This window comes from Mirounga leonina, unplaced genomic scaffold (assembly GCF_011800145.1).
Source record: "Mirounga leonina isolate KUSES-001 unplaced genomic scaffold, KU_Mleo_1.0 Mir_268, whole genome shotgun sequence".
In the NCBI taxonomy this organism is placed as follows: Eukaryota; Metazoa; Chordata; class Mammalia; order Carnivora; family Phocidae; genus Mirounga; species Mirounga leonina.
In genome coordinates this window covers 9,946,265-10,018,353 of record NW_023270649.1, presented here as the reverse complement: position 1 = coordinate 10,018,353, position 72,089 = coordinate 9,946,265, and the positions used below count along the sequence as shown (strand labels likewise).

Below are 72,089 nucleotides of genomic sequence, written 5' to 3'. Positions count from 1 at the left end.
CTATCACTATATGTATAATTAGATCTCTGTATCTATAGTTATCTATGTCCCTAGATCTATCACAATATCTCTATATATTTATGTCTCTATTTCTATAACTACAACTATATCATCTATATGTCTGTTTCTTTATCCCTGTCTGTATCATATCAATATCCCTCTATATCTCTAGTTTGAAGATTCTTCTGTTCCTTTAAGGCCTGGATCTATCTGCTGCTCCCCATCTCTAGGAGTCCCTGGATCCTTCTAATATACTTTCTTTGAACTTGAGAAAGTTTTTATCTCTTGTATCCAGAGAAGTCCTGACTAAAACAGTATTACATTCCACCTCCTACCTTTTGCTCAGTCTGGCTAGCCCACACTGACCCTTTCAAGCAAATAAAAGAAGAGGTCCATTTGCATCAAACATAGAACCTTAAGATGGAAGAAATGCTCGAGATCATGTGGTCCAGGCCTCCCGCTTTACAGACGAGAAAACAGGGACAGGGAGTTCCAGCCTGGAGTTGGCTACCCCAGTTGATTTTCATCGGGAAAAGGAAATGCACCAAGAACTGAAAGACACAGTTTCATCAGTTGAACTTTCAAAATCTATTCTAACAGATGCTACCAGGAAATCACCCCTAGCTTTCTGGCACTCTCCACTGATTGCCAAAGGCTGCTTACCTTGAACACCTGCCAATCTTCATCGGAGGGCTTTTCAGTCATTGAGGACAGCTCAACTAGTGATGGACAGGGATTTGGTGGCTCAACACCCCAGCTACCTCATCTCTTGCTAGGGAGAACTCTACAGGGTCTCCCTGTGCTCCCCAGGGGGATGGAGCTCCACATGCCTAGCGTGGAAACTGGCTTGATTATTTACTCTTTACTGGCTTCCTTCTCCTCCCCATCTCACTTCCCCATTCCCTTGTTAATATTTCCTGGGATCACCTTCCAAATAACCTACCTGCATTCACCCCCTTGCCTCTGGGGAAACCTCCAACAAGACACCTATGTACATTCTAGTAGAAACAATTTCCATCTGAACTTTGGGGATCTCCTTTTAAGTCCATTTAACATACATTCTATAGTATATATATGAGCTCTGAGGTTCTCCATGGTCAATTTCAAAACAGTGAGGTGCTTTGGTGTTCTTTAGATGGTAAGTGGCCATTTTGGTACAATTCTTTTATCCTCATCTGACTATAACCAAGGGGATAAAACCCATAAATCTAACCCTAAATTCCTTGTGCGGCCCCATACCTTTCATTTTACTGAACTTACAAACATGTGGTGTTTTTGGTGTGGTATAATATTTGTATAATGTGAAAATAAAGAAAATGCATCTTTTAAAATTTGTTCTCACTATAACAAAGTGCACTATAAATTCCCTAAATGACAGATTTATGATATATGTAAATTCTAGTATTCCTTCTTTTGGATGCCAGAGACAGGAATTTATATAACTGTGCTTATGTTAGAAACACAGTATGATAATTATGATATATTTCATAGATACCTTTGCTAAACAGAAAAATATAAAATTTTATTGATGTTAAATAATCTTCATATTATGAAAGTAAGATACCCCATGTTTGCTACCAGGCTCTATTAAGATAAGTTAATTACTAAAACATTGTAGATGATTGTATATATTCAGGAATTAATAATACAACATGGGTCTGATGGAAATGTTTGTGCTTGAAGCTTACTTTTAAAAAGTTGATTTTATTTGCTCTTTCGTTCAAAAGCTTTCCCCAGCACCTATTTACAGAACAGAGCAGAGATGGGATGCCTGGGTGGCTCAGTCAGTTAAGTGTCTGCCTTCAGCTCAGGTCATGATCCCAGGTGCCTGGGATCGAGCCCCTCATTGGGCTCCTTGCTCAGCAGGGAGTCTGCTTCTCCCTGTTCCTCTGCCTGCAGCTTCGCTTCCCCTGCTTGTGTGCATGCTCTCTGACAAATAAATAAAATCCTAAAAAAAAAAAAAGCAGAGAACAAGAGAAAATTCCTGCTCTCAGAACTTCCTTATGAGGGAAAATAATGAACAAGTAAGTAGATATAACTTTTGTTTTTTAGTTTTTTGTGTTTTTTTTTTTTTTAAGTTGAACATCCTGTTACATACATAGGCCCTTTTTCTAATTTGGCTTTATAATCACAGAAAAACAAAAATGGAGATTTTAGTGAAGTCAATGGTCCATGTTTAGCTCTACATAGCATTTATTTAAACTGCACCTACTTCTTTTTTTTAAGATTTTATTTATTTGAGAGAGCACGAGCGGGAGGTGGAGAAGCAGGCTTCCCACTGAGCAGGGAGCCTGATGCGGGGGCTCGATCCCAGGACACTGGGATCATGACCTGAGCTGAAGGCAGACGCTTAAGGACTGAGCCACCCAGGCGCCCCTGCAAAATCATTTATATCTATAGATATGTACATCCTATGCCCTGGAGGGTCAAAAGACTCTCCTCCCCCATGGTGGAAGAGGCCAGTGTGCCTCCATCTACAAGTTCATTTCAACCTTCCTGAGCTATGTGTGTGTTCTTTGGTTTCTCCTTCGAAGTAATTGTACTATCTTACTAGTTCCCACAGGGATGAGTTAAATCAAATCTTTAATCATGTAGTCATGTGTTCATCTTACATTTTTATCAGAGTCATGATTTGACCTTTTTTGAAAATTTTCCTTTAATTAATCTTAATCTCTAATCAGTTAACTGATAATAGAGCTTAAATATTTGAAAGCTAATATGAACATATATAGAAAAAATAAGTTTAAAATATTGGTTCTCTTTATTTGTGGGGCACTGATTTGATAACTAGAACATTCCCAGTTGCTGTTGCTCTAGTCTTCATTACTTTCATCAACTGAGATTTCCAGTTTTGTTTTTTTTTTTTAAATCACAATTTATTTCCATTTACCTCCAAAGGAGTTCTTAAATTTGAACAAAACAAAGTATCTCCCCCACCCAAATTCACTCAAATAAATTTAAGGAGCACCCAGCTGGCCCAGTCTGTGAAGCATAGGACTTGATCTCAGCATTGTGAGTTTGCGCCCTATGTTGGGTATAGAGATTACTTAAAAATAAAATCTTTTAAAAAATAAATTTTAGGGGTGCCTGGGTGGCTTAGTCATTAGGCGTCTGCCTTCGGCTCAGGTCATCATCCCAGGGTCCTGGGATCCAGCCCCACATCGGGCTCCCTGCTCCGCAGGAAGCCTCCGTCTCCCTCCCCGACTCCCCCTGCTTGTGTTCCCTCTCACTGTGTCTCTCTGTCAAATAAATAAAATCTTTAAAAAAAATAAATTTTAATTAAAAAAATGAATATATTGGGACCATCTATGTTGACTGGGAAGGGCTATTAAAAAATTAAATGGCAAGATAGAAGATTGATTTCTCACCAGAGAAGCTAAAAATGACTAACAACATATGGCTAGCTGTTATTCTAACTACATCCCATGTGTTTTTTTCCAATACCACCAAACCCTTCACTCAGTTCTCCGAGGACACTGACCAAGTGTCCCACAAATTCCATTCGATTCTGACACTATCTACCCAGAGATAACATCCGGTTACATAGGTTAAGGGCTCAGTCTTACAAGACCCCCAGCAACGTCAGGCCCCAGTCCCAAGTCCAGGTTATCACCTGTGCTTCTGACCGACAAGCTATAGATCGGAGGTTTCAATGATCCCTTCCTTGGGTTTAACTTGCTAAAGCCGCCCACAGAGCTCAGAAACATTTTCCTTACTGGATCACCACTGCATGAGAAAAGGATATAACCGTGGACCAGCCAGATGGAAGAGATGCATAGGACAAGGCATGGGGAAAGGGTACGGAGCTTCTATGCTGAGTGCGTCACTCATGCAACCAGATGTGTTCACCAACCCAGAAGCTCTCCAACCCCTGTCCTCTTGGGTTTTTATGGAGGCTCTGCTTCATAGGCTCGATTGATTACATCATTGACCATTGCTGACTGAACTCAATCTCCAGCCTCTCTCCCCTCCCCAGAGATCAGGGGGTGGGACTGAAAGTTCCAATCCTCTCCTCACTTGCTTGGTTCCCCTGGCAACCAGCCCCCATCCTTAAAAGTTTTCCCAAAGTCACCTCATTAACATAACAAAAGACACTTTTTATTGCTCTCATCACAAAGGAAATTCTAAAGGCCTTAGGAGCTCTGCGCTAGGAACTGGGATGGAAGACCAAATGTATATTTCTTACTGTGAATCACAATATCCCACTATCATTTTATCTTTGTGGACAAAGTCAAGGCATTTTGTAGGTGATTTAGACCAAGGTTACTTTCTTTGGAGGTGTGTGGGGAAGGCTTGGGTTTGATTATATAGAGTGACCAATTTGTCTGTTTGCCTGGGACTTTTTGGTTTAGCTCTGAGAATCCCCCGTCCTAGGAAAACCCTCAGTTCAGGGCAAAGTGCGATGGTTGGTCCCCTTAGGTTTGAGTTACCAAAAAAAGCTAACTATATTGAATATAATTAATTTTTTTAAAGATTTTACTTGCTTATTTGAGAAAGAATGTGTGTAAGAGAGAGAGCACAAGTGGAGGGGAGGGGCAGAGGGAGAGGGAGAAGCAGGCTCTCCACTGAGCAGGGAGCCTGACACAGGGCTAGATCCCAGGACCATGACCTGAGCCAAAGGCAGACGCTCAGCCGACTGAGCCAACCAGGCACCCCCATCATATTAAATTTTCAATCATTTTCATATTATAGTAGAAAAAGTATGGGCTTTGAAATCTAACTTGGGCTCAAATTTTGGCCATGCATCTTACCAGCTGTGTAGCCTTGGGCAAACTGCTCAACCTCTCTGGTGCCAGGGTTAATGAGGATAGCATTACATGAACTTAACGCATGGGCTCCAATGACTTTCATGCACAGCAAGCTGGCCATGTGCAGGGCTCACAGATAGGGCTGGTGGTGCTGAGGTGGGACGTGCAGGGCACTGTGACATGGTTAATGGCATCACATTAACAGCACAACAAACAGCAACAGCAGCTCCCATTTGTGGAGTCCTATGGGCCAGGGACACGTCTAAACCTTTTCCCTGAATTAACGAATTTAATCTTCACTCCTCACAGCAACCCTAAGAAGTAAGCACTGCTGTTAGCTCCATTTTACAGGTAGGGAATCTGAGGCAGAGAGAGCATATGTGATCAATAAATGGCAGAACCAAGGTTCTGATCATGAGATGGGCCGGGTGAAATTTGGAGGGACTGCTAGGGCATCTAACAGGTGGCTAGAGGTGCAAGTCACAGGCTTACAAGAGAGGTCAGAACTAGGGCTCACGATGCCAGAGTGTCTTTCCCAGAACAGCCACATCTAGGAGGGCAGCAGAGGAAGGGGAGTACTGAAGAAGGTGGAATAGGAAAGACCAGGGAAGGAAAGAACATCAAAATGAAAGGGAAACTTTCAAGAAAGCACTCCGTTATGTCGGCAAATTCGAGATCAAGGATGATGGGGAAAAAGGCCATTGGGCTGGGCAGGCAGGCCCCTGAAGCCTTTCCAGTGCATTTCCAGGGGGCTCAGGGAGAGGAATCCAGCTTATAGTTACAGCAGGTACCTGTCCATTAGAACCATCTGGCAAACTCTACCAAAAGTAGGAGTTAGGCCCTAGGACTTACCTCTAGAGATTCTGATTAAGTTGGCTGGAGGTGGATCGCTGGCTTCCTGGTATTGGTGTTTCTTGAAAAGCCCCTGGGGTGATTCACTGTATTAACATACCACTCAGTTAAATAAGGGCAATGGCTTCAGAAGGAGTGAGGGTAAAATTGCAAGTAAGTCTGGAAATGGGTTTAAAGGAAGGAGAAAGACAATTGAGGAATAACAACAGCAACCATATGAGCTCCTACTATGGGCCAGACTCTCTCTAAACCCTTGGCATACCATTTTGCATTGTGACCATCGGAACAGCCTATGACATAAGAACTCTTATCATCCTCATTTTCCGCATTAGGAAACTGAGGTCTGAAGAGATCCAGAACCTTGCACAAATCACCTTGTGGTTAAGCAAAGAAATCAGGATCAACCCCTGGCAGCCTGGTAAATACAAATTAAGTTATTTTCAGGTTATCAGAGAGGGGGGCATATTAATGATCAGGAGGGGAGACTTTTCTATCACCAGTTTACTTTTCAGCATAACTTGTATTAATTTCCTCTTTACAAATTAATTTATTTTTAATCCTATAGATTATACTTCCATGTCCGACATCCATATTTTCCTCTGTGCCTTCTTCCTCCCACCCCCAAACAGTATCCGTGAGCAAGTGTGATGGTCTTCAGAGTGGAAACCACTCTTCTGGAAACTCAATGCCAGTTCTGGAAACATGGCCGGCACAGATCTTTCACGACTCCAAAACTCCAACGCACTGGGAAGGGATCTGGGAAGACAGGACGCTATCATTCGAGGAGGCGGAGGGCTTTGGTCATTTGGAAAGTGTTCTCTCTGAAAGCTGGAGAATCTAGACGCATCTGGGCTAGAGAAACAGATGCACATCCTCCTGTCTCATCGCCCACTCCATATTCCACAGTATTTCCCAACACCACAAAGCTGAAGGGGTCTGCTGCACAGCCTTCAGCTCATGTGGGCTTTCCATGACAGGGTGGCTAAACCCACCCTGATGATATAGATTGTTCCAGAGAGGTTCTGTTTATCACCCATGGGCTCAGCTATGCTGATTGTGCTCCACAAAGATGAACAGCATCACAAATCTCCAAACCTGTACCTCCCTTGACTGCCCTACCCCACCCCAATCCCTCACCCTGGCAAGTGTCCGGAAAGAAATAGGGTACTCTAAGCATCTCAGGCAAATACTGTGCTCTGTCCCTTCACCACTGGCTAGTACTACTCCTACTCTGGCCTAAGATATATATAATCTAAGATATATATAAATGCTTAAGATCTAGGCTACTGCAGACCTATACAACTTAACCTCCAAGAGGGGCGTGCTTCTTCTACCTTCTGAGAGGGAGACAACCCAGGGCGCTGGCCACAGAAGTCCAAAGAGAGAGAAGAGTAATGGAAAGAGGATCCTGTGGAGTAGGGGTTGGCAAACTTGTGGCAAAGGACCAAAGAATAAATAATTTAGGCTTTGCAGTTCATATGGTCTTTGTTGTAACTACTCAACTCTGCAGTTGTAAAACAAAAGCAGCCCTAGGAGACACATAAATGAATGAATGCGGCCCTGTGCCAATAAAACTTTATTTATGGACCTTGAAATTTCAGTTTTATGTAATTTTTAGGTATTGAGAAATATTCTTTTGTTTTTCAACTGTTTAAAAATGTAAAAACCAGGGCACCTGGGTGACTCAGTTGGTTGAGCATCTGCCTTCAGCTCAGGTCATGATCCCAGAGTCCCAGGATCGAGCCCCGCATCGAGCCCCACATCGGGCTCCCTGCTCAGCAGGGAGTCTGCTTCTCCTTCTTCCCCTCACCCTGCTCATGCTCTCTCAAATAAAATAAATACAATCTTTAAAAAAATGTAAAAAGCATTGTTAGTTCCCAGAATGTACAAAAACAGACTGTGGGCAGGATGTGGACCATGGACCCTACTTTTCTGATCCCTGCTGTAGAAGGAAGATCACCCGGTGACCCCACCCAGTCATATTTATACATGCTTTGATTTCTGCCATTACACGTCCAGGTCTTTCCAGTTTTAGTCTATGTGCTGCCAAAGCACTACACACGCCCATGTCATAGCAGACCAACCTTGATGTACAATCAGAAAACTGTTTTGTCCACAGCTATGACAAGTCTCTCTCTCTCTTGAAATAAGAGTTGGGAGAGGGCGCCTGGGTGGCTCAGTCGTTGAGCGTCTGCCTTCAGCTCAGGTCATGATCCCAGGGTCCTGGGATCGAGTCCCGCATCGGGCTCCCTGCTTGGCAGGAGGCCTGCTTCTCCCTCTCCCACTCCCCCTGCTTGTGTTCCTGCTCTCACTGTCTCTCTCTCTGTCAAATAAATAAACAAAATCTTTAAAAAAATAAAAATAAAAAAAGAAAGAAAGAAGAGTTGGGAGAGACCTAAGTCCCCTGCAAAGTGAAGTTATGGGGCAAAATTCGTCACTGGTTGGTGAAATTTGAAATTTTTAAATATTCAACTGCAAACTGGAAGAGCTTTCCAAAGATTTAAGGAAGCCATTCTAAATACACATACATGTTTTTCTCAACTTGAAACAGAACACAAAAATATTCTGGGAACTGAAGCTTAACTGAATAAGCATGGCATTTGGTCTGAGTTTTGGGGGAATTAAGTTATGGGAAACACCAAAACCACTTATCTGTGGAAAGTCCTCAAACCCAGAACACAGTAGCTGATCCAAAGTGAAAGTTCCAAACTTGTAACTGGGTGATAAACATTTTGGGTGTGAGGGCTTCCTCAGGGATCACAACGTTTTATTTTCTGTCAGAATGCGTTTCCCACTGTTCAGCTAGAATAGAGGATGGTCACTTTTAGTAAACACTCTGTCCTTAATATAGAAGAAAAAGGAAAGTCCTATTAAAATGACTCAAGTGTTCTGGTCAGTTGTATAGGAAACAAAGAATATAAAGGTTTTTCAAATATGGGCCTCTGAGCATTATACATGTTGACCTTCAAAAATCAATCAGTTAAGCTGCTCTCAGCAGCTAATAGGAGTCTTTGCCATTTAAATTTCCAGAAAGCAGCTTTATTTGGAGAGAAACCTAGCGGCAGGAAGGTTATAGTGCTAGACTTTAGGGAGTTTAAGGGTTTTTTTGTTTTGTTTTGTTTTTTTTTTTTTTTTTGCCGGGGGGAGATTGGAGGTGATGGAGGTTGGACTGGTGTTTGAAATAAGTATGGGTTTTGACAGCAACCCACACTTTCTGTGTTGTAAAGATGCTATCCTGAGTTTAGACCTGTTGAATTTTTTCTGCATTTTTTATTAAAGTTTTATTTATAATCTCTACACCCCATGTGGGGCTTGAAATCACAACCCCAAGATCAAGAGTCATATCCTCTGCTGACTGAGCCAGGCGCCTTGGCTGCATTTTACTTCTGGAGAAACACAAGACAGACCATTTCACGCTGACGTCTAAGAGGCAACAATCATTCCAAGACCACATCAAGGTGTCCTGTTCATTCCTAGAAATGGAGTCCCAGGGACTATAATCTATAGGTATGGAGAGCCTAGACCTTGTTGGGAAAATGAAAGCTTTAGGGTTCTGGCAGTAGGAACGGAAGGGTCAAAGGAGGAAAAAACAAACAAACAAACAAACAAACACACCCAGCAAGATAACATAGTGGATATAAATGATAGAAGAGTGGGCTTCTAACGTTTTCATTTGGGAACTTCCACCGAAAACAAGCAGTTAAAAAAAAAGGCATCACATCTATAAGAGAAATACAGAGTCTAGTCTTAAATAGCATCAGCTGTAAGTTACAGAAACATTCAATGGGTGATGTCCTGTGTACATCTGGAAGCACAGAACTGGGGTTCAGATAAGTTGGGGCTGATCCAAATTAAAAGATAGTTATCCACAATTTTAGAGCATTCTTCGAATGGTAACACGAGTCCAAGCCCTCCAGTTCCTGTTGAAGCTAGGAATGGTCACCATCTCCTCATCATTAATCCATTTAAAGTCAAAGGCCTCAAAGTTCTCAACAATGCATGTCGGTGACAAACCTGAGGATTGCAATTCTAGTCCTCTGGATATGGAATTGGATCAGACCCTGGGCTGTGGGTTTTTTGTGCTTCATATCCATCACCTGAATTTTGGGATCCTCCAGAGGTGAAGATCCTCTGGCTAGGCCCAAAGTCTTTTGGGAGAGCCCAGAAGGCTTTAAGTTGTGACAGCGATGCCCTTGGAATGGCTGTCCTGGATCCATTTTTTCCTGTGAGGCAAGGGGGACACTCGATCTGGTCCGTCACTTGTTTGCACTTCAGCCTAGGTTTGTTCAAGAGCCTTTTGATCTGGAAGTGGTCGAAGACTGCAAAGGCTCTCACCAGCCCCTCACCCACCAGCTCCTCCACGGCCTCCCAGGCACCCAAGAATGTTAGTTTACTGGTGAGGTCATTGCCTTTATGGTCTTCGGGGGGAAAAGTCCTTTGCAGGCTGTAATCCCTGTGACCAGTGAATAAGATAGATGTCCAGATAGTCCTGTTACAGATTCTTGGCAGTCTTCTGATCGGCTTCCTTCACTAGGATGCTCTCAAAGGTAGGACCTAACTTGCTAATGATGAAGAAGTCCTCCTGCTTCACGACCTTCTCTTGGATGGCTTTTCCCACCTCATTCTTATCTTGATAGACACAGGCACAGTCAATGTGATGATATCCTGCATCAATGGCCACCTTCATAGGCTCCTTGACTTTGCCTGGGGGAGACTTCCAGGGTCCACAACAGACATCTATCTCAGCTTTGGTACTGGGCTCCACAAGGGTGGCAGTGGCTGGTGCGGGAACATTTCTGAGCAAGCAGGCAGACCCACCGTGCTGGGGTTAAGGGCATTGGCCCTCACGCAGGGACTGTTGTCCAGGGTTTTCACTTTTCTATTCCCAACACTTAACACAGGACCCGGCATGTTACAGATGCCCTGACAGTACTGTTAAATGAATGATGTTTTCCAAAATTCATTCATTCCTGTAACTCTTTAGTACCTGCTTACTGACTCAGCAACTGCTTCTTTATACAACAGGGTCTAGATTGTAAGTGAAGGGCAGAGGCACTCAAGTGCCAGGCCAAAGTGGGATAAGAAGCTTGTACTAGAATGTAAATCTGATGTTCTCAGCGGTATTTAGTTAGTATGAACTTCTTTTTCATAGCAACTTTCTTGATGACGTAAATTGCTTTCCCTTTTGGCACAGGCTCCTTTTCTCATCACAGAACACTGTGAACTGGCAAGTGTGGGTAGGCGGCATTGTTCCTAACACTGATACAGAGGCAAGTAGCTTAAGTAAGATATATACTCCAACTTCAGGAGCGCCTGGGTGGCTCAGTCAGTTAAGCGTCTGACTCCTGATTCTGGCTCAAGTCAAGATCTCAGGGTCATGGGATGGAACCCAATGTCGGGCTCTAGGCTCAGCAGGGTGTCTGGTGGAGGACCTGGGAGGCGAGGGGGCATTACGGGAGGCGAGGGGAGCTGTGTGTAGAAGAGAAATTTAAAAGTGGTAAATTATAAGAAAATAAAATCGACAGACCATGGAGAATTGTGAGGGAGATGACAATTATAGTAACAAAAATTGTGGAAGAGAATAGAGAATTATAGGAGATGCATATAGTTACAGGAGGCTTGTGGGAGCCACGGAATATGAAAGAATTGCTAAAGAGAATATAAAATTATTTTAGCATAAATTATCAGCATGTATAATAATGAGGCAGATGGAAATTACAATATTGAAAATTGTGTGAGTGGCAGGGAGACCTGTGGGAAGAACTGAGAGAATAGAAACTTAGTGAAAAAATTCCTGGGGGAATAAAAATTGGGGTAGCTGATGAGAATTGGGGGAGAAAATAAGAACAGAATTGTAAAGGAAAACAAATTGTAGGAGAGCCTGGGAATCACGGGAGAGCAAGGCATTGTGGGAGAGGATGAATTGTGAGAAGAGAATCTGAGACGGAGAATTGTGGGAAAGAATGAGTTGTGAGAGACAGGGCAGTGTGGAAGCTGAAATACAAGAGCAGCACCGTAAAACAGTGAGGAATGGCAGGTTTGGAAAGGGGACTCATTTTACCAGGACCGAGTGTAATTCAGCTTTCAACTCGGACAGCTGCTGCTTTTAACTCTGCTGAAGCCTTGCGTCTGACAGCACCAGTTCCTATCACATTACTATGGACTGGCAACCTCCTCGGCCCTGCTTCCATTGTTCAAGGGCTAGGTTAGTGTTCCAGACCAGCTCCATGCCGTCCTCACAGGACTTGCTCTGCGCCTCAGTTCAGAAAGTTCAACAGTAATTTAGTGCCTCTAGGCTTTGCCTTATCTCAGCCCCTACTTTTGGGGGCCCTGAGAGGTCTAACAGTCACAAGACACTCATTTCTCATGTCAGTTTCACTTGTCCAGAAAGAAAAGGAATATAGATGCCTTGCTAAGTGACATTTTCCCCCTTTTGTACTGAATTTTCCAATGAATGGTAGGGAATCTGTTCATTCATCAGGAAATGGCCCATTTATCATTTTCATGAATAAATGTAATGAGAATGCTAGTTTGGGCTTGGAAGTGTTATAAATCACTGGCTTCAGAATTTAAAAAAAAATCTTTGCTCGCCTCTGGCCAAGAGCTGAGGGCTTCATCTTACTGCTTTTATACATCAGAGATTCCCTAAGTGTTTGTAATTACAACCAGGGAGATCTCCTGGATGTAATTCAGGACTCTTTCACTTCTTGGTCTATAATATTTTCCATATGTTGGTTTGGAAATGTACCTCTGTTAGCAGCCATCCCCCGCCCCCCCCCCCACACCCGGCCTTAAAAAGCCATCAGCTTTAAAAAGCTAAAATATTCCTCATGTTTTTAAGTAGGAAGAACACTGTAATGTTACAGAGAGTTACTTTCTCTTTGAGGTACTTCTGTGCCTATACATATATATGAGCGCTTTAAAGACTATCTTTGGGGCGCCTGCGTGGCTCAGTCCATTAAAAGTCCGACTCTTGATTTTGGCTCAGGTCGTGGTCTCAGGTTCCTGGGATCGAGCCCTGCGTTGGGCTGCCGAGTCTGCTTGTCCCTCTCCCACTGCCCCTGCTGTTTCTCTCAAATAAATCTTAAAAAACAAAAAACAAAAACAAAAAAACAACTGAAAGCTGACCATCATTGGTAACCAAGGGGGGGCGGGGGCGGGTGTCCAATTAATCCCTCCTCCCAGGAGCAAATGAGCGAGTGAAGGCAAAATGGGAATCAGACTCTACATTACAAGAATGTCATTGGAGGAGACAAGCCATCCGGACCATCACCATCCAGCTTTGATGGCAGCGGGCCAAGCATAGTGTTACCTCGTTGATTAAATGCTAAGTATCTACACAGTCCAAGGAGTATCCCATTTTCATGGTTTAGTGGCTTTTTCGGAGTTCATTTTTTGTTGTTTTAAAACTTAGAAAAAGTGTATTACTTCCTCAGTACAAAGTAATTGAAAACATTCGTGAGCATTAAGTGACAAGTCAGCCTCCCTGTGGCCCCGTCCTCCAGTCCCTCAATAACCCTCCCTGGAGATAATACTATTATCATTTCCTAGGTAGAGAGGATTCATTTTCAAAATAAACACCAGTGCTGAGCTCAAAGTGTTTTCCACTAATATTATTCAATATTTGATGTGGCAAAATTCCATTCCAACAGAACAATCTGCCATGAACTGAAATGATAGGACCCGTATTGGCGTAGCCCCACAAGGAGTGCTGAGATTTAGTAAGAGTCCGTGGGTATATTTGAATGAGAGACACCTGAATTATCGTGGAGTCAGGGACTTCTGTGCCTGGGGAAACTTTTCGGGTCATTCTTAATCTAGAAGTTGCTCTCCTGTACCAACAGCCCTGTGGCTTTAACCCTCAACGTCAGTGCAACTTGGACAAAGGCCAGAATGTCCCTAAATTCTGCAGTTCAGAGACAAAAGACATGCCCAGGTCCACCGGGGATTCCAGACTAGCAAAAGAGAAATGCAATTTGCTGGAATTTCTTAAATCTGTGCTGTCACAATTAGGGACATCAGAATCTGAATCTTGAAGACACAGTCATCAAAGGCTGTGTACTCCACAGACAGACATCACAGGAGACTAAGACTTACTATGATCGGGAACGGCAGAGCACCTGAATAGGACAAAGTAACCTTCCTGATAAGGCTGGCAGGACATGTGCAGCAGGGCGCGGGGCCATGAGACAAGGAGGCCCAAGGTCAACAATCAAGCTAGCCAACAGAAGAAGCAGGAATCTGGATAGCACCATGGGTTAGTGTAGGTCCTCCACAGACCACCGACCAAGAGGAGGTCAGATGTGCAAGGATCTGACCAGGGAAAATCCTGCAGGAGAAATAGGGTTGATGCTAGGGGAAGGCTGTAGCATCAGAACTCGCTGCATGTCTGACCCCAGCAAAGGAGAGCAGGAAGGCACGGTGGCGGAAGGATCCTAGCTACTGTGCAGACTAAAGAAGGTCTGGCCGAGGTGCTGGGAAGTGTTGGAGCCTAAGTCCACCAGTAGAGGAAAGTGGTGTCTCCCATCCACAGGCAGCCTCAGTTTCCCCCTCGAACTTGGGTAATTGGCAGGCGGTACCACAAAGGAGGGATGGCCTCAGCACCCGCTCAGTGATGGATTTCAGAGCCCACACGCTAGGCCCCAGGGGCCGGGGGGGGGGGGGGGGGGGGGGGTGCGTGTCTCGGCCGTACAGCTGAAGGCCTGAAGGGGATATGCAGATGGCTGGCCTAGGCCAAAGCCGGGGTTTCTCTCAGGCCTTTCTCTTCAAGAATCCACCATGTCCATCTGAGGTGGAGTCGGGAGTGGAGGTCACAGCGGTCCCCTCCAGCCTCGTCCTGATCAGCCCCGATTTACTGCAGTGAACTATTTAGGAAGCTACATATAGTTCGTTTCCTGAGAGGATTTCACGTTGCCTAACTTTTCTGTGGTCGTTTTCTCTTCAATAAAAGAACCCTGTTAGCTATGAAGAGAATTGAACGGGTGAACATGGCAACGGCCGTCGGGTTGCTGGCGCTCAGAAGAGGCAGGTCACGCTAACGTGCGCTCCGTGCAGCGGGAGTCCTGCTCAGGCCCGCATTTCAGGATGCGGGAGCAGCGCCTGAGGCCCGCGGACAGCCAAGGCCTCAGCCGGAGTAAGACGGAGCAGAAGCTCCTGGCTGAAGCCGAAAACGTCTATGAGACAAAGAGCGGGCCCCAGTGGTGGAGAAAATCCCCCAACGCCGCCACCTCATCCTGTCAGCCCTTCACAAGGGCTCCGTGTGACAGAGGCCATAGCGCCTCACAAAATCCCTTGAGAATATGAATGCCACCCCCCCCCCGTTTTCACATATACTCGGGCTACAGTCCATCTCCCATACCATGATCTGTTCGAGTTTGTCGAAGCGGGGGTCGGGGGGGGCGGTTCAGGAGCAGCACATCTGTGGGAACAGACACAAGGTCTGCCTGGGCAATGAAAGCCAGAGAGGTAGAAGCGGGTTCTGCAGGGTGGCCGGCCGGACCCACACGGTGCCCCGCCTGTCTGCACGAGCAAAACTCGGAACCCAGTCATCAAAACCCTGGCGACATTTCTGGCCTCACAGCACTTCCACCCAAGTTTCTGTAAACACAGCCCAAGACCTCATTCTACATCCAGAACCATTTTGGAAGAACTCTGAAAAGGGGTTTCTGGAATTCATGGTCTTCTATTTGAAGATTTTTAAATTTTACATGAAGATTTTTAGAGAGAGAGGGCACACAAATGGGAGGGGGAGGGGGAGAGGCAGAGAATCTCAAGCAGACTCCCTGCTGAACGTAGAGCCCGATGCGGGGCTAGATCTTACCACCCTGAGATCAGGACCTGAGCAGAAACCAAGACTCCAATGCTTAGCCGACTGAGCCACCCAGGTACCCCTAAAAACTTTCTATTTTGGGGTATAATTCAAAAGTACAAAAGGATTTGCCATGAAAAAAATATATCCTGTTCTTTTTTTTTTTTTTTAAAGATTTTATTTATTTATTTGAGAGAGAGAGAGAGAGTGAGCACGAGAGAGGGGAGCGGGAGAGGGAGAAGCAGACTCCCCGCCGAGCAGGGAGCCCGATGTGGGACTCGATCGTGGGACTCCAGGATCATGACCTGAGCTGAAGGCAGTCGCCCAACCAACTGAGCCACCCAGGCACCCTATCCTGTTCCTTCTCTCCAACAACAGTATTGAACTCTACCTGAGCCCCATGCTCCTGGAAGACAGCAGAAAGAAATCTCCCCAGGCTCTTGTGTTTCAGGAAACCGCTTATTGCTAAGAACCACCTTTCTCCATAGGACTTTGAGAAGAGTTGTGGAGAAACCCTTTGTTTACCTCAAAGCCAGACACAGACTCTCCTAATTGCCATTTTTTGCCTTAAAAGTGATTAGCTCAATTGTTCTGCCCCCACCAATCCATTGGAACAAAATGCTGGTTAACAGAAGTTTGACTAAGTACCTTGCCTTCCTCCAGATCTGGAACTTTGGCTCACCCTCAGCCCAAGCCCGAAGACTGCCCTCCTTAGGACAGACTGGCCTCAGGGGAAACCCTTCTTGCAAGAATCCTTTTTAATAAGGTCTTTATCAAATCTGGGTTTTTTGTTTGACCTCCAACTCCCACTTCTCCCCGAAGGCAACCCCTGTTCCTGGCTTCTTACACATCCTTCCCTAGATATTTCTGTGAATACACAGACTAGGTTTGTGAACATTTGCATCATTTCTACCATCTTATTTCCATAGAACAGTGTAGTTTACAGATTATTCCCTGTTAGCATACGTGGATGGCCTCATTGTGTTTTGAGCTAGAGTCTTCTAAGGCCTTTTGTGGACACCCTTTTATCTACACAGTCCCCCATTGATGGAAATTTAGGCTGTTGCACAAACTCTAATGTGAAGAATTTTGCATACGTTTGTCATCTTGCATCTAGGTGCCCATGTCCCTAAAGAGAATACCTAGTTGGGGAATTCTGGGTCAGAGTACACAGGTATTTTTCATTTTGGTTGATAGTGCTGGATTGTTCTAAGAGGCTGTACCAATTTACACTCCCACTGGCCAATATTTTTCTAAAAATGCAGAATCTTGGGAGCGTCTGCCTTCAGCTCAGGTCATGAACCCAGGGTCCTGGGACCGAGCCCCATGTCGGGCTCCCTGCTCAGCGGGGAGCCTGCTTCTCTCCCCCCCCCCCCCACTCGTGCTTGTGCTTGCTCTCTCAAACAAAGATCTTTTTAAAAATGCAGAATCTTGGACCCCAACCCAGATTTACTAAATCAGTTTGCCTTTCCCGGAAGCCCCAGGTGATGTGCAAGCACATTCAGGTTTGAGAAGCTGCCTTAGAGCAGGGGCGCTCACCCCAGGGGAAGAATTAGAATCCCCTGGGGAAGAGTTCAAGAATTGTGATGCCCGCACCACACCAGCCTAACGAAATCAGAATGGGGGGATTTTTTAAAGCTAGGTACAAAGCAATTACCTTAGAAATTAGAGGTTACAAATGACCTGTTTTATCATTATCTGCCTCTTTGAAAGTGAAAAAGTAGAACGTAGCACAACAGTGATAATTTAAGGGTTCTTATTTAACTTCTGACTTTAACACCCTCAAATTGGAGCAAATAAAGCAGGGGCCATTTAATGTTGGGGACCAACAGGGAGTTCCTTTACCCTATCGAATCTTTTGTTTTAACCCCATCTGTGACCATTTAATGCATCCCATTTCTTAATAGCCACCTCGAGACTGCCACCCTGCTGGGTGGGGGGGCAGGGTTGGCAATCCCAAGACTCTCCTCTGTTTCCCTATCATATTTCTCTTACTCTCTTAGTAAGTTTCAAAGTTTCTACCTTGTAGGCAAGAGTCCCTAGACTCCCCTCAGCCTATTCCTATTCTCATTAGTTAACCTAATGTTCTTATTAGCATTTGTAAGACACAGGAGGGGAAGCAGAGACAGCCAATTTGCTGCTCTTAGGTTAAATGGGGTGCCCCTGTGAAGGGAGCCCCCTTAACCGCAGCAGTTACCACGACCTGGGTAACAAGCATACTTGGTGAGTGACTATCTTGGTCATCATAAAGCTGGTCCCACATGGCTTGCAGAGAAACTTCTGAGCTGCTTTATCTGGAGCATTCCACTTGGTATTCATAAAGGGAGGTGGGCAGTCCCCCTTCTCAGGGTTAACAGATCTTACAGTGGCTTTTATCCAGACCACTAGGCTGGCTGTTCCTTCAGGAAGAACCTCCTAGGTGTCTGGATCACACAAAGCCATCTCTGATCGGTCCGTGGTGAGCTGTGCGTTCTGTACCAACTCAAAACCTGCTCTTCCACTCTGCAGCATGAAAAACCAAAGACACTCCTAATTAGTCGCTTTCATAATCCATGTCAGCAAAGGCTGCTTAGGAAACTGATCCACAAAGCGATGATACCAATTCACAAACTACAAACAAACAACTTCATACTATACCCCCTGGTTTCAACAGTTTCTTAGCTTTGCCCTTCCATCATGTTGACTAACTTCTTGGTGACCACGGATCTTAGACTTTGTGTCGTCCCTGCAGAATTTTCCCCTTTCTAGGTGGCTTCGAGGCTAGTAGCCAAAGCTCAGACTCACTGAAATTTAAGTTTGGTCTAGCATTGAAGCCTGACCCAACACTCTTTTAATTTCATTTTACCTATTACAGATAATAACCCAAGGTTCAAAAAATTTGCCTTTTTCTTAGTAGCCTGTATTTCCTTATGCATCCAGTGAACCAACTCCCCAGCAGTTGGATCCGTCTCTAGGTTCCAATGGCAAACTTTTACCTTTCATAACTCAGGAATGGGCCCGATGGGAGAGACGCACGGGGCTAGGGCGCGTTGCTTCCAAGTCCTCTCCAGGCACGCACGCAGCTCCTCTGCACCTCCACGCATTCACCACTGGGTGACCCCCGTCCTTCTGGGTTTTTATGGAGGCTTCATTACCTAAGCATGATTGAGTAAATCATTGGCCATTGGTGAATCATTGGCAACCAGCCCCCATCCTTAGGTGCTTTCCAAAAGTACCCCATTAACGTAACAAAATGCACCTTTACTGCTCTCCTCAGGCAATTCCAAGGGTCTTAGGAGCTCTGTGCCAGGAAATGAGGCCCTAGAACAAATATATATTTCTTATCATATATCACAATATCACACTCAGGCAGAATTTTTCTGAAAATACAGCCTAAATCCTGTTACTACTATCCTGGAAACTTGAAATGGTTTTCCATCCTCTTCTGCAAAGTTGAGTTTTTTGTAAATAGATTCCTGGACCCACTGCCCTGAGCTGTGGAAGAAGAATCTCTGGGATAAAGTCAGGAGTGGCCAGCAGAGCGTCTGACATCTTATAAGATCTCCATATATATGTGTTGAAAGAATGAATGGATCACACATTTATATGCTTAAGCTGGAATGCATGTTAGAACCACCGGGAGGCGACCGTTAACAATACTGGTGCTCAGAGGCTCCCACTGGGCCAATTAAATCAAAATACCTGGTGGTGGGGGCAGGCCACCTCAAGCGATCAACTGTTTCAGAGTTGAGCACGACTTTATTCAAGCCTTCTAACCCTCCAGCTCAAACTCACCTGCGAGTTCTTTGGGACGAACTGATTTGTCTTTAATTTTTATTTTGCCACCCTTGTGGATTTGTTCATCTCTCTTTCTCTCTCTCCATCTGTGCTGTACAATATGGTAGCTACTAGTCCCACATGGCAATTAAAACTTAAATTAAAATTAAAAAATCCAGTTACAATAGCTGTTTCAAGTGCTCAAAGGCAAACGGTTATTTAAAATTAAAACAACATTCCTTAGTCTCACATTTCTGGTGTTTAATTGGCATGTGTAGTTAGTGATCACCACATTAAACAAAGCAGACCCAGTGAGGGCTAACAGGATGGAGGACAGTATATAGTAGGTAGTGAGTGTATGCTCTAACAAGGGATAGTTCAACTATTTTTTACTGGGGAAATTAAAAGAATGGGGAAGGCATTTATCATCTTTCAACTATTTCAATTATCATTGGTGGTAGTGAGGCACTTTAGTTCCCGGACCTATTTTTGAATTAGAGTTGTTTTGTTCCTTCCTTACTTAGGTTTTAGGTACCTCTCTTTTTGTTTTTGGTTTTTGTTTTAGGCACCTCTTAACCTCATGCTTGACCAATCATTAACTTTGTCTTTTTGACTCCTCCTTTCCCCGCTGAATGTAGACACTTAAGGGGACCTGACGACCTGACGGGTAACACTTGCCTTGAGGTATCTGATCCGTATCAGGCCCCAAATAGCGCCTCATTGTCCGGAAGAACGCTTACTTCTGGATTGTTTCAAGGCCCCCTTCCCTCAAGGTTTGTAACTGAACCAACAGGAGTTCACTCCTTGCTGAGTCCGAAACTGCATCAGCTTGAATTGTCACACCAAGAAAACTTTCATTTGCAACAAATAAGGAGATCACGGGGAATGGCTTGCAAAGCCAGAATGGTTCCTTTTGTTTAGGGTTAGGATTTTTTTTTTTTAAGATTTTATTTATTTATTTGAGAGACAGTGAGAGAGGGAACACAAGCAGGGGGAGCGGGAAAGGGAGCCTGACAGGGGCTCGACAGGGGCACAACATGGCTCGATCCCAGGACCCCGGGATCATGACCTGAGCCGAAGGCAGATGCTTAACGACTGAGCCACCCAGCGCCCCAGGATGAATATTTAGATAGGGAAGCCGTGGGGTCGGCCGGATGGGGCGTCATGTCACACATGCACCTTAAGGAAACATGCTTTCCCGTACCTTGTATGTTATGTAAATGAGGCTGAGGCTCCTCCCTGGGTGGAGATTTTAGTAGTATTATGAGGTAAAGTTGACTGTAGGTCATTCCAGAGGTCACTCCAGGGTCCGTCTGCGCAGGTGCAAGCCAGGAGGTTTAGCTGAAAAGGTCTGGGTGGGTCTGGGCCCTGCTGCAGGTCTTGTCAGGGTAGACATCACCTCAGGTTTCATCTGTCTGAGTCCAGAGGTAGACCGGCAAGAAGAGCTTAAGGAAAAATATAAGACAAAGGTGGGTGAGTACAAGCAGGTGGGCACTAAAGGTCAGGTCTTGGGATCCAGCTGGTGACGCTCCCTCTCGCTTTACCCGCGACCTCACTGTGTGGCCCTTGGGCATGCCGTGTACCCTCTAGGTCTTGTGATGTAGCTTGTTCTTCAAAGTCCCCTGAGGTTTTTGTTAAACTGCGTCCTGCAATTGTAGTAAGAACCACACGGACTCGTCCCACCACAACACTGGCTCTGGTCATGGAAGTACCAGTGGTGGCTCATGGGTAGTGTGGGCCCAGGTGAGTGCCCCAGGCCTCCCTAGCCAAGAGCACCACTATCAGTAGGCTGAGAAGACACAATAGAGCCTGAAACATCTTTTTTTTTAAATGTCTTTTTTTTTTTTTAAAGATTTTATTTATTTCTTTGACAGGGAGAAACACAGTGAGAGAGGGAACACAAGCAGGGGGAGTGGGAGAGGGAGAAGCAGGCTTCCCGCCGAGCAGGGAGCCCGATGCGGGGCTCGATCCCAGGACCCTTGGATCATGACCTGAGCCGAAGGCAGACGCTTAACGACTGAGCCACCCAGGCACCCCAGAGCCTGAAACATCTTATAACATCAGATAGTAAGGACAGTTTCACAGGCAATTAGGATCATGTCAAAAGACTCGGGAACCAACTTGATGAGGCTCCCACTAGCCCAATATGGTGCAATTTGAGCTTTAATAATGATAATAACTGCAATGGATTGAAATCCTCAAATGTTTAAATACATGAATTTATAATAATATTTAGAGTGATGATGATGACTGTCACCTCTATAAGAAGATAGGAAACCAATGTGCTGTCTTGAAAATTAATAAATAAAGGAAGCAAATCAAAGATTTATCCCACCCTCCTCTATGAACTATAACACTTTAACAAGTAGTAAATGAATGGAAGTCCCTAGAAAGGGTAAAATTAGAAAAGAACCATTTTGCAACCCCTGATGAAGATATATAGATATGTATTAAGCATCAGTGGGTGGTAACATCATCAAAACAGAGACAACCAGACATTATGAGCTTCCATCACCATCCTGTGGTTTTGCCACAGAGATCTGACCTGAGTCTGACAAGTCTCAGGATCCCATTGCTGAATTGCAGGAAACATGGAGGACAAAGAAACACAGTGAACTGCGTCAGGAGTGTTGTGTTAGTTATCTACTGCTGCATAACAAATTACCCCAAAACTTAGCGGCTTTAGGCAATAATTCACACTTATCATCCTCATAGTCTCTGGAATTCAAGAATGGTTTAACAGGGTGGTTCTGGCAACGGCTCACACGTGAAGTCACAGACAAGATGTTCTCTGGGGCTGAAGTTATGTGAAGACTTGAATGGGCCTAGAGCAGCTATTTCCAAGGTGGCCTCCCCACGGGGCTGTCAAGTGCATGCTGGCCGTCGGTGGGAGGCCTCAGTTCCCCCTCACAAGGGCCTCTCTCGGGCTGCTTCAACATCCTTGTGAGGTAGTGGCTGGCTTTTCCTGCTGAGTAATCCAAGAGAGCGAACCAGAAGCAGCACAGCCTCAGAAACCACATGCTATCACTTTGCCTGTATTCTGTTGGTCACACAGACCAACTCTGATACCAGATTGGGGGTGAGGGGAGCTAAAGTGTGTGAAGTGAGGCTCACCGGCACCCGTCCTGAAAGCTGGAACCACAAGTACGCAATCAGTGAACTCCACACTGTGAAAACATGACTCTTTAAACAGTCTAGGTTCTTTTTTTCTTTTTTTCAAGATTTTATTTATTTATTTCAGAGAGAGAGTGCAAGTTGGTGAGGCGGGGGGCAGAGGGAGAGGGCTAAGCAGGTTCCCTGATGAGCAGGGAACCCGACGCAGGACTCGATCAATCCCAGGACCCCGGGATCATGACCTGAGCCAAAGGCAGACGCCTAACCAACTGAGCCACCCAGGCGCCCCAGTCTAGGTTCTTCATTAGATAAATTGTAAACAAAAGAAAGGAATGGGCAAGGAGCCTACAGTTTGAAAGAGACTTAAAAGACATATCAAATTTTAAAATATGGGCAAGACTATATGTCCTATCCAGGTACACATGTCTGGGTAATAATATTAAAACCTGCAAGGAAGTGATTACCAGAAAAGCCAAAGTGGATGGTTACCTATGGGGAGAGGGAGGGAAGGGACTGGAAATGGGCATGTAGAAGGGGCTTTGGGGCAGCTAGCAACATTCTTTCTTGACCTGGTAATGGTTACGAGGGTGCTTACCTTCGAATCCTTCACTAAGGCATGTGTTCACTTTATGTGATTTCCTGTATCTATTTCTTTTTACAATGAAAATACTTAAGAAAAAATTAGAAATCTTAGCCCTGAGGTACAATGTTAAATCCTCCTGAGGGTATTTGTTGGACTTTTGTGCAGAAGTCACAGTTCCTTTGAACACTATAAATTAGGAGGCCAGAACATAGGTCTTTTTAAAGACCTTTTTCAAAAGTACAAAATGAAATGAAATGCAAGCATGCCAACATGTTTACAACATTCCTACTGTTTTTTTCTCCCACCCCTCTTCAAGGTAGTAAAAATAAGGAATTTCAAATGACGTCTCATGCACTGTAGAGGCACAAATACTCTCTCTTTCCTCAAGTCCAGGTTATCGTTTTTGGAATGGAAATAGGAAATTGAATGTGATGGAATGTCCTTCCACCCACCTTTCATGAAAGGAATTTTTATTGCAAGTAGCACCAGTATCCCAGGCATGCCTTTTGAATGAAAGAATGAAGGCCATTTCTTCCTACCTCCTCTGTCAATAAGCTTAAGTTATCCCAAATATTAACAGAGATAACCTCCCAGCAAAAGATATAGTTCTCACGTTTCCTCACAAAGCCCTAGAAGAAGAAAAAAGAAAACACACCACCCTAATCCCAAGCAATTTCTTAGCTATGCAGCTAAAACAGAAAACCAAATCAAATCGAAAAATCATCTTTTTTCTTAAGTGAAAACTGTTTTGCACTAGAAATCAGGGTTATTTTTACTGGTAGGTGGCTGAGTGAATAGGTCCCATGGGTATCTTTGAATTTTCTAAAAGCTGTTACAAGTTGGGGGCCACTCATTTTTGGTGGAGAGAAACCAGTTCCTGATCTTCTTCCCTTCAACCAATCCCCTAAATTCAGCTGAATTCCTTTGTGTGCTTATTTTTCTATTATGCCTCACTCTCATTTCCAGGAATAATCTTTTACTTTTTATTTTATTTATTTTTTAGATTTTATTTATTTATTTGACAGAGAGACACAGCGAGAGAGGGAACCCAAGCAGAGGGAGTGGGAGAGGGAGAAGCAGGCTTCCTGCTGAGCAGGTAACCTGATGCGGGGCTCAATCCCAGGACCCTGGGACCATGACCTGAGCCAAAGGCAGATGCTTAACGACCGAGCCACCCAGGCGCCGCAATCTTTTACTTTTTAAATTAAATTTTTTTTGAGAGAGAGCAAGCATAGGCAGGGCGGTGAGGGGCAGAGGGAGAGGGAGAGAGACTCTCAAGCAGACTCTGCACTGAGAACTGAGCCTGGTGCAGGGCTCGATCTCATGACCCTGAGCTCATGAGCTGAGCCAAAATCAACAGTCAGACACTTAACCAACTGAGCCACCCAGGTGCCCTAGGAATAATCTTTTACAAAGGTAGACAACAAGGGAAGAAGAACCCCAATGAAAGTGTCTTTGGAACACTTGGGGGCTAGGCCAGAGTTTAAAGTAGAGGAAATTTCTTTCCTGACATGCATCTGTCAGGAGTAGTTCAAGCCTGTGTATTGCCTTCACAACAACCTAGGGCTCCGCCTTTCTTTTTTCCTTTCCTTTTCTTCCTCTTCTCATTTTCCTTTTTTTGTTGTTGTTGGTATTTTAGAAATTAAATTTTATGATTTCAGGTTGGTTCAGGAATCTTGAGGCATGCCAAATTAACCTGGGCCAGGTGGGTAGTTTCTCTGTCTATATTGTTTAATGAGAGGGAGTGTTATTCATATCACCATCATTATTATATATGAACTTAATTCAAATCAATTCGGTAAACACTGAGAATATGCGATGTTAGAATTTTTTAAGCATCAAATATATCACACCAATATGATATTTTTCTATCAGTGGCCTTTAGAGCAGGGCTTAGATGTACAGAAGCAGATTCTCAAACCACAGGGCACCTCATAAGGCCAAGGATTTAAGGAAACAAAGTCTGGACTCTGACCAATAGAATATGTTATCTGTGTCCAGAGACATGTAAGTAGGCACAGGAGGGAGACTGTCTCCTTGTCAGTTTCCCCTGCTTTAATCAGCGGTCACCTGTGCGGCAGTGGGGTGAGATTAACTGGTAAATTCATCATAGGACTGATCAGCTGGAACGACAGAGGAGTGGTGCTCCAGTTGTGTTCACTGGGGGAATAGACTTTGGAATTCACCCCTTTTGAAAAATTTTCTTTAAAAATATTTAGGAAAGGGCGCCTGGGTGGCTCAGTTGGTTAAGCGACTGCCTTCGGCTCAGGTCATGATCCTGGAGTCCCAGGATCGAGTCCCGCATTGGACTCCCTGCTCAGCAGGGAGTCTGCTTCTCCCTCTGATCCTCCCCCCTCTCATGCTCTCTCTCTCTGTCTCATTCTCTCTCTCAAATAAATAAATAAAATCTTAAAAAAAAGATATTTAGGAAAACTCACCCAAACGGTACGTGTTCTGTCCATCAATCTAGTTAGCACTTCTCAAAGGAGTTTTGCACCAGAAGCATGTGGTAAGGGAGTTAAGAATACACACACATGGCTCCAGCCAAGACTCCTTGATTCTTAGGTCTAGGGAGGTCTAGGCAGATCATGGTGAAAGCTCCCTAGGTGGTCTTTATGCCTACACCTGCTTACCCTCTCACCACAGCCTCCATTCTCCACCTGCTTCCCACCCTAACACACACGAGGGAGTCCTTGCAGGCTCACTCTTAATAAATTTGGGGACAAACATTCTAAAGTCCCATCAAATCCTGAGGGAGGATGGCAATAGAGGAATGTTAGATGTCAGATGTCAGTATGAAAAATCTCCCCAGCTGATTCAAATAGGACTCATTTTCCACTTACACCAAGAATCACAGCCCTACAGTTTATCCTTGGATGAAACAATATATCTGAAAGCAGTTTAACTGGACAAATACATTTTGATCCCAAGCCCTTGTTTAAGAATTGCTTTTGGAAACTCTCAGAGTTGCACATTTTCCTTGGCTTTACTAGAAGAACATATATATCAAACTTGTCTATTTGTCACAGGGTCACTGATGAGGTCCTTGCTCAATTTTATACTGTTCCCTTTGCTAGGACTGAGGGAGAACGGAACCTCTTCCTAAGAATTAGTTTATGCTGTATGGACGCTGGATCATGTAATTGTCTGTTTCTCTCTTTGGCTTGGCTATTTGAAAGCTCAGAACTAAATTTGTGGTCACAGCATGGATGCTGAGCAGTTCACTCTGTTTTCTTTTGCCTAATTTCTTCGCTTATTTTTAAAATTAACCTCATCTCTGTTTAAACGTGTTCCAGTCGAAACATTTGAAATATACTTATAATCAGTACATTTGACACAATGTATAAGTATACATGTAGCAGTTGAAATACTTGTAAATTTGTAACAACTGATGAGTTTATTTATTTTTTAAAGATTTTATTTATTTATTTGACGGAGGGAGAGAGAGCACAAGCAGGGGGAGCGGCAGGCAGAGGGAGAGGAAGAAGCAGACTCCCCACCGAACAGGGAGCCTGATGCGGGGCTCGATCCCAGGACTCTGGGATCATGACCTGAGCCGAAGACAGACGCCCAACCGATTGAGCCACCCAGGCACAACTGATGAGTTTAAAAAGTATGCAACATTTTATATTTGTGTCAAATCCATTCTTGGAAGATAGCCTGGTATAAAAAAAAACAGATAAAAAACAACAGATATACACTATTGCTTTGTAGATGTACTGATGAAATGCCTGGTAATTTAGAAACAATGTAGTGGACTACTGGGGGGGATGGGGTCCAGTGAGTGTTCATTTTAGTCATTGGTTTTCTAAATGGTTCTCATATAGGGCCTTCCAAAAGAGGATCACTTGGGGAAGCTGAGGCAGCTTAATGACTTTTTAGGCCTGGAGTGAATCGGGTCTGTCTGATGACCTGCATCCAAACTGATGATCCTTCCTAGATTCTTGTACTCACTGATGTCTAATTCATCAGTGTCCCTACTATCTTCTTGGTATTAACAGGGAACCCAGAAAAAAACCTTTCCATTTTGGCATACACATGAGTGCACACACACAATGTATAAACTGTATTTTCAGAAAAAAAAGACATTTAAAAAGAAGCCATTCCTCTTTATCAATTCTTCTATTCCTTCTTCCTCCTATTTCCTGACTATGGTGGGATGTACTTTATACGGTGCATGCATTTTCTTTAAAAATAAGAGAATGGCATTCCATGAATATCTGCTTTGAATCTGGACTTATTTTCTTCCCCACGCTGGTGAGATCCTTTATAATATGCTATAAAATGAGGCCCCAATTTCCTCAGCCTATAAAATATCCAGAGGTATTCAAAGCCACCTTCAAAATGCTGGAAACTGCGCCATGTGAGACTGGCCCCTGCAGAATGGCCTAGGCCTCACATCTGTGGAGGAAGCCATTAAAATCCCATCCCAGAGTGTTCCGTTTCCTTCACTCTGGAAATCTGCTTTCATTTGTGTGCAATGTGTCCTGGTGGAAACAGCACGTGCGAGGCTGGTTGGGGGCTGCTTAGACCCTGTGAGTGGGTGCCATGGGCAGAGGGGGGTCGGCTGGAAATCATGGAACTTGAAAGTGATGAACTTGTACTTGGCAGGGTTTGCTTGCCTAGTGGTTCCTGGTTCCCCTGCAGCTCATTCAGAGATCTGGCCTTAATAAAGGCAAGGTGCCCTCAGAAGTTTTGGTAAAGGACCAGAAAGGAGGCTCTAGGGCACATCTTGTGAAGAGAAAAGCACACGGCTTTGCGGCACCCTTAGATGCACGCTGGACAAGAGAACTCGGCAAGGACGCAAATTGTTTTTATCTGTGCTGTCCCACAGGGTCACCACTAGCCACGGATAGCTGCTGAGCACTGGAAGTGTGGCTAGTGCAACCCGGGAACCGAGTATTTTATTTCATTTCATTGTAATTAATTTAAATTTATATCACTACCTGTGGGTAGTGGCTACTGCATTGGCTGGCACAGCCTTTGACAATTTCATGAGGATAACTTGGCTTGCAGACATGCTCAGTGCGAGGCCTGCTCCGTAAGTTATTTCTTAGCGTCCTTCTATGTTTCTAAGGCTGTGATCCCTGAGGATTTGCATCACTCAAAATAAGCATGTCTGCGCCCCAGCTTGTCTGTCTCTGTCATCTTTTCAATGGGTTCCTCCTTTGCAAATAAACGTGCTTGCTTTCTTCCTAACCTGCTTCTTGCACAGAGAGCCAGAGGACAGGGCTGCCTGCCAGCGCTCTACCCCGAGCCTTAACTCAAGAGGATGAGAGCTAGTCCCTCGGGAAGGATTTGCTGAGACAGATCTCTCCAGCAGAGGGCTGGGGCCTTCTGCCTTGACATGATGCTGCTCCCTTCTTTAAAGAAAATACCAGGTGAATTTAAATTGATGAGGAATGTAGGTCAAGGACAAGGCAAGAGCCTGAACAAATTGTGAGCTTGACAACAGCTACTTCTAGTTTAACTTGAGCAGGGGCTGCCTGGGAGCTGAAAATCAATACAGGGCCCTGAACTGGGGTTTGCTCACCAAGTCACATGCTCATCTCCCACAAGCAGTAAGTCCGGGGGGGTCTTAAGCCCAATCAGGAACGTGGCCCAAAATACGAGCTGTAGTCAAGCATCCTGACCACATTGCACAGTCTTCATCGGGATCACTGCGGGGGCCCCCAAATCCCCAAATCTGATGGTAGCAACTAAAAACTGGCCCCAAAGCACATGAAAGACAGTAGTGTATCTATCAGTACAACAATTAATTTTAAAAACATGGGTTAGTGGGGTGCCTGCGTAGCTCAGTCGTTAAGCGTCTGCCTTCAGCTCAGGTCATGATCCCAGGATCCTGGGATCGAGCCCCGCATCGGGCTTCCTGCTCTGTGGGGAGCCTGCTTCTCCCTCTCCCACTCGCCCTGCTTGTGTTCCCTCTCTTGCTGTGTCTCTCTCTGTCAAATAAATAAATAAAATCTTTAAAAAACAAAACAAAACATGGGTTAGTGATTAGTAAATGCCGGTCCTCAAACTGGGAGCTGGAAAGACAGAAGAGAAGGAAACCAGCTCTCTACCTTCTAGTTGCTCACCAGCCAGTGGCAGGAATAGCAGGAAAGACCCAGACACTGTGATAGGCTGTGGTAAGGACTCTCATAAAAGAGTGCATGGGAGGCCATGATGGCACATTGAAGAGCCCAGATTCAGCCCCGGACTTCACCAAGGGGGCTTCCTGGAGAAGGTGGCATGGGAACTGGACCTGAAAACACAGTAGGAATTTGCCAAGTGTGCAAGAACACTGTGGACAGAGGCATCTGTCCCAAGGCCCAGAAGCAGGAGAAGCTTGGTGTATTTGGAGGAAGGGAGATGCTATATTCTGCCCCTCAGTATGTAAACAATGCATATTATAATGATTCAGACCACACAGAACTGGTGAAAGTAGAAAGTCAAATGAACCCTTTTGCTCCAAATTCCATGCCCCAGGGACAGCCACCATGAACTCTGTGATGTATCTGTATTAACTGTACACAGAGCTTTGAAAAATAGTGCTTTGCACATAGTAACTACTCAATAAAGTTACTTCAGTAAATGCCAACCCTGTGTGCACGTGCGTACGGCCACAAAATCCAGAGGCAGGCTCCCTCATTCTCTCCCAAACATGAATCTGTCCACGTCCTTCTTGATGTCTCCTTCCATTTCCATACCCAGAAATCATCAGAGCAAGCTCCGACGGCAAGTTTGAGGGCTTTCTTGTTGGTACGCAGTCTTGCATAGAGCTTTGAGGCCCCCGAGGGTCATGCTTGTGCTGGAAGGTTGTTTTAGAACCTCTCACATAAGAATTTCATCTCGTTGAAGGCTATTCCCCATTTGAACCCTGGAGGCACTCCCCCTAGGAGCACTGCCTTGGAAGCCAGAAGCTCCCATCTTAAATCTATGGTGCTCCTATTAATCTAGTCTCCTGCTACTCCAAGTGGGATGCGTGGGCCAGCTTTTAGAAATGTGAGGGATGCCTGGGAGTTTGTTAGAAATGCAGAAGCTCAGGTCCCGCTGGATCAGAATCTGCACTGAAGACCCCAAACTGACTCAGGGGCACAGGGCAGTTTGAGAAGCTCCGGCCCCGTCAACACAATTCTGATCCCTGGGAGAAACCCATGTGCTAGCCCGTGAGCTCAGCCCTGCCTCCCCACTCCCCTCCCGCTCACAGGCCCTGGCTTTTGAAATCTCCCCAGACAGAAATCGGTCCATTTCTGCATTGTGCGTTGTGCCATTTTCTTCTGGCTCTAGCTAGGGGCCCTTTATCCTCTTTCCGACCCTCTCTCCATCCCCAGTAATCCTCAAAATTGCCACTCTGAGCCTTGGTCCTCTGCGGGTCCTTCTTGGTGGCTTCTGTCCCTCTGACCTCAACCTCACCCCTTCAGCTATGCAGAAACAGCTCAGCAGTCTTGGAGCGTATGACCTATGTCGCTGCCACTGTGGGTTCAAATCCCAAGCAATTGTACGACCTTGGGCAAGTTATGTCACCTCTCTGTGCCTCTTGGTGGCTCCCGAATTCATTCGCAGACACATGTCCACACTGGGGTGTAAATCGTACCTCCTGTCATTGCAAGCTAGCTATCTCTACCCTCTCCAAGTGAACCTGTGCCAACAGGAAGCTCAGAGAACTATTCCTGAGACAGTAAAAGGACTTACTGTTTTCCTGATTGCGATTTACATAGACTGGCTGGCGGGGGGCCCTACCCGCGGGGTAACACATGGGTAACCAATTCCTTTTCTTGGTACTCCTTAGACTGAAGTAGGTTCTAAGTAGGTTCTTGGGTAGTTTCCCTCTCAGACAGTCAAGGGCTTCAATGGAGCCAGGTTGATGCACACTTTCTCAACATTCTGTTCATCTAAGTAGTGAGAAGCTGCAAAAAAGCTGGATCTGGATACACTAAGAATTACCCAGATCCGCCACTTTGCTGGTGTATAAAATGTATAGCTATATAAGAAGGATTTTAATTTTAAAAGGAAAGTTCTTTAAAAAATAAAATAAACTAGGGGCACCTGGGTGGCTCACTCAGTTAAGCATCTGCCTTTGGCTCAGGTCATGATCCCAGGGTCCTGGGATGGAGCCCCGCGTCGGGCTCCCTGCTCAGCAGGGAGCCTGCTTCTCCCTCTCCCTCTGCCTGCCGCTCCCCCCACTTGTGCTCGCTCACTCTCTGTCAAATAAATAAAATCCTTAAAAAAAAAAAAAGAACCCCATTGATTAGATATAAAATTCCCTGCAGCAAAATGTTGCATTGCCGTGGGTGAACCTTAAAATCATTATGCTCAAAGAAGCCAGATACAAAGACCACATACTGCACAATTCCATTTATGTGAACTGTCCAGAAAAGGCAAATCTAGAGAGACAGAAAGTACATCAGTGGTTGCCAGGGCCGGGGGCAGGTGTTGGGGGGGTGAGTGAATATGGGTAGTAGGGATCTTTTGGAAATGATAGAAATGTTCTTCAACTGGATTGTGGGGATGGTAGCACAACTCAGTAGATATACTGAAAAGCATTGCACTATACATTTCAAGTGGGATCATTTTATGATACAAAATTGTATGTCAACAAAGCTGCTAAACGTTCACATTGCCACACTTGACCAGCAGCAGCACGGTGACTTTTAGCTATACACCTTTTGTTCTTTGATCACCACCTTTAGTTTGTGAAATGGACAGAGTAAATGCAAAGAGACCTGGGGTATTCTGGGGAACGAGTGGGGGTGGGAGACATGTCTCTGATGCCACTTAATGTTTGTGAATTTCCAGTACCTTGGTACTACCATTAATTGTTGTTATCCGCTTACTGGAGCAATACGATGAAGACTGGAAAATCAAAGTCATTCTGGCAATTGCAAGCTGATCTGGGTTCTCTTTGAGTCTTATATTCAGAGTTGGACAGATAACTGCCCACTTACTCTAGCCCTTCTCCCTGTGGGGCTGGAGAGGTGTTTTGGTTTTTTTTTTCACGTTTTTCAGAGAGATTTTAGGTTCACAGCAAAACTGAGAGGAGGGTACAGAGTTTTCCCATACACGCCCCTGCCCTACCCCCACACGCGGCCTCCCCCACTGGCCACGTCCCCAGCGGACGACACATTTGTTACAGTCAACGAGCCTACACTGACATCATCATCACCAGAGTCCACAGTTTACAGCAGGGTTCACTCTTGGTGTGCTACATTCTATGGGTTTGGACAAGTGTATCATGATGTGTATCCATCATTACCGGGGCTGGATTTGTGAGGTTAAAACTACAGGGAAACGCTGGGCATTCCTGGAGAGATAACACGGTATCTACACAGAGCCATGACGGATCTGATATGCACAGTTGTCTTAATCCTCCTTTTCCCTTTTGGAGGTTTGCTAGGTAGATACAGCTGAACCTACTATGAATTAATTAATTATCTATTAAAAGATTTACTTGAGAGAGAGAGCATGTGAGCAAGGGGAAGGGCAGAGGGCAGAGACAGAGAGAGACACAGAGAGAGAATCCTCAAGCAGGCTGAGTGCTGAGCCTGACTGCAGGGCTGGGGCTCGACCCCAGGACCCTGACTGAGATCATGACCTGAGCTGAAGCCAAGAGTCGGACGCTCAACCGACTGAACCACCCAGGTGCCCCCCCACCGCCCTTCTTACAAATTTAGAAAGACTTGGGGGAAATTCTGATGGCCAAATCCTGCTATATTGTTCCACTGTTGTTAAAAACTGTTGCTTGGAGACTAAATCCAATCTATAGAAACAATTTTGTTCTTCTTTACCTTGATGTGATTTATCACGGGGCTGGGCTGCCAAACCGATTTCCTATTATTCTGTATAATTGTACAGCACATAAAAATAAAGAGATGTCTTAAAAAGTTAGCACGGCTTGCTGCTAGTACAGAATGCTGCCAGAACCCCTCTCCCGGCAAATGCAAGTGTTAGATAAGTAGTTTTAAGCCTTCTGTGGGACTTAATTCAATCCAGCAGACGTTCAGATGATGCTTAAAGCTTATCCTTCCTTAGTGATCTGAAACGTTTAGCAATAGCCCGAAGAATTTTTCTTCCACTTAGCCGTTCCTGTTTCAAAACATTCTTGATGTTAATCTCATCAAGAGGGCAATCTTGAGCCCTTACTGCAATTATGGTTTTCTAGGCGCTCCTGATAACCAAAGGCCTCCTCCTTCCGTCTTGGAGACCCAGCCAATTGTCAAAAGTGGCTGAGACGAATGGTCTGAGATGTACCCTATTTAATAGCCACCAAGTTGGCCTGCCACAATTCCCTTCGGGTAGGCAGAACACAGACAGAATACAGAGACTCCCAGGACAGAGCCAAGCACAGCAGGCAGCACAAGCCCCCAGGTCGGACTTGTCTGATGTGCAGGGGGGCCCCGCGTGCACGCTGTGCATGCTGAGGCTCTGTGTCAAAGCTGAGGGACACAAGATTTGGAACCCCCTAATGGGCCAAGGGGGCAGCAAGCAAACCTGCCCACCTCTGCCCTGGAGGGACCCATTATCTTCATTATCCTGGTCAGGAAGTAAACCTGCCCTTTGCCTCAGAGGGAGACACTATCTCTGGATTCCAAGGCTGGGTCCTATACAAACACCCTGGGAAGAAAGATAATCCAGAACAAAGGCTTTTGTCCATGCCTTTGCTCAAAAGATGGGCAGAAATGCAAGAGAACTGCCTCTTGACAGCACCATCTCCAAGCAGATGTCTGCCTAGATGTCCCCTCTCTAAAACAGCCCCCCTATGTCACTTGCTCCCCCTGCATCTGCTTTACGTTTTTGCATAGCACCCATCACATTCTGATATTTTCCGTAGTTACTTGTCTAAGTTTCTTCCACTAGAAGGCAAACCCCACGAGGGCAGGATGTCATCTGTCTGTCATTGCTGTACCATCAGGGTTTAAAATAGTGCTTGGCTATTCAATAAACACTTAACTAAATTCGTGAATGAACCAACAGGCAGTCATTGAGTATCTCCTGTATCCTAGGCGGTCTATGTTGAATGACAGCACTATGTTTATCTGTACTTATTAATTCTTCCCAAACGAATTACTCCGGACACTCTGCTCAATAATGGGGTGCCCTGCAAAGTGCCCAGGGTTCTTTAATCACCCTGTACTCTGAAAGATCCGGCCAAGTTTGGGATCCAAGCTCGTGGTTCAAAGCAGAAGCCTCATTTCAGCCTTCAACAAAGAAAGGAAAGGGGCAGATGAGGACTTGTCTCTTTGGGGAAAGGCCCCACTAACGACATGGCCAGTGCTCGTAAGCTATTAGAGATCTGAGGCTGGGCTCAAAAGGCCTCAGGAACCAATCCATGGTGGTATGGCACACAGACCACAGACTCAAGAATTTCAACCAAGACACTGGCATTTATAAGAACTTTTTTCCAAAGGAAGGGGAAAATGCTCACCGGCCAGGGACTGGGAAATCCCATGCCCCAGTTCCTTGACACATAGAAAGTAGGAGTGGTCTTTTAGAACAGGGCATAGCCGAAATATGCATCACAACCCCCAACCCCCTGTGTGAAAAAGACTTCGGATTCATAAACAAGCTTCAAAAGACTAAGCTGATACTTTACACCGAGAACAACGGCAATCAGAGACATCTAGCTTAGAAGAACAAAGGCAAGTGTGCTGATTAGGAAGCTGTTGTCTCTACACCCTGAACTCACACCTCCACATTTCCGCTTTGCCAGTTCCCCCCTGCTGGGCTCTTCCGTGAGGGGACATGAGAGGGACACCAGAGGAGGGAGAAGGCTGTGCTCCTTGTTTACTGCGGTTTCTGTGAGCGTCTCCCCCAGGAACGGTCCCTCCCCTTGGGCCTAGCAGCTGGTTCTAGTTCCTGCTTTTTCCCTACATCATAAGACCAGCCTTACCACACCTGCTCAGCCACATCGGAGCCCTGAGATCGGATCGGAACCCCTCTTAGCGAGCTGGGTGGCGGCCCCACAGGGACCCTCCTACAATCTTGCACTTTCAGATAACCCCAATCTCTTCCCAGCGAGCCCTAGGGGGAGGAGCTGCTTCCAGCAGGTACTATCTCCGGGACAATCCAGTACTTGATGTGTCGTGGGACGCAAGCACAGGATCCTATGTTCTAGTTACAGTAGTTCCGATGCCTACATCTCGACTTATAATAGCCAGACATTTGTCATCATATCATAAGGAAGTGTGATCTGTGCCAGATGTCACCACACTCTATTTTAAGGTTTTCTGAATGACAGGCATTTCCACATTACATGTACTATTGGTGAGAAAGGGAAATTATTCACAGAAATGTAAGGGAAGGAGACATTTAGTACAATCCCAGGACCTGCTTCTGACCCTCTGTGCTCCACAGAGCCTTCCTCGGCAATGTTCTCCGGGTTGCCTCTGGGCAGGGTTACTGAAACACAGCTGGCCTCCTTGGGGGGTCGGGGATGGCTGTCTAAGTCAGTATCTCACACCTGATGACAGACAGCATACATTTTTCTTATAAAAATAACTCAGGGGACAATGAGATGAAACGTACCTCCTGAGGAAAGAACACAACACTGCCTATGGACCTGCCAAAGACATTGAACTTGAGTCCATTCAGTCCTCTGGATCCAGATGAGAGTGGAAGGAAATAAAGAGGACAGAGGTCAGGGTCAAATTGCCCCAAAATAGAAAACAGCAGAATCCTGACAGTGGGAAATGTTACAGGTCGAATGGTCAATAGATAAATCATAAGAAAAGAAAGGGACAGAGAGGAAACCTATGGATTCAAAAAGATTCAAAAGATATATCAAGTTTTTGGGGCCCCCGGCTGGCTCAGTCGGTAGAACATGTGACTCTTGATCTTGGGGTCATGAGTTTAAGCCCCGTGTTGGGGCATGGAGCCTACTTTAAAAAAAAAAAATTTTTTTTTAAAAAGATTCAAAAGATATATCAAGTTTTTTAAAATGAGTAAGACCAACCTACAATGTCTAGGGACAGACACTGCGTGACAGAATGATTAAGATACACTGGGAGGTGACTGCTGTGAAAATCAGGTGGCTCCTTTTGGGGCTTTGACTGAGATCAGGGCTTAATGAATTTTTATGAGAGAAATACCTTTGTAACCACCATGCTGGTCAAGAGCTCCATCTCATTAAGCCCTGCTTCTGTTGTACATGTGTAGGCATTTGTATTTGCCCTCTATTTCACGATAAAGATCGGGAAAAAGCAAAGTAGCGCCTGAGAGCCTGACGCTGTCAGCGAGGCTTTGATGTTGCCAGTACTTAGCCTGGTACTCACAGCTGGGTCTTGGCATGGTCCTGTTCAACACAAATATGTTACAGAGCACCAACGTCACACGAGGCCACTCTGTGACCAGGATGGAGCCAAACGAAAATAAGACTGCCCCACAGTCAATGAGTGAATACAGAAGACAAAACACGACCCTTGTAAGGTCCCCAAAATGACCACACATGTCCCTCTCCCGGCAAATATGAGTGACTGCTGCTTCTACCAAGTATAGCTTTGGCTTCAATTTAGTCCTTCTGCTTTATAAATAAGATTGGATCTAAGATACCTAATCATAAAATTGCCCCCACTTCTTCACAGCATCTATTCTAAAGCAAGACCCCACTTTTTGAAACTCTCCACCAAGTCACCTAACACAAGCCCAAATCCTCAAGTAAGTCCCTCCTGAAAACCTCTTCATGAGATGCCCGGTGGCTCCCCAGGGTGTGCAGTCTCTCTTGTTGTAAAGTGCAATAACCCCAACATGTCCAACCAGATTCATGCCAACCACAGGTGTCCTTCCTGGTCTTTGCCAGGAAGTCTTTGGGCAAGGCAAAGAAACAAAGAAAGCGGGGGGGGAATGCTCAGAGGTAACACTCCCGGTCTGTCTGGAAAAGAATGTTCCAAGCATCTAGAAACCTCTTCAAGTCGAGGTTCACGTTTGCTGTGGCTAATTATACAGTGCTATACGTGGAAACATTTCTAGTTCCTGGTTCATTTGGGAAATGGAGAAATACCACTGTAGTTAAGTGTAAATTGGAAAGCATGATGAACACATCTGGATGTAAATTCCAGAACTATCTGGCTTCTCTGCTGGCTTCATCCAGACAGAGGAATCCATACTGCTTTGGCGTAATCGGCAAGTCACCGAGAATACTTGGCAATGACCAAATTGAGGAATCTGAATTAGTCTGAGACCGAACACAGAAATATTCACATTCACTTCAAGTTGGAAAAGATGTGTGCACATTTCACAGCCGCTCTCCCTTATATTTGTGAACTTGAATACATCTTGAAAAAAGCTTTCATATACCTTGCATTATTTTACCCTCAAAGCAACCCTGAGAATAACTGAAAACGCACTTTCATCCGTCTTTTACAGATGGGGAAAACAGAAGGGTGAGTTGACAGTCTCAAGCGCACCTAGCACGCCTCACTAGCCAGGGCGAAAGCCAGGCCTCCAAGCCCCCTTAACTTCTCACTGTTGAAAATGTTTCTCCCTTTTGTGGCAAACGTTGATCGTTTTGGGGTTGATTTGATTCTTTGAAAGAGTCGCGTTTTGTTTCAACAAAGTCTGGCAGAGGAGATGAGTAAAACTTTTTATGTTTCCAGAAATGTAAAAGGTCTTATCCTTAAGAATAAGCCTGATGTTTCCTGGCTCTTAGACCAATTCTCCTTCCAAAATATCCTATTGTCTCTGGGGGGACCATTTAAACTTTGTGCTGTGGGGTTGTGTCCCGGCACTTCAAGGGCAAGGAGGGTTCACAAGAAACACGTCTAATATCATCATTCCATTGCCCTTCAAAGATTGGTGAACATGAACCAAAAGGGTAACTTCTTTGGAAACAATATTATGGTACAATTTCTGCTTCCAGAACTTTCTGTTCACTCCCTCCAGGAGTGCAGTATGAGGAGGCCACACTAGAAGGCCTTTCACACGCTGTGGTGACTGAGAGGACCCTTGCAGAGTCTCTGTTCCCTCATCCGTACAGTGGGAGGTGGGGTTAGATGAGTCGAGGTGGCTTCTAGCTCTGCTCTGCAATCCCGCAACCTCAGCAGGGTCCCACAGCCCACATCCCGTCTCCTTTCTTCTGGGCACATCTCTGCTGCCTGATTGGACCATAGCCTCTCTTAGGACACGTGGTTTATGGCCCCCACTTTCCTATCCTTCAGTGAAACTCACAGACAATGTAATCTGCCTTCCCAAACCTTCTTCTTCCCTTCAACAACTACTACTCTAGTAGTAACACACAAAGCAATGAGAGTAATTCATAATGAAATGTATTTCGACATGTAAACAGCCAAGCACGACAACGCTGGAAGCATCGCTACCCTCTCCTTATTGGAAATCCTTGTAAAAAAAGCCTCCATGATCAAATAAATTTGGAAAGTTCTGGATTAAATAAAGTACAGCATCTCCCAGGACTTCTCAAGAGACTTGAACATACTACCGTCTATTGCCCAGTTACACGGGAGAAGCCGGTATGTACCATTTTCCCAAATCATGAGACTGCACAAGCCCTTCTTTAGGGGTGTTTCACACAACTAGTGATCTTGTGGACATGCTTTGAGAGACATTTTCCTACATTGGTCATGGATTACGTCCAATCCTGAGTGATACCACAGCCCCGTAAACTGTTCATTCTCAAGGCCAAGTGTTATGGGGTCTAGGGATGCAGAATTAGAACAGAAGCTCATTTAGCAGCATCCTGGTCTCTACCCGTTCGATTTCAGTAGCAACACCCTCCCAACTTCTGACAGCAAAAAATGTTTCCAGACATGGCCAAACGTCCCGTGGCAGGTGAAAGTATTTCCAGTTGAGAACCACTAACTCTTTTTTTAAATACACGTGTAACATAGGATGTGACTTTAGAATGTTGTCCTGTTCACATTTTACAGAAGATATTTTCTTCAGATTCTCCACATGCATCTTCCAACAGTGAGGTCTTCGTCATTCTGGGAGGCGCTTTTTGAGTTGGCTAAAGGAATCTTTCAGATTTCTATTCACTACCTTTCTATCTTACTTGTTTTGAGATATAGCCACTTATATCTTGGGGCCACTGAACATTTTATTCTCAGCCATGGTTTTTTCATTCATTGTGTAGGTATTTGTGATCTTCAAACCTAATGATACATTCCATCGCTTTTATTTTTTATTTATTTATTTTTAAGGTTTTAGTTGACAGAGAGAGCACAAGCAGGGGGAGAGGCAGAGGGAGAAGCAGGCTGGCCGCCAAGCAGGGAGCCGGAGGTGGGGATCGATCCCAGGACCCTGGGATCATGACCTGAGCCAAAGGCAGATGCTTAACCAACTGAGCCACCTAGGTGCCCCTTTATTTATTTTTTTTTAAGATTTTATTTATTGATTTGAGAGAGAGAGCACAAGTTGGGGGAGGGAGAGGGAGAAGCAGACTCCCCACTGAGTGCAGAGTCCGAACTGGGGCTCAATCCCAAGACCCCGAGATCATGACCTGAGCCGAAATCAAGACTCAGACGCTTAAGCGACTGAGCTGCCTAGGCACCCCTCCATCGCTTTTAAAGAGCTGCTGCAAAGGCTCATTCACACTCACATGCACGGACCGTGGCTGCAAGAGGCGGCTGGTGCAGGCTCCGGAGCGCAGGCCTCACAGCCAGCCCGCCTATGGCCCTTCCCTGGCTCTCCCGCTCCAGTGTCTATGACCTAGAGCAAGGTACTTAGCTTTTCTGGGCCTCAGTTTTCTCCTCTGCAAAATGGGGGTATTAGTACTGACCTCAGAGGTGTTTGGGGAGGATTAATGAGCGGATATGAGTAAAAGGCCTAGCCAGTGCTTGGTAGTCAAAACATGTTAGATATTATCATATGCACAGGAATCACGGCCCATCTGTATTAACAGGTATTTTACTCCTTTTCACTAGGGACTTCTTTCAGTGACTTTTATAGGTCTCCAAGATTAATACCGACTGAACTCATTTTGGGTAAGTAGAGGGTTAAGGTATGGGCAGGGAGAGATAGGGGGCCCTTGACTAGGCTCTGAAAGAGTGAACAAGAGATAAGGGAGTAGACCAGACCACCTGGCCCCGGATGTGAGGGAATATTTTTCTTTGGCGGCTACAGTGTAATCACAGAAATTGACCAAACCTCAAAGAAGTCAGTCCTTAAGGGTGTTACCAAAAGTCCCTGCTCAGACCAAGATGGCCCAAGAATCTCAAGGCCACAAGCTCCCTGGGTCAAGTTTTCAATAAAAGATCGGCCTAAAACCCCTCAGTGGCAACCCATTCAGGACCCCTCTCATTCTGAGAGCTTTTTCTTTCCTTTCTGCTCTCACCTTCACTTACCAAACTTTCACGTTACCCCTTTGTGTCTGAGAGGTCATTCTTCGACTCTGTGAGACTAGAACCCTGTGATCCTGCAACAATATTGGGTTAATTTGCCTTTCACTCAGAATACTTCATTGTTAAAATAATTCAGGGAGTACCTTGTGATATGAAAGACTTCATATAAACTCATTACTTCATATATAAACTCATATAAACTTCATATAAACTATAAGATGACTCCTTTCTTTTCCCCCCAGGGATGCTTTTGAGAATTACTTTCCTTAAACTCAGGAAGCTATGGTAAATTAATTCTCAATTTAGACAAGAATGACCAGAGCAAAGTATATTGCTTGGTTCGGGAGTTTACAATGTTTACTGAGAGCTGACTATGCGTAAGCGGATTTCTGGGCCTGAGCTAAGTGCAAGCACCAGCTCACGCACTTGAACATGAGCTCTCGCGTAGGCATGCCCCTGAGATGGCCAGCCCCTCCCTGACTCTTAGAGGCCCGTAGGTAACCACATGTCCTAGTATCTCCTCCACTCAGCACTCCCTCGCACTTCGAAATCTATATAATCTAGCTCTTCCATCGTGGAAATGAAGGGTAAGTTCAAAATAATCAGCCCCTGCAGGTCCATGTGCCCTTGACCCTGCTTCCTCCCTTTCCTCTTCTTCCACCACCTTTTTGCTCCTGTGTCTAGGACCCACCAAGCAGTGCACTTCACCCTCAGTGTCCCTTTCTTCCTTCCGCGCGGTCTCTGTATTTTTTCCTCTCCTTCTGCTGTTCCTTGCCATGGCTCATTCATCCTCAGAACTGACGTCATGGCCTTGCTGGAGAGAATACAGTCCACTTTGCTATCCATCTGCTCCAGTTTGTCTTCTCCAGGAAACCAGGGACAGGCACACCTCAGAGATATTGCAGGCTCAATTCCAGACCACCGTAATAAGGCGAATATCATAATAAAGCCAATCAAGTGAGTGTTTTGGTCTCCCAGTGCATAGAAAGTTCTGCTTGCACCATACTGTAGTTGATGAAGTGTGCCATAGCATTATGCTTTAAAAAGCTAATATACATACCTTAATCAAAAAATACTTTCTGGAGAAAAAAAATGCTAACCATCATCTGAGCTTTCAGTGAGTCATAATCACGTCACAGATCACCACAACAAATAGAATAATAAAGAAAAAGTTTGAAATATTGTGAGAATCGGGGCCCCTGGGTGGCTCAGTCGTTAAGCGTCTGCCTTCGGCTCAGGTCATGATTCCAGGGTCCTGGGATCGAGCCCCGCATTGGGCTCCCTGCTCGGTGGGAAGCCTGCTTCTCCCTCTCCCACCTTCCCTGCTTGTGTTCCCTCTCTCGCTGTGTCTCTCTCTGTCAAATAAATAAATAAAATCCTTAAAAAAAAAAAAAAAAGAAATATTGTGAGAATGACCAAAATGTGACAGAGAGACATGAAGTGAGCACACGCTGTTGGGAAAAGGGCACCGACAGAATTGCTCTATGCAGCGTTGCCACAGATCTTCAGTCAAAACAAAACCTCAGTATCTGTGAAGCACAGTATAGCAAAGCACAATAGAACAAGGTGTGCCTGTATTTCTAGATTTCTGCTGGGAATCCTAGCCCCTGAATAAAATGTCAAGTAATAGAATCTAACCTCCTTTGGGTCCTTTCTCCTAGAGGATGGAAAACCAGTCTGCTATCTCGGGCTATCACTGGGCCTCTTTTTCCTGGTGCTGACCAATTGGCCTTATTCTCCTCCGCTCTTTGGTCCCTGAGCATTCCTGTCACCATTCTGTCTCCCCATGTTTCCAACTTTAAGACTTCTGGAGGTTTAGGGCGCCTGGGTGGCTCAGTCATTTAAGCGTCTGCCTTCAGCTCAGGTCATGATCCCAAGGTCCTGGGATCGAGTCCCACATTGGGCTCCTGGCTCAGCAGACAGTCTGCTTCTCCCTCTACCCTTCCCCCCTGCACATGATCTCTCTCACTCTTTCTCTCAAATAAATAAATAAAATCTTAAAAAAAAAAAAAAAGACTTCTTGAGGTTCACTGGCTTATGGTACCATGACCATATCCCTCCCTGGCATGGGGGAACATTCTGTGATTCTTGGCCATCTCAGGGCTCTGAGAAACTCTCGGAGGCTGCCTTGCCCTTCCTACAGACACCACAAATGGATGTCTCTTCCGCTTCCTTAGCAAGCTGAAACAGGGAACCCTGGAGCCTTCCTGCCCACTTTACTTTTAACCATGGACAGGGCACAGTTACCCTTTGTACTCAGATCTCCAAACCAGGCTGGTCTTATGTGATTCCCTCCTATTTGCCCTGATTCAGCCTGCTCAAGGGCACAGACCGCCTAAGTGACTCACTGGCATCAAAACAATTCTCAATTGCCTTCTGGCTCTCTTCCTGCCCGGCATCCCAGGTCATTTTCTCCAGGCTTGAGCATGGAGCAACAGGGCCCTTCTCTGCCGTGCATCCTGGGCTTCATGTCATACCCAGGCCTCGGCTGTGGGAAGCCACAACTTTTGACTACTTGGTTAGTTGCTTTTGCCTATGTCATCACTCCCCTGAGGGAAACGAGGCTGCCTGCCTAGAGGAGAGTAAGGGTAGGGCCACTGAGAAAGCAGAAACAGTAGCAGAGGCTCATATCATGCCATCACATGGTTAGAAGTGTTCCCAATCATGGTTTGAGACAGACAACAAAGGAGGTATGTATTTCAGCTTGCTGGCTGCCCTTACAGAACACAAACTGACTAGGAGATGGGGAGGAAGTTGGACTGGTTTAACAGCTGTGATTCACTATCACATGCTCATATTATTTTAGCAATATTTAATGAGCATTCCAAATTCTGCGACAGTACCAATAAGAGTCATCATTTCTGCCCCCGAATGAAGCTGCAGGTGATGGCATAATAGATAAATATCACTGAAAACGGACTAATAATTTTCTGAAGTGGTAGGTTGAGTTTTTGCTCATTCACTATTTACTTGGCAGTGGAGGGGGTGGAGGATGGGGACTGCATTTTTGGGCCAGAATGTAATGGCATTTGAAAAAAAAAGATTTATTTATTCAAGAGAGGGAGAGATAGCGAGAGAGAGAGAGAGAGAGAGAGAGAGAGAGAGAGCATGAGCAGGGGGCAGAGGCAGAAGCAGGCTCCCCACAGAGCGGGGAGCCTGATGTGGGGCTCAATCTCAGGCCCTGGGGGATCATGATCGGAGTTGAAGGCAGATGCTTAACGAACCAAGCCCCCCAGGCACCCCTGTAATGGCATTTTTTGGTCTATAGTTGTGACTAGGCATATCAGTGGTATCATTGACCTGGGAAGGCCCTCTTTCATGTCTCTGGCCCTGGGGCAGGACATAAAGATTTATGGGGTCTCCTTTGCTTATAATGCAAGCATATTTCCAGTTTCTCTCCCCAAGTTTGCAGCTTCTAGAACAGGAGCTCAGTCAGTAGTAGTTCTATGAATGTGATTCAGTATAGATCATCATCATCAAAAAAAATTCAAGTGAGACACTCTGTCTTGCTGTGAAAGTTTTGAAGGGCAAGTATGGCCATCAGTTTCTTTTCCTGATCTGGAAGTTTCTCTCAGTAAACAAGTCATCCGGAGGTCCTAAACTGGCCGTGATCCTGCTCCAGGATCACGGTCAGGACATGGAAGGCATGGGAATGCATGCTTTGTTTCCAGGGCCTATAAATAGTGAGAAGCAACTGAGTTGAACTCAATCAGCCCATCTCCCTAAATGTCCACCTGATTGAAAAAGGGGACACTGGTTACCTGTCCCGAGGATGGCATCACCTGAACCAGGCCAGGACAGTGGCTGCTCCTGACAGCTTAGAGAACTAATTTTCAGATCACGTATCATGTTAACTTCATAAAACTAAGAAAAAAAAAATGAATGCAAATATCCTCTGAAGAATTATAATCGTCTATCTGAAAAGCTGGACCCCAGCGGTTCTCACGTATGTGCTGGTCTCCATGTGAGCAGCTAGCAATCAAAGCTTTGGTTCTTTAACACATGTGAGATTATTTTGAACCATGAGGGATTTGAACTCTCTGCATTTCCCACAGGAAGCAGCATGCTGGTGAGAGCCAAGAACACACCAGGGCCCCCAGACTCATATCTGAGGCTCATTAATCAGACACTACAATTAATATATATCTGTAAGAAGAGGGAGAAATTTCCCTTGAGGTTTGCCTTTCTTTTAATTGCCTAATTTCCTGAGAGAGATGCAAAATTATTCTAATTCGTACAGATCTGGATTTGACCTTCATGTGGCCAACAGATGTGTCGGTGGGTTACAAAAATCTATTTTTCTAAAATGAAACTATGCAATGGTAAAAGAAATGAAGAACTACATCCCTACTGTAGCACCCCAATTCCCACCCCTATCAAAGCATTCCCCAGGCAATATACACGTCAGGCCTCAATCAAATATTAGGTAGGCCCGCATGAATCGAATATAGACACTGGCAAGGATTTAGAAATTTAAACATTCTTCTAGTGACTTAAGTAAATCGTTCTCATGGGACTGCTGCCAGCCCTCCTTGGGGGCAACGCTTTTAGAACTTGGAAAAATCTGGACTTTGAGTCTTTAAACTCGTAGAAATGGGGTTTTGATAAGCTCAGGCTCTAGAGGTTGACTGGCCCTATGTTTGCTAAGTAATAGACCAGCCTTGGTATGAAAACCATATGATGAAAGAACACAACTGGCTTCTTTCTCTTGTCAGGGCCCACCCAGGCAAGTTGCAGTAGGTAGCTTGTGCTCTAAATTCTAGAAGCTCAGACAGTATCAGGAAAAATTTCGGGACACAGACTTGATTTTTTTTTTAATTTAAATTCAATTAACATATAGTGTATTATTAGCTTCAGAGGTAGAGTTCAGTGATTCATCAGTTGCACAGAACACCCACTGCTCCTTACATCACATGCCCTCCTCAATGCCCATCACCCAGTTACCCCATCCCCCCACCAGACTCGATTATTGAGAATTGTGTGAGGAAGGCTGTTTCTCTGTTTTGATGCATAGCCAAATTTCTTAATAAACATAATTTTTATCTTTTTTGTCCTTTTTGTGGTCATTCTCCATCTTTCTCACTGGCTTTTCAGGTTCTTTGCTTTCAATCTAGGCGACCTCACTGGACAAAATAAATGGGATTTCTTCTTTCACTTAAAATCCTTCAATATTTTATCAACGTGCATACAGTAAAATCTGAGGTCCATGAAGTTGATAAAGTCATGTGAAATTGGTAAATTGAAGTCATATATTATAGAATACTAAGATATATATAGAATACATACATAAAATGTAATATATGTTTAGAATAGTGTCGAGGAGGAAAATCTTCTGCCCTATGGCCCTTCTAGCTGGACTTAGAATCAAACTGATATGAGACAGATTAACAGGAGAAAATCAAATTTAATAGATGTACATATGAGGAATCCACACAGACATGGAATTCCAAAGACAGTGAGGCACCAAGAAGCTTATATGAGCTAAGGAAAAAAGTAGGGGCCTGCTGACAAAAAGGGGAGAAAACTCATTAGCAAGAGGTGAAAGGAGATGTTTGGAAAAACAAGATTGTTCTATAATGCAGATGAGTTCCTTCTGTAAAAGAGGCCTCTGTGCATACTTCCCCTCCTGTTGCAGGCTCTCCTTTCCAATGTAAATGTAGGCAGTCATGGGGGAGGCAGAGCACCTTTCCTGCTTATTACTTTTAACTCAAAAAGATCTTTATGTCAAAGTGGCACATTTTGGGGTGCCTCATCCTGCACCCCTTTAATAGCAAAAGATTTAAAACAATCTAAATGTTGATTAGTGATTAGCTAGTTGATTAGTGATTAGTTAACTAGTGATTAATGAAGTATTGTAGATTCATACAATGGAATGCTATGCATCTGTGAACAAGAGTGAGGAAGCTCTTTATATATGGATATGGTAAGAACGGTAGGCCAGAACCCCCACTTCATATCCTCAAAACCAAAGCTCTCATTCATTCCCCCTGCTACTGGAAATGTTGACAAATGACACTTCATAGCTGAGTTCCCCTCTGGAGATTGTCCAGATTGTCTCCACTTGCTTGCCCCTCCCTTTACTTCTTTTTTCTTTTCCTTTTTTTTTTTTTTTTTTTTAAGTAGGCTCCACACCCAGCGTGGAGCCCAACATGGGACTGGAACTCACCACCCTGAGACTGCAACCTGAGCTGAAATCAAGAGTCAGACACGTAATCGAATGAGTCACCCAGGCACCCCTGCCCCTCCCTTTACTTCTAAGCCCACCACAGTCTGGTCACTATGCCCGCTGCCCTGTTAAAATTCCCCTCATGTCACCATATTAGGGCAACTAACACTAGCTGCAGTAACCTGCAGAACCTCAGAGCCTTAACAGAAGTAGTAAAGGATCGTGTAGAAAGTTTCCTGACTAGGCATACCTCACTTCCTCCACATCCCAGAAAGGATGAAAAGAAAAGAAAGGAAAGAAAAGGAAAAGGATGAAAAGAAAAGAAAGGAAAAGAAAGGAAAGGAAAAAGAAAGGAAAGGAAAGGAAAAAAAGAAAGGAAAGGAAAGGAAAGGAAAGGAAGGAAGGAAGGAAGGAAGGAAGGAAGGAAGGAAGGAAGGAAGAAAATCTTAAAAAAAAGAATGCTGAGGGTAGACATCACTGGATAAGTGAGATTTGAGAAAGGATTTGAGGAGGTGAAGGCATTAACCAAGTCAGCATCTGGAGGGGGGAAGGGTTGTATTATGTACTGCTGGAAAACAAATCACCCCAGAATTTAGAAGCTTTAAACAATAATAAGGATCTATTATCTCATAATTCCTGTGGGTCAGGAATTCAGAAGCAGCTTAATTGACTCAGAATGTCTCCCAAGACTGTAGTCAAGATGTTGACTGGGGCTGCAATCATATGAAGACGTGACTAGAGAAGGGGGCTCATCCACATGGCCGGCAGGCTAATGTGTCTGTTACTGGATGGTCTTCATTCCTCACCACATGGGCCTCTCAACAGGGCTGTGTGAGCATCCTCATGACAGGGTGGGTGGCTTTCCCCCAGAGCCAGGGATCCAAGCAAGAGGAATACAGAAGTCATAATGTTTTTTATGACCTAGCCTCAGAAGTCACAAGCCATCATTGCTGTAGCATCCTACTGGTTACACTGGTTGGCTCTATTCAGCATGAAAGGGGACTATACAAGGGCATGAATACCAGCAGGTGAGATTCACTGGGGGCCATCTTGGAGGATGGTTACCATGGGAGTATTCCAAGTAACAAGAGGAAACAACTAGAACAAAGGTTCTATGGTGGGAATGTATGTGGAACAGCAAAGTTGGTGTGGAGAAGATTGTGCTGGGGGGGCACTGTAGATGAGGAGCTCAGAGAGGTAATGTAGGGCTTTGTAGGCTGTCATGAAGACTTTGACTACAAGTGAAGGGATGGAAAATATTCCATGTAAATGAAAAACAAAAGAAAGCTGGGGTAGCTAAATTTCTATCAGACAAAATAGACTTTAAGACTATAACAAGAGACAAAGAAGGTCATTGCATAAAGGGGTCAATACAAGAGGACATAACATTTGTAAATATTTATGAACTCAGCATAGAAGCACCTAAATATATAAAGCAAAATTTAATAGACCTAAGAGGAGAAATAGACAGCAATAATGATAGGGCCTTTTAATACCCACTTACATCAATGGAGAGATCATCCAGACAGATCAATAAGGAAACACTGGCCTTAAATGACACATTAGACCAGATGAACTTAACAGGCATATTTAGCTATAAGAGACTCTTAATCATAGGAAAGAAACCAAGGGTTGCTGGAAGGGGGGGGGGGGGGAGGGGGTATGGGGTGACTGGGTGATGGATATTAAGGAGGGCATGTGATGTAATGAGCACTGGGTATTGTATAAGACTGATGAATCACTGAACTCTACCTCTGAAACTAATAATACATTATATGTTAATTAATTCAATTTAAATGTTAAAATTGTTAAAAAAAAAAAAAAAAGACCCTGGGTTGGGGGGAAACAGGCATATTTAGAACAGTCCAACCAAAAGTAACAGAATACACATTCTTCTCAAGTGCACATGGATTATTCTCCAGTATCAATTTAGGAAGACTGAAATCATACCAAGTACCTTTTCTGACCACAGTGGTCTAAAATCAATTACAAAAAGAAGCCTGGAAAATTCACAGATATGTGGAGATTTAACAACATATTCTTGAACAATCAATGGATCAAAGAAGAAATCAAAAGAGAAATAAAAAAATATCTTAAGACAAGTGAAAATGGAAATGCAGCATACCAATACTTATTGGGTACAGCAAAAGCAGTTCTAAGGGGAAAGTTCATAGCAATAAATGCCCACCTCAAGAAATAAGAAAGGGGCACCTGGCTGGTTCAGTCAGTAAAGCATGCAACTCTTGATCTTGGGGTTGTGAGTTTGAGCCCCATGTTGGGCATAGAGTTTACTTAAAGAATAAATTGTTTAAAAAAAAAAAAGAAGAAAGATCTTAAATAAACAACTTAACTTTACATGTCAAGGAACTAGAAAATGAACAAATGAAACCCAAAGTTAGTAAAAGGAAGGCAATAACAAAGATCAGAGCGAAAATAAATGAAATAGAGACTAAAAAGGCAACAGAAAAGATCAAACTAAGAAGCTGGTTTTTTGAAACTAAGAGCTGGCTTTTTGAAAAGATAAAACTGATAAATGTTTAGCTGGGCTCAGCAAGAAAAAAAAAAGAGGACCCAAAAAAATAAAATTAAAAATGAAAGACAAGATGTTACAACTGATACCACAGAAATACAAAATCATATGAGACTACTATGAACAATTATACACCAACAAATTGGACAACCTAGAAGAAATGAACAAATTCCTAGAAACATATAGCCTACCAAGATTGAATCATGCAGAAATAGAAAATCTGAACAGACCAATTACTAGTCAGAAGATTGAATCAATAATCAAAACCTCCCAATAAACAAAAGTCCAGGACAGATGGCTTCATTGGTGAATTCTACCAAACATTTAAAAGAAGAATTAACATCAATCCTTCTCAAGCTTTTCCAAAAAAAGAAGAGGGAATACTTCCAAACTCATTTTATGAGACTGGAATTACCCTGACATCAAAACCAGACAAGGACATCACAAGAAAATTACAGGCCAACATCCCTGATGAACACAGATGCAAAAATCCTCAACAAAATATTAGCAAACCAAATTCAACAATTCATTAAAAGGATTAACACTGTGATCAAATGGGATTTATTCCAGGGATGAAAGTATGGTTCAACATATGCAAATCAGTCACTAACAAAATGAAGGATAAAAGTCAGATGATCATCTCAATATATGCAGAAAAAACATTTGACACAATTCAACATCCATTAATGATAATTCTCAACAAAGTGGGTATAAAGGGAATGTAACTCAACATAATAAAGGTCATATATGACAAGCCCACAGCTAACATCATAGTCAATGGTAAAAAGCTGAAAGTTTTTCCTCTAAGATCAGGAACAAGACAAAGATGCCCACTCTCACTGCTTGTATTCAATATTGTTTTAGAAGGTCCAGCCAGAACAATTAGGCAAGAAAAAGAATAAAAGACATCGAGTTGGAAAGGAAGCAATAAAACTGTCACTATTTGTAGATGACATTATATATAGAGAACCCTAAAGACTCCACCAAACAAAATCAAAAAACCCCACAACCTGTTAGAACTAATAAACACATTTGGTAAAGCTGCAGGCCACAAAGTCTACATACAAAAATCTGTTGCATTACTATACATTAATAACAAGCTATCAGAAAGAGAAATTAAGAAAACAATCCCATTCACAATTGCTTAAAAAATAACATACCTAGTAATAAATTTAACCAAGGATGTAAAAGACTTGTACACTGAAAACTGTAAGACATTGAACAAAGAAATTGATGAAGACACAAATAAATGGAAAGATGTTCCATGCTTGTGGATCAGTAGAATTAATAGTCAAAATGTTCATGCTACCTAATGCAATGTATAGATTCAATGCAATTCCTATCAAAATTCCAATGGCATTTTTTACAGAAATACAACAAACAATCTTAAAATTTGTATGGAACCACAAAAGATCCCAAATGGCCCAAACAATCTTGAGAAAGAAGAACAGAGCTGGAAGCATTATACTTTCTGATTTTAAACTATATTACAAAGCTATAGGAATTAAAACAGTATAGTATTGGCATAAAAACAGACACATAGATCAACAGAGCAGAATAAGAGAGCCCAGAAATAAACCCATACAAATGTGGTCCATTAATTTATAGCCACATAAATGTTTGGAGCCAAGAATACATAATGGGAATTTATAACACTGCTAGAAAAACTGCACAGCCTCATGAAAGAGAATGAAACTGGACCACTATTTTAACCATACACAAAAATTAACTCAAGATGGATTAAAGACTTGAGCATAAGACCTGAAACAATAGAACTCCTAGAAAAAAATTTAGGTGGTAAACTCCTTGATATCGGCCTTGACAACATTTTTTTTTTTTTAATTTGACACCAAAAGGAAAGGCAACAAAAACCAAAACTAAATAAATGGGACTGCATCAAACTAAAAAGCTTTCACACAGCAAAAAGGAAACCCTCAACAAAATGAAAAGGCAACTTACTGAATGGGAGAAAATAATTGCAAATCATCTAGCTGATAAGGGGTTAATACCCAAAATATAAAAAAAACCTCATACAGCTCAATAGCAAATGAATAGACATTTTTTCAAAAAAGACATTCAGATGGCCAACAGGTATACGGAAAGATGCTCAACATCACTCATCAGGGAAATGCAAATCAAAACCACACTGAGCTATCACCTTACACCTGTCAGAATGGCTAGTACCAGAAAAAAGTAAGAAACAACAGGTGTTTGTAAGAATGTGGAGAAAAAGAGAACCCCGTGCATTCCCCGATGGGAATGTAAATTGGTGCCCCCAAGAAGGAAAACAGGAGGGAGGTGCCTCAAAAAATTAAAAATAGAAATACCATATGATCCAGCAACCCCACTTCTGTGTATTTATCCAAAGGAAATGAAAACGCTGACTTGAAAACACGTATGCACCCCCATGTTCACTGCAGCATCATTTCCAATAGCCAAGACATGGCAGCAACCTAAGCGTCCAATGGTGGATGAATGGATGAATAAGATGTGGTATATACAGTTGACCCTTTAAAAAAAAAAAAAGATTTTATTTATTTGACAGAAAGAGAGCACAAGCAGGGGGAGCGGCAGAGGGAGAAGGAGAAGCAGGCTCCCTCTGGGCAGGGAGCCCGATGCGGGGCTCGATGCCAGGACCCTGGAATCATGACCTGAGCGCAAGGCAGACACTTAACGGACTTAGCCCCCCAGGTGCCCCTCCAGTTGACCCTTGAACAACATGGGTTTGAACTCCGTGGGTCCACTTATATGTGGATTTTTTTCGATAAACACAACAGTACTATAAATGTATTTTCCTTATGATTTTCTCAACATTTTCTTTTACTTATTATAAGAACACAGTATATATTACATATAATATACAAAATGCATGTTAATTGACTGTGTTATTGGTAAGGCTTCTAGTCAACAGTGGGCTATTAGTAGTTAAGTTTTGGGGAAGTAAAAAATTACATGTGGATTTCTGCCTGCGCAGGGGGTCAGCACTCTCAACCTTGGCATCATTCAAGGGTCAGCTGTATAGATGCAATGCAATATTATTCAGCCATAATAAAGAAGGAAATCTTGGGGCACCTGGGTGGCTCAGTCGGTTAAACATCTACCTTCAGCTCAGGTCATGATCTCAGGGTCCTGGGATTGAGCCCCATGTCTCATTGGGCTCCCTGCTCAGCGGGGAGTCTGCTTGTCCCTCTCCCTCTGCCCCCCCTCCTGCTGTCTCTTGCACCCTCTCTCAAATAAATAAATCTTTAAAAAACAAAAGGAAGGAAATCTTGCTGTTTGTGACATGGATGGACCTTGAGGGCTATATGAAAGACACATGTTGTGTGATCTCATTTATATGTGGAATCTTAAAAAACCCCAAAACCAAAATCTGAACTCAGATATAGAGAACAGATTGGTGGTTGCCAAAGGCAAGGGGGGGGGGCAAATGGGTAAAGGGGGTCAAAAGGTACAAACTTCCATATAACGTACAGATGGCGACTACAGTTAATAATAATGTTTGGCATATTTGAAAGGTGCAAAGAGAGTAAATCTTAAAAGTTCTCGTCACAAAAAAAAAATTGTACCTGCATGCTGACAGATGGTAACAGACTTATTGTGCTAATCATTTCCCAATATATACAAATGTTGAATCATTATGTTGCGCACCTGAAACTAATATGTTATATGTCAACTACATCTCAATTAAAGAACTGCATATAAAAGACTTTTATTTTATTTATTTATTTATTTATTTGACAGAGAGACACAGCCAGAGAAGGAACACAAGCAGGGGGAGTGGGAGAGAGAGAAGCAGGCTTCCCACCCAGCAGGGAGCCCGACGCGGGGCTCGATCCCAGGACTCTGGGACCATGACCTGAGCCGAAGGCAGACGCTTAAGGCCTGAGCCACCCAGGTGCCCCTAAAAGAGACTTTTATACTGTGAATGAAATGGGGAGTCACTGGAAGGTTTTGAGCAGAGGAATGACGGGAGCTGACATGTTTTAATTAGCAATAATCGCGCCTCGGATAAACCTCATTGGCTACGATTCTGCCACTGCGCAAAGCTGACTTATATTTTAGAGTCTCGCTCTTGCTGCTGTGCTGTGTCATTATCAGCATTTTTGAAGATTAATATGACCCTGCCCTTGAGGAAGTGCTCAAACTCCGCTAAGGGAATCTATTAGGATGCTAGAGTAAGAATCTAGATAATAAGCCTGGGTCTTCATGTTAACAAGGACCTGCCCCCTGCAGAGGCAACAGAAAGGGAAGGGGAAATATGACTGAGAAAGGTGCTATGAAGGACAAATGCCCCCGTTAATGACGGATTTGATACGTGAGGTGAGACAGTGACCAAAAAGATAAAAAATACCTAGAGTCTTGGAGCCTTTGAGACCCGAAGAGTCCATCTAGAAGCGAAATGCGACGTCAGTGGAGGGCGCCCTCCTTAAAAATCAACGACCCCATTCCTCTGAATGGAGATGAGCCGGAGCTGCTGGGACAGCCCTGATAGAAAATTCCAGCTTACAGTAGTGCAGGAGAGCACAGCTAGTGGGATTAATGGAAGGGCTGTCAAATCCACCTTCCGTCTCACTTTCACACTCGAATTTGACCCGAATTCAAAGCAAGGGACTATGGGAAAGAAGCAGGGTTTATGGTCATACTCTCCACCATCCACGTGAAAACAATGGCCTTGATTGGCAGCCGCCCCCACCCTCCCCCTTACCTTGCTCACGCTCGTCTCCTCGTGGCTCTTCGCTTGCACGTGTGCGCACGCGCAGGTCCTGACGCCTGACTGCGGCCCGTGCAAGTCGAGCAAGAGTGCTGGGCATTTGTCTTTTTCTGGGTTCCTCGGTTCTTCGAGTACGCAATTCCCAGGCATATTTGGTGACAGGTTGCAGAAGAGCAGAAAGAATCCCTTTCCAAATCTGTAAGAGGCGGCAAGGCTTCCGGCGGGGCCTGAAGCAGCGCTGATGGGTCTGGGAGCAGCCCGAAGGGGAGGAAGGCTGTGGGCAGAAGAGCGGCCTCTGGCTTTGGAGGTCGGGAAGGAGGGAGGGAGAGGGGCGATCTGTGCGCAGGAAAGCTCCGCGGCCTTGCGCGAGCACATCCCCTCTTCTCTGTGCGCCCCCCCTCGCCCCCCCCCCCCACGGCCCGCGGCCCTTGGGCCCACACGTCGTCACAGACCGAGGCTCTCCGTGCAGTTCACAGTGGCCAGGCCCTGTGTGGTCCGGAGAAAAGCTCAAGCGCAGTTCCCTGGTGCTCGTGCGTGCGGATGGACGATGCAGGCCTCTTGGGCTCACCCGCTCAAAATGACCTGCAGGAATCCAGGAGCACCCTGGTCTGTGGATAAGAAATCAAACCCGCACACGAACTAGAATGAGTGATGTACTGTTTTCCATTCGATACAAAACAACGGGTCTGATTCTCCTGAGTTCCCTCCTCACGGTGCCTTTCCCGGTGTCAGGCTGTGGGTTTTCTGGAGGCAAGGGTGTGAGGGCAATCCCGGGAGGTGGTCCCAGGAGAGCTCGCCGGAGGGGAGGAGGACTTGAACCGCTGGGAGGGGGAGGGAGACAATGAAGGCTGGCCGTGGCCTCGGCCACCGCCGTGGGCAGCGGGGGCTCCACCCGGAAGGGGACGTTCTGGCAAGTTCGCCTCGCCAGGATGGCAAGGGAGCTACCGTGCCTGTACACCCGTTTGTCATCTGGCTGCCTGCTGCTTCCAGAACGTTGCCTTTCCAACACTTGGCCTTGTCTGCACAGCAATCATCCTCATGCCACCAGGAAAACAGCGCGGGGGCCGAGAAACACAGGGTTCACGGGAAACAGCCTTCGGCGCGCGCGCAGAGGAGGGCCGAGAGCATGCGCAGCAGCTGCCTCTGGCGCCCCTCAGCCATAAACCAGCGGCGAGGCCTCCTGAGCGCCCCTGCTGTTCGGGGCCCGCTCACTAGCAGGTGCTGTCTTCATTGTTCTGGAAAAGGATCAGCTAGAGCCCGTGGCCTACCTCCGCCTGCATGCCAGCATACTGGAAATACAAACATGTTCTCTCCACTCACACGGATCCAGGCCCCAAGCCTAGCTCTGCTGCTCGGGAGCGGAATGACTCCAGGAAATTGTTTAACTTCTTGGATCTGTCAAAGCAGAGAAAATAATAGCTAGCTTGCAAGCTGAGGCAAAGTTCTATGGCCACATTATTACTGGTTTTGTTAGTGGTCCCCTCCTCGATCTTGACTCTGATTTCATTAGACTCGTCAAATTCTGGGTTGTCAGGGTTGGAATAGATTTAGCCATTGTGTAGCCTAGACCTCTCATTTGACCCCTGAGGAGCGAAGGCCCACAAAGTGGAAGGACGAATGGGTGGACACGAACCTAGTTCTCACAGTCTCTTTTTTTCCTGATTAGAAGAATAATGCAGGGGCGCCTGGGTGGCTCAGTTCGTTGGGCGACTGCCTTCGGCTCAGGTCATGATCCTGGAGTCCCGGGATCAAGTCCCGCATCGGGCTCCCTGCTCAGCAGGGAGTCTGCTTCTCCCTCTGACCCTCCCCCCTCTCATGTGCTCTCTCTCTCAAATAAATAAATAAAATCTTAAAAAAAAAAAAAAAGAAAAAAGAAAAATAATGCAGATCTGCTGGAGAAAAATTAGAAAACTCAGAAAAACGTGTTAGGCGAATATAAAAAGGAATTATTTTAGCAGATCCTTGGCTTTACTTGGCTCATATTGGAGTTTTCATACATCTAAGACTACATTCGGGCTCTGTTAAAAGTTGATGATTTACCGACTCATTTGTTTGGAAAGTGTCTAGGATCTGTCGGAGTGAAGGTGATTCCAACAGGCAGGAGAACAGCTAATAAAGTTCAACCACCAAGGCAATCTCCTGGTTCGTGGGGCAGTTCATGGCAGTGTGGACAGATTAAAATACTTATGTGAGAAACCTACTTTTCTGGAAGCCCCCAGCGGATCTGTCTTCAGACCTCATTGCACCGAATTCAGTTTGAGGCTCACGTTGACCAAGCGGTAGGCTAGCACAGGTCATAAGATTAGAGAGAATGATTGCTCAGACTCCTTGACTTTTGCTTAGTTTTCTATAGATCCAGCAAACAAGCAAGATGAGGCTTATTCATAGGACCAGGGGGCTGAGCAGAAGTGGCTTCTCAGTGCTTTCCTCACAGGGATGTGCCTGAAGTTGGGGGTCCCAGCAAGAGACCACCAGGGCAGAGGAGCTCAGAAATGTGCATTTTCTCCTCATATCATATGAGGCTGGAGGTCAGGGCAGCACCCCTATTTCTGTGAAAAGACGTTTTTGCTGCCGGACGTTAATATAACTTAGCTACTTATACATTCTCTTCGTGTTTTTGGCACAGGGCCCTGGCTCTGGCCTGCCACCACGCCCATCCCAGAACCAATCTCTTTAGCCATGGGACATCCATGCTCAACTTGGCTGAGGTTGAATCCCAAGGGAGGTGATCCTGATGAGGTTAAAACAATTCAGGCTGGGAGCAATGAGGAATAAGTGCTTAATGCATATGGGGTCTCCTTTGGGGGTGATGAAAATGTTTTGAAACTAAAAAGAGGTGATGATTGCACAACATCGTGAAGGTACTCAATGCTGCCAAATTGTACACTTTAAAATAGTTAATTGCATGCTATGTGAATTTCACCTCAATACAAACAAATAACAATTACAGCCATACTTGATTGTGAGAGGAGTCAAACCCCCCCCCCCCCCCCCCCCAACTGCATGGCTGATACAGAATGCAGAATGGAAGGGTTGGGTGTTGGGTAGATAACCTGGTGTCTACTCCAAAACTCCTATGAAGAGAACAGCCAGTGGTGGAGGGGAAGAGGACAGGGTTTGAGGTCACAGCAGTCTTGGGATCTAATACTGGCTTAGCTTTTATCACCTATTTGCTATATGACTTTGAGAAAATTACTCCACTGCTTTGAGCCTTGCCTGTTAAATGGGGAGAATGCCATATGGTGTATGGGTGTCCTGGGGATTAGCTGGGGCAACCCATAAAAACCACTGGCACACATAATACATACTAAGCAGGAAACTAAGTTAGGAAACGAAGTCTATGGGTTGTGTCACCTGACAATGAGAAGAAAGTCAGGGATGACTCTCAAATGTCCAGCTTAGGGATTGGTGGATGATGTAACGACAGAGACTGGAAAGAGTGGTTCTAGTGGGAAGTTGAGGAGTCTGGTTTTGGCCATGTTAAGCTTGAGCTGGCCAAAGAAAAATCACATGGAACTTTCCAAGCACACAGCGGGATGTGTTTATCTGAAAGAGTAGTTAAGGCTGGAGACGCATCATTTGTAGGCTACAGTGAAAGTCATAAGAGTAGATAAAAATATACCACGACTGTATGTAGTGAGCAGAGCAGTGGGCCATGGATGACGCTGATGAACACCGAGATTTAGAGTGGATTTAGGAGGCCATAAAGGAAACAGAGAATTAGATAGAAGGGAAAGTAGGTGAGAGTAATATCATGGGGTTGAAGTGAGTCTAGAATGTCAAGAAGGAGCAAATGGCCAATAGCAGTTTAATACGGCAGAGAGGTCTGATAAGATATGGACTAAAAAGTGTTCGCTGGCTCTCACAGCGTGGTGGCGATTGGTGATTTGTGGCCATTCCCAGACCAGATTTGGTGGAGTGATTAGGACAGAATCCAGACTGCTTGTGGGGTGAAGGGGAGATGAGGAGGTAGTTAACAGCAGGTGGGCATGCCCCTTCTAAGTGACCTAAGAGCAGGTGGAGGGGGGGGCAGTGAAGGGAGAAAAGACTTGTTAGAGTGGGATACTTAAAGAGATCTATAGGCCTAAAGCAAAAGCCAGTGCAGAGGGAGAGGATGAAGACAGAGAAAAGTGAACGGGTGACTGATGAAGTTTCCAGAGAAGAAAGAGGTTAGAGTCAGAATCAGAGATTGAGGGGTTGGCCTTGAGAAGAGATGTCTCGTCCTTGGGGACTGATGGCAAGAGGTAAGAACAGGATCCGATGCTAATTAGTTCATAGGTTGGACGGGAGCAGATAAGAAGAAATACCTGATGACCTTAATTGTTCTGGAACAAGAGTCAGTAAAGTTTTCCAATAAAGGACCAGATAGTAAATATTTTAGGCTTTACAGGCCACATCATCTCTGTCACAACTACTCAACCTTACCACTGTAGTGCAAAACCAACCACAGACAATATGTAAAGAAATGGGTGTGGCTATGTCTCAATAAAACTTTATTTATAAAAAACATGTGGTAAAGTGGGTTTGGCCTGTGGTGTTTGGAGTTTGCCAACCTGTTCCTAGAGACGTAGGAAAAGTGAGCCATCTGCTGAAAGTGGCAGGGTGTGGAGACTGAGAAACATATTAAACATCTTGCAGTCATGAGGAAGTTTCCATCAGCCCTGAGGGATAAGCCGTGGCTGGAGTCTAGAATTTTGTGATTGCACCAACCTGTCCCACTATGGATAGTGGAATCACCTATAGTAGGGGTAAAATGCAAAGGCAGATTGAGTATGCCGATTTGGAGTTTTGCCCGCTGCGTGGGGTGGTAGGACAGGGGTACGAGGAAGTTGGGTGTGCTGATGAGAGCTCGTTCAATCCCAGCTATGGACTCTACCTTTGGCAGAGAAATCAGGCTGGGAGTAGACTGCTAGACTGGGAGAAAATGGGATGGCCAGAAGCAGGAAGAGAAGGGATGCTGGAGATGAGGCCGGGATAGGAGACTGTGGCTGTATGTATATTGGGATTTAAGGCACTGGGTGGAGCAATGATGGGTTAGACAAGATCCGGAGTGGGGCTATGGAACGGGGCTGCTGATGGAGAGTAGAGGTGAAGGTCATCAATGGGCGTTCTTGGGAGATGCTCAGCTCCACCAGTCCACTCTGTGATTGTACAAATTGGTGCCTGCAATCCACTTTACTAAAGGCTATTCCTCCTTTCATTACCTATCTTTTATTGATGTAATATAGCTGTGTATCGAGCATTCCCTTGTAAGCGTAATTGACGTGGGAAACAAAGACAAAAGAAAAATTAAATTTCCTGACTACCTATAGCCCACTGACAAGTCCTTGAAACAGGCAGAGTGACATTCCTCTAGAAACTCAGCTGCCTCGATGTTAATACTTTGCTAATGGCAAAAGGCAATGTTAGCCCGACCCCCAGGACCCTGTAAGTCTACTTTAACATATAAAAATTCCTTTGGAGATGTCCTTTATCTCTACCCTCCCCCGCCCCCACCCAAGATACATGTTGGCAATCATCCCCCAAGTATACATCCCACTAATGTACATCCGAAGGGTCTCAGTGAGTAAGGGACAAGCGGGGCTAGGTAGGGAGAGATAGGTAGGGGGTTACGTGATCAAGCTCACAGAAATCCCAGAAATGCTGAGGCATAATGAAACCAGAGATAAGGGAAAAAACCAGACCACCCCGCTCTGGGCGTCAGAGGTGGGTCTTTTTATGGCCATCACATTGTGTCTAACAAAGAATAACCAGACCCCAAAGAAGAAGTGAGCCATTAAAGACGTTATCACCAGTCCTTACTCAAACCAAGACGTCACAAGAATATCAAGGCCACAAGCTCCCTGGTCAGCTCTAAATAAAGGACTGTCAATGGAGGCCCTCGTTGGCAACCCTGTTGGGGCCCCTCTCACTCCTGAGAGCTTTTTCTGTATCCTTGCTTAATAAAATTCTATCACTTTGCTCACTCTCCTTTGTCCATGAGATTCATTCTTTGACTCAATGAGACAAGAATCTCCTTCTCCTGCTTCATCATTAGCTTGTTTCCCTGCCAAAACAACATATGATGAATTACATATTCATTGCATGCACATCTTGGTCCAGGCCCAGAAACTTGGAGGGTGAACTTCCCAGGTTGCTGGCTTAGGGATTGTTGGATCCCGATGGACTAACCAAGACCATTTTCTTTAATGAAACCCAGGGATTCTTTTCATTTTGTTTGTGTGCTACCGTTTGCAGGTGTATTTGCTTTATGTACCACACTAATGAATTCCAGTGAAAGTTGAAAAAATGCTTTCTAATCTTTCACCACATAAAATAACTCATTTGAGAGACTGTGAGAGCTATATGAATGTCTTTCTATGATGAATTGTTACCTTAGTGTTAGTGACATTTTAATATTGGGCAGACTGATCTCATTACCTAAGAACAGAGCGTGGTCTTAACCACTGACAGGTTTTCTAGCAACTGAATCATTTCACTCCATCACTCTTTATTTACATGGGGATGACGTACCTCGAGAACAGGGAATAAATGTTTAGCTGGAACCTTCCAGCAAATTAGGAAACACATCCAAGATTCATTCTGCCATTTTTGCTGTGAGCCCTGGAATGCAAGGCATTGATTCTTTGCTGGACTTTAGCCTTCGACACTTTTTTGCGGCAACAAATCCAACCCTTCAAGGTGACAGGGAACACACTAGGAAAATGTCTTTACTATGCTCTTTTGTTATTCTGAGACCCAAATTTCACTGTGGGGAGGGGGGTTCCCCACGCAGTCAACAAGCAATTCTTCAGACACCAGCTGGGTATCCTATAATTCAACTCAATTCTGACACTTACCTACCCAGAGATAGGGAAGGTCATATTCCACAGGTCAAGGGCTCGGTCCTACAAGACTGCCCCCTCCCCACGCCCCGCCTCCCACACTTCAGACGCTAGCTGAAAGTCCAGGTTGTTAACTGAGCTTTGGACTGACCAATTGACCACCTACAGATAAGAGGTTCCAAAGACCCCCTCCTTGGGCTCAATTAATTTGCTAGATCGGCTCACAAAACTCAGAGAAACATTTTACTCTGTAGATCACTGGTTGATTATAAAAGGATATAACCCAGGAACAGCCAGCTGGAAGGGAGGCAGAGGGCAGGGTATGGGGGAAGGGCAAGGAGCCCCCATGGTGTCCGGTGCGCTTGTCTTCCCGGCCCCTCCACAGGTTCACCAGCCCAGACCTTTCAGATATATACGGAGGCTTTATTACACGGACACTACTGATTAAATCATTGGCCTTGGGCGATGGATTCAACCTCCAGCTCCTCTCCTCGCCCCAGAGTTGGGGGAAGGAGAAAGTGGGACCAAAAGTTCCAATCCTCTAATCACAAGGTCGGTTCTGTTGGCAACCAGCCCCCACCTTTAGGTGCTTTCCAAAAGCCATCTCATTAACATAACAAAAGACAACTTGATCACTCTTGGCACTTAAGAAATTCCAAGGGTTTTAGGGGCTCCATGCTAGAAATGGGGCTGTAGACCAAATATATATTTCTTTTTTTATTATTATTATGTTATGTTAATCACCATATATTACATCATTAGTTTTTGATGTAGTGTTCCATGATTCATTATTTGCAAATATATATTTCTTTTTTTTTAAAGATTTTTTATTTATTTATTTGAGAGAGAGAGAATGAGAGAGAGCAAGCACATGAGAGGGGGGAGGGTCAGAGGGAGAAGCAGACTCCCTGCCGAGCAGGGAGCCCGATGCGGGACTCGATCCAGGGACTCCAGGATCATGACCTGAGCCGAAGGCAGTCGCTTAACCAACTGAGCCACCCAGGCGCCCCAAATATATATTTCTTATTGTAAATCCTAGTATCACATATGCCGTGTTAACCACCAGTTTGAAAGGACAAGATAGTGTTGAAAATACTACATCAACCTCTCTGAAGTAGTTGCCTTTGGTTACATTATTTTTATTTAACTGAGTTAAATACTTTGTTATGATCTTCTTTGCAATTCTTCCATTTAGATTTGGTGGATGGTACATTTCCTGTCTTTGTGGTGGTATCCTCATCAGAAAAGAGCAAGATATTACAATAAAAGTTCTTAGATCAAGCTCCTTTGAGGCCTTGCCTCCCTAAAGGCTCAAAAATCTTTGATCATGAGCCAGCGGTTTAAAAAATCCCCTCTTTTGCCATGTACCAAGAGCGACATCTGCTGGCCACCCTGGGATATCTTTATTTTGGAAATTGCCAGAGATGTTTCCCTTCTTAAAAATTAAGTCATCTTTGTTGTTGTTGTTATTTGTTATTTATTTTAAAAAATCAGTTCTCATGCTCATACAGAATCCTTCATAGATAGTAAGGCTTGGACAGGGGGCTTAGGTTAGAATCAGGTTTCTACAAAGGATGAAGGCCAGACTGGCTACATCATTTGTGGGGTTCAGTGTAAAACGAAAGTGGGGGGCCCTCTGTTCACAAATTAAGAACTTCAGGACGGCAACCACTGAGCATGAAGCTGAGCGTGGGGCCCCTCTGAGCGTGGGCCATGTGGGACTGCACTGGTCACATGCCCTTGAAGTGGGTCTTAGGTGAAGGGGACCATGAGAATGAACCCAGCTCTCAGCTTCAGCAGGTAGAGCATTCGGGGACCCCAATGACCTTGGAACCTATGAATGACTCCCACACGGTGTTTCAGCCCCACTGAAGAGGTCAAGTAGTTTAAATTCAAGTCAGAGGGGGCTGGGTTAGACATTTGGACTTCATACAGACCACACATTCCCATCCTCCTCTTCCCTGGCAGAGGTTTGGGGAGGTAGAGGAGGAGTTGGGTGGGGGTGCAGGAAAGAGGGGGGGGGCTACCTGGTTCCTTTAGATTTAGCTCCATGGAGGGAGGGGCTGGATGGACAACACATTTCTGATGTCTCTTCAATTTTTAAGAGTCCTTGGACCTTCAGATCTTCCCCAATTGTTGAATGATAAAGGAGAAGGCAGAGGTCTGAGGAGAAGCCATCTCTCTTTTTGAAATGTCCTTGGAGTATCTTGATGTGAGTATCTTAAGTAATCATAGCCGGTAACATTCATTGCACAGCTATTCTACCCTCATATAAAGCCAGAAGCAGCATCACTAACACAGACCGGGGCCATGCACCAGCTACCGGTTTAAGAGCTTAGTACAAGGTGCTCAGTACATGTACCAACTCACTGAACTCAGCCAGCAATCCTATGAGGTAGGTTCTATTGTTATATCCATTCTGCAGCAAAGGAAACTGAAGCCCAGAGGTCTTGAATAACTCACCCAAGGTCAGAAAGCTAGTTAACAACGGAGTCAAAATGAAGACTCAGGCTGTTGGACTTCAAGAGCTAACACTAGTAACCCCATACGTATAGTCATGTCGCCTGCTCTACTGACTCTTAGCTAACGTGTGTGTGTGTGGGGGGGGGGTTGTTGGGGGGCAGAAGGGGAGGAGTTAGAAAACTAAGAATACATTTCAGAATTTCTTTCCATAATGATCAAAAGCCTTGTAATTTATTTATTTATTATTTATTTATTTATTTATTTTTATTTTTCCCAACACTCTAGATAAGAGGTCAGCAAACTCTCTATAAGGGGCTAGATAGTAAATACTTTAGGCTTTGAAGGCCATTCAGTCACTGTCTTAACTACTCAGCTCTGCCACTGTGGTTCTTAAACTCTCATCTGCATCAGCATCACTTGGAGGGCTTGTTTAAACACAGAAGGCTGAGACCCACCCCCAGAGTTCCCGAGGATGCCAGAGGTCTGGAGTGAGAGTTCGCATTTCTGACAAGCTTCTAGGTGATGCTGATGCTGCTGGTCTACAGATCACACTTGGAGAACCACTATTCTACAGCAAAATGTCTCTAGTTTCCCAATGGGAGGAGTTTTTAAGTCTTTTTCCTGGATGGGGTCACAAACCAGTCCTCCGCAATTCAACAGTTGAAAAATCAAGGCTGTTTACACTGCTCCATTTCTGGGTGTTTGCACATTAATCTTGCAGAAGGACTTTGGGGGAAATGTAGAGTTGTATCATTCTCTCTTAATTTCTTGGGCAAGAACAAAGTTCTTGGGAGGCCTTAATCAAAGCATAGTCATGAATAAAGAGAGCCCAAGTGGTCCTGAAACACTGCAGAAATCTGCCGCCATTCAAGGCATCGGGCCACTGGAAAACGCAGGTGGAGAAATGATTGCTTTCCTCACCGTCTTGTCATGCTTCTTCCCTTTGTGGATGTGACTGGTTTTCTCAACCTTAGCACTAGTGACACTTGGGGCTGAAGGACTCTTTGTGGTGGGGGCTGTCCTGTACATTGTAAGATGTTTAGCAGCGACCCCGGGCTCTACTCACTAGAGGCCTGTAGCCCATGCCCTCCCCACCCCAGCAAGTATGACAGCCCAAAACGTATCTAGACATTACCGAATGTTTTGGGGGGGCAAAATCTCCCCCACCCTACTCCTGGTTGAGAACAATTGGTTTTACATAATCAGCAGGGGGCGGTATTTTTGAAATTTTTGAAATATCAACGAGTCTCGCTCTCTCCTGGGTGCATCCTGAGGACTAGGTACAGCCAAGCCCACCTCAGCCCCCCATTATTTCCTTTTCCGGAATGCTCACTAAAAGAATAATATTTGTAGAGATCTCCAAGCAAATAGAAAAGATAAATGGTAAAAAAGTCCTCCTGGTAAAAAATCATACTACAGCAAGATGGAAAACCTCTAGTATACCTTTATCTATGGGAGAGATGTAATGTTTTTGAACTTCCTCTTGATTTAGGTTCATTTATTGGTAAGCCAGTTTTATTCCCAATGTCTTACCCATCACTGTGACCCTAGGAAGGGGGCAGGGAAAATATTAGCTCAGGAAAGCGGAGGAGGTGACAAAGTGGAGGGGTCCTTAAGAGAGCGAAAGAGGGACTAGACAGTCCTTCCCTCTCACAGGTTGATTTTGGGAAGGAGGTGAGACTGAGGTATGGCTGAGAGGGAGGTTGCGTGGCTCCTTGGGTAAACCTGGGGAGGGGAAGCATGGCCCGTGGAAGCATGTGTGGGTACGGGGGACCCCAGGACCCAGTGGTGGAGCCAGTGGGAAATGAGAGTGTCAAGAGAAGATCCACGGGTGGCCATGTCTCCCAGTCTCAGGATGCTGGTATGCCAGCTCTAGGAAGTCCCCAGATGGCTGAGCCTAAGGTGGCCTGCATGGGATCCAGATGTCCCTGAGTATGCCAGTCAGGGTCAAGGGGAGAACCACGACAACAGACGTGACCATATTCTGTTCACCAGACTAGAACCCAGGTCTGACCGGCTGCTCCTGCCCAGGGGGCAACCAGCATCCAGAGGACACCCATGGATCTGAGGCCCCCATTGCCACAGGTCGTGCAAGCAGGCCACCGTGTACGCATCCACCATTTGAGAAAGAGGCATGATGAGAGAAGACATCTGAAAGACAGAGCACTTAGCAGAAAGACAGTGAGCCACGCAGGAGACGAAACCGAAGAGGCTGAGCCGCCATCAACAAGCAAGATTAAAGGATGTGTCCTTCTCTCCCCTCCCAAGCTCGCCAGAGTGATTTTTAAAATATGTGACGACTGGCAGTCAGGGTACCGGCCTGTCAGAATAGATGAAAGCCACAGCACTGGACTGGGGGGCCTGGAGGTCCCCCGGGGGCAGGAGTTAGCTCTATAGTTTGGGGCTCACCTATGGCCAGTGGGCCAGATCCAGCCCTCTGCCTGAGTTTGGAGATGAAGTTTTGTGGGAGCTCAGCCACACCGATTCATTTACGAATCATCTCTAGCTGCTTTCATGATACAACAGCAGAGCTGAGTATTTGTGATGGAGGCCGCGTGGCAGGCGAAGTCTAGACGTGAGGGGCCAGTTGTAGGACCCCGTCACGGGGCAGTAAACTGTTCTTTGCTAGAAGTGGAGTTAACTCTAGAAGGTGTTAAGGTGGGCATGCGTATCGGGCAGTTTCTATAGCCTTTCACCTCGGATGTGAAATCTCTAAATTCCTAAGTTTTATGTAAAGCTGAGCCATTTTTTGGTACAGCTTAGTGGGAAACACAAAACTGTACAACAATGCAGCAATCACACAACCAGGGGAGGGAAATTACCTCTCAAAACCTTTCAGGCAGCAGGTGCCACTAAAGATAAATTGGAATACTTTGCAAAATCTGCATGGGAGAGTCAAGAAAGGACAATTCTAGAACTGTCAATACATGTTCAATGAAACTTAGCTATAGGCCCTATTTCTTTCACCCACCAGAGGGCAAGCTCAGATTGCACAGAATTCTACAGCTATGGGAGCCTCAGAGGTTGTCCCACTCAGACCTCCAATTATACACATGAGAAACCAGGGGTGGGTTTGCGTGAAGCAATCCCACGCCATTCAGAGAGTCAGTGACAAAGATGAGAACGCAGGTCTCCTAGTCATTCTAGGAGATATTATAGTCATATTATAGTCATAAACCCGTTCCAGAGCAGATTTTAAAGGATTCGTCCCTTTCTTATTTTTAAATGCTTTTATAAGGTTAAATAGATTCTGCATTGATTACTTCCAGTTCGGTGTGAAGCAGAATAGAAGGCTTGGTCATCCTCAAGTCACTTACAAAACAAAATGAAATAAAAAGCAGTCTTTTCATGGTGTTTTTTTTTTTTTTTTTTTTTTCCCCACTTCTCTCTCTTCCTTCCTATTTCTTTCTTCTTTAAACTGAGAGCCATCCACTACTGTGACTTGGTTTGGATGCAGCTACTTTCTCCCTTTATGTGGCGATAACCTGCCAGCTACCATTTCCTGCCCATTTTTCATCACATTTATTGGAGATGTCTTATGGAGTCTTGGAGAAGCATCATGAAAGAAGAAAATGATCTTGAGTCTGCTGCGACCCACTGGACCCCTCCTGAGCCACATTAATTCCCATTGCCTTGTGTGTCCAAAGAAAGCCTAGGGCAGTCAGCGGTTGTCAACAAAGCCTGATCTGGCCCCAAACACCAGCAGCACCAGCGTGAGAACCCCTGGGCTAAGTCATGGTGGAGCTCTCCTGCTCCAGCTCTGTAATCCCCAAGTGCCACCCCGATAAACCACCTTCCTCCCGCCTGCAACCCCAACTTGCTTATTCGCTGCTTCACATCTGCTCACAAAATTGCTGGTGCTCTCCTCAACTGGAAATAAGGTAATGCTTGATCGGTTGATTCTGGCATGGTGGGAAGAGAACTGGGTCCCAGCTCTGAATTTATGAGCCGTGTGACCTTGGGCAAGTGACCTGATTTCCCTGAGCTGTGTTTTCTCATTTGGAAGACGGAAATGGCTGTTCCTGCCATCGTTACTCGAGTGTCACGGGCAGTAGCCAGAGGATGCAGTGCGGTGGTTACGCTTTGCAGGTTGCTGTGGTACTTATTCCTGGAGAGTTGAGATTCTTCTTCTTGTAGAGATTGCAGTAAGATAGAATCATTAATGATGATGGTAGGAATAATAGCTTTTGTTTATTGAGCATCTATTATATATAAACAGAAACTGTATGAGACATTTTACTTTTATTACTATATTTAAATTTTACAGCACCCCTATAAAAATGATCACCCTCTTTTTATTTATTTTTTATTTATTTTAGTTAAGTAAACTCTGCGCCCGGTGTGGGGCTCAAACTCACAACCCGGAGATCGAGAGTCACATGCTCTACTGACTAAGCCAGCCAGGCGCCCCTGATCATCCTTTTTCTAGCTGAGGATGCTGAAGCTCAGAGAATGCAATCATTTGCCAGAGTTTTCTGAGACAGGAGGAGATGGAGCAGGATTCCAAGCCAGCTCTTCTTGCTCCAAAGCCTGGGCTTTTCCTACTGCCTTCCGCCCTGGCCAGCCATTACTGCTCACAAAAGGCTGGGACCTGATGTATCAGTGGTACACTGAGTCAGACAGGAAGCTTTCTTCTCCTAATGAGGAGCTTCTGCTGATATCAGAAAGCAGTCTGGCAGCAGGGGGTGGGTGAGAATGTGCCAGAACGGGGAATGTGTGCTCCTAAGGGCTGTGAGGACCTAGGGTCCCAGCCAAGCAGGCTCCGTTGGGAAAAAGTAGGCTGAAGGAAGAACTTAACCCTGAATTTGTCTTCCTCCCTGGCTCTGTCTGCCTTGTTTCTATGGGTAAACTGCCCCCTCTCTGTTTTTAAGCTTCTAAAGAATTGCAGAAGAGAGTGAATTAGAACTGAGAGTTTAGGCGTATTTTAAAAACAATTTGAAAATCAGAGGGTTCGTTATTATTTCCTGAGGACACATGAACTCTTTTTTTTTTTTTTTTTTAAGACTTACCCATTTACCTTAGAGACAGGGAGAGAGTGTAGGGGAGAGGGACAGTGGGAGAGGAAAAGAGAGTCTTAACCACACTCGACGCTGAGCGCAGAGCCCGAAGTGGGGCTCGGGCTAGATCTCACGACGCTGAGATCACCATCTGAGTGGAGGAAACCAAGAGTCGGATGATTAACTGACACTGCCAGCCAGGTGCCCCACTGAGGACACACGAACTCTTGAAGAAGAAAGTATAGATATCATTTTGTGATCTATGATATGGAAAGTGAGAGGGATCACTTTAAGGCCCAGGACGGGACTCTCTTAAAAATCACCAGCATCTACTTAGAAAGAAGTTATCAGTAGGAACAATGTCTCATTTGGCCATAAACTAGACTCATTCTCCAGCAGTGAAGCACTGCAGGGGGTCATATTCCTGACCTTTTGCTGGGCCAATTCACTCATTCCTTCGAGCACATTTTTACTGGCTGCCGACTTTGTGGCCAGCACTGATGGGGTCTAGGGATGTAGTGTATGCAGGATTGCGGTCCTCCAGGAGCTTAAAGTGGAGCAGCGGAGACTGACGTAAACTAACACTCATGACAACGCACACACGGTGCAGTGATGGCAGAGCTTGAGAGTACGCCAAGAGCCCCCTGGGAGAGCCGTGTAACCCACAACTGGGTGAGTTAGGGCTTCTCAGTGGACAGGAGGACCCAAGTCAGATCAAAAGTCAGAGGGATGAGCAGAACCTGGCCAGCAAGGAGTGATTACTGATGGCTTTCGTTTTCTCCGAGAAGTAGGAGGAGAGCCATCCTGCAGGGGGCCATCATGGGTGGCAGGTTTGAGGAGAGGGGACAACATTCTACTCATCTGCTAGTTTTAATTTTTTAAAATTGTATTTTGCTGAATATTTAACACAGACACCTGGCTCAGTCATTTACACGCACACTGAGAAGTCTTCCTTCTACTCCTGGCCCTATCTACCTCTTCGCCCCTGCCCCATGGAAGTAATCATGTTTATAACCTTGCTGTATGAAGCATTTTCAATGCCAATACAAGCAAATTTTAATAAATATTCTCCTCCATCTTCTTTCTTACTTAACTGTAACTGTGGCAGAGACAATGGCAGGTGGTCACCAAATTCCCCTTTTTTTCCTTTTCTGAGGAACTCGGGAAGACTGTATCCCAGCCTCCCTTGCTGATAGGTTGAGGCCATGTGACTAGGTTCTGGCCAATAGAAGATGGGGAGGAGTGATTACATCACCTCTGGGCCTGCCTATACAACTTCCTGAGCTTTGTTCATGCGCTCTCTCTTTTTGGTTATGGCTTTGAAGGCCGCATGTTTAAGATGCAGATGTTTAAGATGGTCATGTTTAAGATCTAGATCCCTGAGTCACCCTACTCCCATTGAGTTGTGCCATGAGCACGAAATAAATATGTATTATGTTATTATGTTAAGCTGCTGAGATGTCATAGTTTGTTAGTGCATATAATGGACCCATTGGGACAAAGGAAATGACAAATACTACACTGAGTTTTCACTTTATTTTACTTAAAACGATGTATCCTGAAGATTTTCCCCATTTTATTAATAGGTACATAGTGTTCTGTTTTGTAGTCTATCATAGTTTATTTAATTAGTCCCTTTACAATACACATGGCTTATTTCCAATTTCTTATTGTTATATGCATATGTCGTTATATAAATATGCAGATGAGAGAATGTCCTAAGTGGCTGATATGGAAAATGGGAGAAAGACCTGACAAGGTAAACATGATAGAATTGCAGCAACAGGGGCCCCTGGGTGGCTCGGTGGGTTAAGCGGCTGCCTTCGGCTCAGTCATGATCCCAGGGTCCTGGGATTGAGCCCTGCATCGGGCTCTCTGCTCAGCGGGGAGCCTGCTTCTCTCTCTCTCTGCTCCTCCCCCTGCTCATGCTCGCTCTCTCTCCCTCACTCTCTCTGTCAAATACATAAATAAAATCTTTGAAAAAAAAGAGAGTTGCAGCAACACTGACAACCCAATTGATTTTGGATGCCATAAATGTATTGCAGTGCAAATCTCGGAAATTCTCTGCTTTTTTCTAATGTTACCAGCAGTTCGGGTACAGCTGGTGAAAGGCAGATGGTTGGACCCACTGAGGATGGGGTTTTGGCAGGCTGAATTGAGAGCTGATTAACAAGCAAGAGGAATGAAGACCTTGGCAGGAGAGTGGTTGAAATGTTGGTCCAAGTTATCAGAGTGGGATAGGGAAGGGAATGAATAAAGGAAGGGGGTGATTGGTAGGGAGAAAGTTTAGGGGCTGATAGGTTGGAGTCTTGAGGAGGCAGAAGAAGCAAAGTATTGGGATTAAGTGGGTGAGAGAGAGTTGGAAGGAAGGAGTTTGGAGTCAGAGTATCAGATATTTGAGTTTGTGATTTCAGAGGTCACAGCAAGCATTCTTCCAAAGACCAGCTCTAGGAAGAGATCATGCGGCCAATATGGAATAGAAGAGAAGGTCATTGTTGGTGTAGAGAATAAGGAAATTAGAGGCAAGATTTTCTAGGCAACATTCACTTGAATGTTAGAGACTTCCAGGAATATGACAAGACTCAGCATGAAGAGAAAGATTATGACCCAGAAACCAAAATATTTAAAAGCCTTCTGCATTTTCTTAACTTGGGAGTCCATAAATCCTTAAATGGTCTATAAATAGGCTTCAGGGAGCCATAAAAAACCCAAAGTTATATACAAAAGAACATATGTATATGTGTTCGCACATTTTATTAGGACAGGGTCCATAACTTTTGTTAGTTTCTCAGAGTTTATGACCCTCTCTGCCAGCCCACAAACTTAAGAACTGCAACTCTCAAACAGTGCTAATAGAACTTTCTATGATGATGACAAATGTTCTGTGTCTGGGCCATCACATGTGGCTATTGAACATTACGATGTGGCTATTGTGACTGAGGAAGCATGCTTCAAATTTAATTAATTTAAACCTAAATTCAAGTAGCCACAGCTATTGAACAGTGCAATTCTACATACATGGTTTACAGAAAAGTACATTATTTTGTGTGAATTCCGCAATTCAGCAAAGGTCAATTTTGTCCATAGTACTTTTACAAATGACGTCTCTGTTTTCATACTCTTCTATTTTGATGTGCTTTCTTCACTTATGTAGGACTTAGCTTCTGTATTTTATGGACTCCCACACGGCTGGTTAATTTTCCCTACTTATGTGCTATTTGTCCATTTGATGGTATCTACTTATATATGATACATTTTCCTGTCTCTTGCTTTCTCTACCAGTTCTTTATTTTTTTTTTTTAATTTTATCCATTTATTTGACAGAGAGATCACAAGCAGGGGGAGCAGGAGAGGGAGAAGCAGGCTCCCCATTGAGCAGGGAGCCCGATGCGGGGCTCGATCCCAGGACCCCAGGATCACGACCGGAGCCGAAGGCAGACGCCTAACTGACTGAGCCACCCAGGCGCCCCTCTACCAGTTCCTTAGAGGTAAATAGGGCTTCAGGTTACTTTGTAAACCTCCTTAAGCCTACTGTGGTCATAGGTCCTCAGGAATTAGTCATTGGCAAATCGGTGGTGGCCTGATTCTCTGAATTTTTCTGTTATTCTCTCTACAGTGCTGTGTGTCTACTCTGAGCAGCCCTTTCCACTGACATTACCAGAAGCCATCAAGAGGGACAGGGTAAAAGAGCCCTGTAGGAGATAGAAACCCACATTCCATTCTCTTCAAAAGTCCTCAGTGCACTATCTTCCCAGGTTCCTTCAAATGCTTCAGCCTGACCCCCCCCAGGGTCCTTCTCGGAAATTCTCTGCTTTTTTCTAATGTTACCAGCAGTTCGGGTACAGCTGGTGAAAGGCAGATGGTTGGACCCACTGAGGATGGACCCCAAGGCAGTTTCTGCTATTCTCTCTTATAACTTAGCAATGGGCCATATCAGAGTCTGCTTTGTTCCTCCAACATGGTCCACATTTTCTCACTGCTTCTCATGAGTCTCCTTGCCTTCCTTCTACCTCTCTGGATCATACCAATCTGGTGGTAAAAACATGATTAAAGAAGACAAAAATAAACAAGTGGGACTTGTTTCTGCACAGCAAGGGAAACTGTCAACAAAATGAAAAAGCAACCTATTGAATTGGAGAAAATATTGGCAACCTATCGAGTTGGAGAAGATATTGGCAAATCATATACCCACTAAGGGGTTAAAATCCAAAAAATATAAAGAACTCATACAACTCAATAAAAACAAACAAGCAATGTGATTTAAAAA

At 44.8% G+C, this 72,089-nt stretch overlaps 1 long non-coding RNA gene and 2 pseudogenes across 1 annotated transcript; all 3 read right to left on the bottom strand.

The window, feature by feature from the left end:
- Window positions 1-9,048: 9,048 nt before the first annotated feature.
- LOC118026650 lies at window positions 9,049-10,848 on the bottom strand (annotated as a pseudogene).
- Window positions 10,849-17,596: 6,748 nt separating this feature from the next.
- On the bottom strand, window positions 17,597-54,635 carry LOC118026721. Its single transcript, XR_004683665.1, has 3 exons — window positions 53,533-54,635; window positions 20,369-20,609; window positions 17,597-18,542 (listed from the first exon to the last, which is right to left on the bottom strand). It is a non-coding gene; the product is annotated as an uncharacterized LOC118026721 (long non-coding RNA).
- On the bottom strand, window positions 52,716-52,875 carry LOC118026726 (annotated as a pseudogene).
- Window positions 54,636-72,089: the final 17,454 nt, after the last annotated feature.